This window comes from Phaseolus vulgaris, chromosome 4 (assembly GCF_000499845.2).
Source record: "Phaseolus vulgaris cultivar G19833 chromosome 4, P. vulgaris v2.0, whole genome shotgun sequence".
Taxonomy (NCBI): Eukaryota; Viridiplantae; Streptophyta; class Magnoliopsida; order Fabales; family Fabaceae; genus Phaseolus; species Phaseolus vulgaris.
In genome coordinates this window covers 13012900-13084429 of record NC_023756.2, presented here as the reverse complement: position 1 = coordinate 13084429, position 71530 = coordinate 13012900, and the positions used below count along the sequence as shown (strand labels likewise).

Below are 71530 nucleotides of genomic sequence, written 5' to 3'. Positions count from 1 at the left end.
ATCACACTTCGACGATCACGTTAGTGAGAGCATAGAAAATATGATAAGTATTCAAAAAGAACATACATTTACCTGGGGTCTCAAGGCGCTTTCATAACTACTCTTATAACAGCTTTCACTCACAATAATATAATCTCAACTGAAAGCATACGTAACAGAAAACATTCTGCCTACGGGCGCCTTTACTCATGGTGCTAACAACAAAAAAGAAATCTTGTGCACATTTATTCTCAGGTGCTCTCTACTCACTTAACAACTTTACGTATGTATTTATTTAACTAACAACCATATATATATATATATATATATATATATATATATATTAACGCATACACTTATCTATAGGTTAAAATATATATTTAACTAACAACTTCATATTAATATATGGAAAAACTTATTATTTTAATTATTGTTTATCGAGCTTACCAACAAAACTGGGTCAAACTCATGCCTACATGCCTAGACCGATGTCCCGAGCACTCGAGAACTCCTGTCCAATACACAAGCCCCCCAGGCTCAAGCTCAGCCTGGCTAAGCGAAGAGGTTTTCGAGTGCTTTGGAAACTGACATGACGGTTTCTTAGTGGGTAGGTGTGGCACGGTGCACGAAACATTTCTGAGGTGACGTCTGACCACACTTAATCTAATGCATACACGTGGCATCCTAATCGACGATGGGAAAGCATTACCGCTTGGCATTCCTTTACTCGTATAAGCCAATGTTCGAAAACGTATTCTCATTTCACTGTTTCATTTCTTGAAACCTCCAAAACCCTTTCATACCTCTTAGCTTCTTCTCCACACTTCCACTTCCTTTTAATCTCTTATCATAAAAGGTATTCTCTCTTTACCTTTATCCATCATCGAGCATTCATCTTGTCGATTATATTGCCTGAGCTCATCATCGAGCATTCATATTATTATTCATATTGCCTAACCTGGGATTCTTTCTAGATTTATCATTTTCTGCCGCTGATCATTGCTTACTAGCTGATTGTATTGTATGGCTTTAAAATGTGTCCTTATTTAACTCTTAAATTGCTCATACTTCTTGGTATGAACAATGCTTGGTTCTGTTTCGTGTTTGTGCTTATTCTATAAATAATCTACAATGGATTACAAAACCTTGTACCCCTGGGCACCCCGAATCCTTTTAGATGAAACTTCCTCCTATACCTCTCGTGAAAGTGTTGTAGCTTTAAGAAAAAGTGGTTGTCATTTCGGTAAAGAACATGATAGATTTCTAAGAATAACTCCGTGTAGGGAGGATGAGCCAGTATGTTGTGATGAATCCTCGAACCCCGTTGGTCCATTATGTTATTTTTATGTCACTATTTTCAAAAAAGGTCCTTTTGCGCCTCCCGTTATCTATTTTTGAAAAAAAGTTGTTAACCGAGCTAAATGTAGTTGTTGCCTAGCTACACCCGAATAGCTGGGCATTTGTTCGTGCTTTCACCATTCTTTGTTCCCAACTCGGCCTTTCACCGTCTGTGGAAGTTTTTCTTTATTTCTTTAAGGCCAAACAACCATCAGATCGCCAACTATGGGTATCCTTAAATGGTGCCCCTAGGAGAGCTTTGCTCACACTCTTCCAGTCTTCCTATAAGGGTTTCAAGGGCAAATTTTTGAAAATCCGAGCTAACAAAGGAGATCCAATCCTTTTGGATGGGTTTCCTTTGTATTGGACTCCCGAGCCAAGGTTCCAGAGTGCTCGACGCCTGAAAGATTTGCGTCCACCAGATCAAGAAGTGTGCAAATTCTTGTCGAGCTTAGAGGTCATTTTCGACACTTCCTTCCTTCTAAACAAAGTACACTTCTGGGGCTCTGCAGGCTTACACTGGTACTCCTTATTCCCTACCCTTGGTGAGAATTACTTTTTGTTGTTTATAACCATTCACTTGTCTTTATTGCAGAAAGAATGTTGTCCCGCATAAATAAGAAAGAGCTAGAAGTCATGGCAAAGAGGATGAGTGCAACGACCTCCCTGCCCGATGAACCCCTCAAACAAAGCATAGCTTCCGTGATCGTCGCCCCAACTCCAACCGATTAAGATGAGGAGACCACCTCCGGGTTGGTCTTCAAAAGAAAGAGAGTGACCACTCCCACTGTCGAGCACTCCCATTCCGATGGCTGAACTCCCTACCTTGGCGATGCTCACTCTGAAGGCCATCAAGAGATCAACATCGTCCAAGAGTGCGAGGCACGAAGCTTAAGGGGGAAAAGCCTATGGGACCCAAGCTTCGACATCCCCACCCATGACTAACATACTTTCTACCCAACAATGAGAAAGACCGACTCATGGCCCAAGATGAAGCCAACCTTTATATGGATGCTATGAAGCAAATGGGCCAAGCGTTTGCTATGGGGCTCGGCAGGCAGCGGAGAATCAACAGGCCCAAGAGAATTTGGAGCTCCGCAATAAAATCGAACAACTCCAAACTGAGCTGCAAAATTCACGCAACCTACTCCAAGAGGCAAAGTGACTCCAAGCTAAGAAGTCGAGGGTCGGGCTCTTGAGGTCGCACACTTAGTATAAGAAAGGAGCCAACTCTTAGCTGAAAACGAGAAACTAAAGGGAGACTTGACCCGAAAGGATGGGGACCTCGCTGAAGCTACCGAGGCATTTAAAATGGATGTTGCCCAATCCTACCTTGTAGGATTTGAGGCAAATATTACACATGCATCAGGGCTTCACTCCGAGATTCACTATTCCCAACTCGGCCCGGGTAAAACTGTGGTCGATGGTCAATTAAGGGATGAAGAGCTCTAACTTCCAATTGTGTAGAACATGTTAACTCTCTTAACATTTGAACAATGTAGCACTTTACTTTTATCAACACCTTTACCTTATGCATGACGATTGTGAATGTCTTTAGCAATGTATGTCTTATTACTTAACTTAGTATACCTCGATTAGCTTAAGACAATGCATGTTACTTACTTATTAACCTCACCCAGCTTATGCATAAAAATAATTGTAAGTGCAGATAACTCGTCACTTTAGCCAACTCATCTCTACATCTCGAGTGTAAAGTAACCAACATAGCAAGAATTCAATGCACAAACTGAGCATGAGAAATCATGGGGTTCTCAAAGAACTAACCTTTTGGCGAGCCACACACATACCTAGCTACGAAAAGCCCATACTCAATCTCGACTTGCATAGGTATATCTCGCGAACTTTGCCCAGGACCATATATCTTGATCTCACCAAGCTTTGTCTCGCAGAGCGCCTACTCGGTTGATCATCTAATCATTCACTCCCCGAGATAGCCTGACATACCATCCACTAAAATAACTTAGCCATACCATCTGCTTGCAAAGCGCCTATACTCGAGTAGTCGCTCTTACACTGAGTTAGGTTGTCTTACTTTGCCTAAAACCAAACAACTTAACCCATAACAAATTAAATTGCAGAGCGCCCATACTCAGGTAATCGTACTAGGTCGTCTTACCATGTCAAACACCTTGTTTACAATAGTTTTACCCATAGAGTTCCTATACTCGAGTGGTCATATTGACATTGAGGTAGGTCGTCTTACATGCCGCTAACTAATCATTTTTATACGCATACTCAGGTGGTCATACTGACACCAAGCTAGGTCGTCTTACCATACGCCAAGAATGATTCATTTATCTCTTAGGGTATATAAACTCGAATACTCACTCGTACACCGAGTTAACCCCAATTTATCGTAAACATAATCGGACAATTCCACTGGGCATTACTTAATCATTCCACAGAGTGCTTGAACTCGGGTGATCGTTCTCTCAACGAGCGAGCCCGACTTACCATGCACTTAAACTACTTAGTCACAATACTCATCTGTAGGGCGCTTAGCTCGGGTGATCGCTCGCATACCAAGTTAGGTTGTCTTACCTTGCCTTGAGAAAAACAACTTAGACATAGAAAATTAAACTGCAGAGCGCCTGAACTCGAGTGGTCATACAGATACCGAGCTAGGTAGTCTTACCTAACAACAGAAAATCAATTTACACCTAGGGCGCCTACTCAGATAATCTTACCAATGTTAGGATCGATGGCTTGAATAAGAGGGGGTGAATTGTTTATAAAAGGTTTTCACAAATATTTTCCTTAGAATGAATCTTTAACAATCAACTCAGAAGAGCCATTCAGAAAACCAATCAAATAGTCAAACAGAAACTGGTATCAGAAATTCAATCGGTTAAAATGACGATTTAACCGGTTGTTTATGATAGCAGAAAATACAAACAGTTATGGAGAGAAGAGATAGAGAGATTTACACACAAGTTTATACTGATTCACTCAATCCTACAGCTACATCCAGTCCTCAGTCAAACCACTGAGTATTTCACTATGTAACCAATCATAGATTACAAACACACACCACAAAGAGGTGACTTTGAATCCCACAAACAACAAACACCTCAAGCCAGAATCACACTGACTTTACAGGATTTTGTTAGAAAAGATGGCTTTAAACTAGAGGGGGGGGAATAGTTTGAAAGGGTTTTCGCAAACTTTTCAAAAACTAGAATGAATTTATCTTAGAAACCAATTGATTCAGCAATTCAGTTAGCCAAAACAGCAAGCAAAAGTTGTAGTACCAGAAAAACAATCGGTTGTTTCGTAGAAACAATCGGTTGTTTATACCAGCAAACAACAAATAAACTAAATTTAAAGAGTTAGAGATAGAGAGATTGTACACAGTTGTTTATACTGGTTCACTCCAAACCAGAGCTACATCCAGTCTTCTCAGAAACCTTGAGGATATCCACTAAGCAACCACACCTTGATCACTTACACAACAACCAAGAGAATGGCCTTGAACACCTCAAGAAACACACTCTCCTTGGCCAACACTAAGATTGCTGATCTTGAACACCTCAAGAACACACAGCCAATCTCAGCAAACACAGAAACGAAATTGTTCAACAGAGTACAAAGATTACACTTGTTACAGATGAATATCTGAAATCAATACAAGTAGAATCCTATTCCAGCACCTTGATCAATCACAAACTCTTAGCAATTTCAGCTCTTTGAAAAACTCTTTAGAAAAAATTTCAAAAGATTTCTCTATTCTCAAATCTGTTTTTCTTAATATATTCAAAGATGTAGTTTGTTATCAAATCTTAATAAACTCTTAAATTGCATTAAAAGATTGGTCAAAGCATTTAATGACTGAAGCGTATACAGTTAAAGCATTTAAAGCTCAGTCAAACACAAAACAGTTTTTCTGTTATGATTCCAAAACAAACAATCGGTTGTTTCCTCGAATCAATCGGTTGTTTTGGTACTTAACAGTTTCAACCTTTCAAAAACAGTTTTCAATCTTTCTCAAAACACCTAAGTATAAACAATCGGTTGTTTCGACAAAACAATCGGTTGTTTCAACTTAGTTTGAAAAACATTTTACTTTCATAAAGATTGAGATGCTAATTGCTTGAGATTTAATCAAAGGGTGGATTACAACATATAAACTACCCTAGAACAAAGCTTAAACCAGCACAGCAACATCAAGCAGAGCAGAGGCTTCAACATCCTTCAAAGGATTTGGATTCTTCAAAACATTGAACACCACTTGGTTCAACAATCTCCCCCTATTTGATGAAGACAAATCCCTGATGCTTGTGTTGTACCTGATTAAATCTGAAGCAGTTCCTGCAATAGAACTTTGAGCAATACATTGAACTTCTGATATTCTGTTAGCATACAGATAAACAGTTTAAATCTGAAAACATCTAATATCAGAGATATATTACATATTCCAAACTGTTTTATCAACTGAAAAACAGAAACTTAAAACAAACTAGAAACACAGCATATATCTCCCCCTATTTGTCTTCACAAATAGACAAAGATAATAGATAAAACAAGATATTGTTTTCATTACATCAGAATAAAATAGCAACAGCAGAAGGAAAGAAATTTTAAAACCAGAAAAGAACAACCAAAAACAATCGATTGTTTCGATGACCAATCGGTTGTTTTTCCTTCATTCTTCTTCATCAGCAAACTGAAGATCAAAGATTTGATTCTGGACAGCTTCAATCTGTTCATCCAGAGTCATAAACCTTGCATCCATGTTGTCAAACCTGGTGTCAATCCTTTGAAAATTACTAACACAGAGATCATGGAGGCTTCTTTGATTTTTAGCAAAGCTATCAAGCCTATTCACCATGAGTCTTTCAAAAGACGACATGGTTGGCATTCTTTCTCCTTGATGTCCATCAGCAACACTAGGTCCTGCATCTTGAAAATTTTCAGTTGGATCTTCATGTTGAACATCCATATCAGCAGGTTCATCTTGTTCATGATTAGCAGCACCACTAGATGAGGCACCATGATCACCATCCTTGCTTATCCATTTTCCACCTACTTTTGTAAAGCCCATCTTGCTGAGTGATCCATTGTTCAACTCTTGAGTTGACTTGACCAGCTCAGAAGTTTCATCTTCAAGATTAACTTCAAAAAAGAGTAGAAACTTAGATATTAAAACAGCATAGGGATAATGATAATCACCTAACCTCATGGCTTTTTGCATGTGTTCTTTGATTATATGAATCCAATTGATCTTGATTTTCTTGGTGATGCAGAAGATATAAACCAGATCTTCTTCAGTTAGCACAGAGTGATTACTCCCCCTTGGAGTTAGAATCCAAGTTACAATGAGAGCAAGCAACCTCTCATCAAGCTTCAAACCTCCAACTGAGCATGTACTAACTTGAGTATGTTGATTCTTCAAGCAACTTTTGTAGAACTGGATTTTATTAAAATCCTCCACCACACCAAGATTTCCCTTGTTGATTCTCAACCAGAAAACTTAAGTCCAGCAACAGCAGTCCAAACTTCATGAGTTATCTCCATTTCCACACCTTTCACATGAGAAACTAGATTGTTTCCCTCAAACTTCAAGTTTGTGTAGAACACCCTTACCAAATCTGGATAAATGTTTCCCTTCATCTCTAGGAACTTTCTGAGAGATTGATCCTTGAGCAGCCTTCTTACATTATCAAGATTTTGACTTTTCAGCCAATTAAAGCATACAACCTTGGGGTTGTTTATCTTCTTGATATTTTTCTCGTATCTATACTTCTCAATGAGATCATTGTCTCCATAAAACCAGCCTTCCAGCCTTCCTCCAGACCTTACAACCCTGGTTTTGACTCTCTTGGAGGTGGGAGGGATTGATTCCATGACAGCAGAGACGAAAAAAGAGGAGAGCACACTTCACAGATTTTTGCAAGAGATGGTGCAAGAGATATTGCAAGAGATGTTGCAATTGGTTGTTCTTGTGGAAGAGATCTGCACCTGATTTTATAGCAGTAAGAGAATCAATTTGAATTTAATTTCATTCAATTGTTACCTAATTTTCAGAGAGAGAGGACTTGACTCTGTTCTGCACAGAAAATGTCAGAAAAAGCTGAAAATCACATGGTCTTCACATGTGATCTTTGACTAGTCATTAAGGCTCTTGAATTTCCAAGATTTTGGAATATATTCCTTTTTTACTTTTGTAACTTCTTTCTGATCATAATCAGCTTTCAACACAGATCATTTGACCAAGATTCTCTCTTTTAAATTGATCTGCAACGGATAGAAATTCAAAATAGCAATTAAATCAATTTCTTCATAGTGCTGTCAGTCTCAAAACAATCGGTTGTTTCGAAGAAACAATCGGTTGTTTTTCTGCAGCAGTTAAAAACTTGATTTTGAAATTTTAACCATAAGCAAAAGCAGTTTAAAAACAGATGACATTGATTAAAAGAAAATTTATCACAAGAAAGAACTTTGAAACAGAAATTGAGAACAAATAAAGGAAAGTCTTATCCTTATGTTGATTCTTCAATGAGCCAATTGCTTGTTGATCAAGAAAACTCCTTTTCACTGTTTAGATCTTTTGCATAGCATTGATTCAGCTTCAATGACTGCCTTTTTCTTCAACAGCTTGATCAGATGGCTCAGTTCTTCTTTTCCTCTTTATTTTTCCTGCATAAACAATTTCAAGTAGCAAGATTTGGTCCCCTTACAAATTTGGGTCCGTTTGACTTTTCTTTGCAGTTAGAAACATCACATCCCTTAGGAATCCATTTCATAAAACCTTTAGGAACATAATATTTTCTAATTTTACAGAATCTAAAAGAGTGGCCTTTCTTCATGCAGTAAAAGCATGTAACAACCGGTTGTTTCGTCTTAACAATCGGTTGTTTTTCAGATTTTCTTAAAAAACTTTTTGAAAACCTATCTTGCTTGTTCTGTGGGTTGAAGTCTAAACCAGCCTTTCCAAAAACACAGCTTTGAGATGCCAAGACATTCTCAAAGTTTGATTTCCCTTTTGAAAGCTTGTCCACAGTTTCAACAAGATAGTGAACCTTTTTCTCAAGATTTTCACAATTTGTGCAAATGAGAGTATCACACTTGCAAGAGGCATTTTTGAAATGATTTTCCAATTTTTCAAAATCACTTTTTGCTTTTCTCAAATCCTCTTCAAGTGATTTAACTTTCTTTTCAAGCCCACTGTTAAGATCTTTCAATCGGTTGTTTGAAAGAACCAATCTATTAGCTTCATCATGTGTTTCTTGAAAAGCTTCAAGCAATTCACTATAATTTTGTTCATTTAAGGAAGCACATGAACTTACCTCACTTGAGCTGCAAGATTCATCATCATTTTCAGCTACCAAACATATGTTTGCTTTTTCATCTTCACTTGATGATGACACCTCATTTTCATCCCAAGCTATGTAGGCTCTTTTTGTCTTGCCTTTCTTCTCCTTGTAACTAGTCTTTTTCTCTTTGCTCTTGTTAGGACAATCTGCCTTTATATGACCTTGCTCACCACAACCAAAACAAGTATAGTTATTTGAATTAAATTCATTGGGTTTCTTGTTTCCATACCTATCCTTGTTGTTGTCTTTCTTGCGGTTTCTCTTTAGGAATTTGCTGAACTTTCTTGACAGCAAGCTAAGATTTTCCTCATCACTTGAATTTTTCTTTCCCTTGTGCTTGGATGCTTTCAAGGCTATGCTTCTTGTGTGCTTATCTTCACTCTCTTGAACATTGAGTCTATTAATCTCTAGCTCATGTTCCCTAAGCTTTCCAAACAAAGAAGCAACACTTAATGATGTTAGATCTTTAGATTCGGAAATAGCAGTTACCTTTGGTTGCCATGCTCTATCAAGACATTTCAAGATCTTGATGTTCAGCTCTTCTTTGTCAAACGTCTTGTCTAGGCTCATTAGGTGATTGATGATGTGTGTAAACCTTTTCTGCACCTCTGCTATTGTTTCTCCTTTAAGCATTCTAAACATCTCATACTCTTGGATGAGAGCATGCTTTCTAGCTCTTTTCACCTCATTTGTTCCTTCATGAGTGACTTCCAAAGTGTCCCACATTTCTTTTGATGATTTGCATTGTGAGACCCTGAAAAACTCATCAGAATTTAAAGTAGAGGTTATAATATTTTTGGCAATGCAATCGAATTTGGCCTTTTTACTTTCTGCATCAGTCCATTGAGACCATGGCTTCTCAATGACAGATCCATCTTTTTCAAACTTTGGGATAAAAGGGCCATTTTCAATTGCATCCCAAATTCCTTTGTCAAGAGATTCCATAAATATTTTCATTCTTACTTTCCAAAACTGGTAGTTCAAACCACAGAACAAAGGTGGTCTGTTAATTGAAGCACCTTCCCCAAACGGTAGTCTATCAGCCATTTAAAAAGATTTTTAGGATCAACTTGAAAGACTTTCAAGAACCAAGCTCCTGATGCCAATTGTTAGAAAAAGATGGCTTTAAACTAGAGGGGGGGTGAATAGTTTGAAAGGGTTTTCGCAAACTTTTCAAAAACTAGAATGAATTTATCTTAGAAACCAATTGATTCAGCAATTCAGTTAGCCAAAACAGCAAGCAAAAGTTGTAGTACCAGAAAAACAATCGGTTGTTTCGTAGAAACAATCGGTTGTTTCGTAGAAATAATCGGTTGTTTCGTAGAAACAATCGGTTGTTTATACCAGCAAACAACAAATAAACTGAATTTAAAGAGTTAGAGATAGAGAGATTGTACACAGTTGTTTATACTGGTTCACTCCAAACCAGAGCTACATCCAGTCTTCTCAGAAACCCTGAGGATATCCACTAAGCAACCACACCTTGATCACTTACACAACAACCTAGAGAATGGCCTTGAACACCTCAAGAAACACACTCTCCTTGGCCAACACTAAGATTGCTGATCTTGAACACCCCAAGAACACACAGCCAATCTCAGCAAACACAGAAACGAAATTGTTCAACAGAGTACAAAGATTACACTTGTTACAGATGAATATCTGAAATCAATACAAGTAGAATCCTATTCCAACACCTTGATCAATCACAAACTCTTAGCAATTTCAGCTCTTTGAAAAACTCTTTAGAAAAACTTTTTCAAAAGATTTCTCTATTCTCAAATCTGTTTTTCTTAATATATTCAAAGATGTAGTTTGTTATCAAATCTTAACAAACTCTTAAATTGCATTAAAAGATTGGTCAAAACATTTAATGACTGGAGCGTATACAGTTAAAGCATTTAAAGCTCAGTCAAACACAAAACAGTTTTTCTGTTATGATTCCAAAACAAACAATCGGTTGTTTCCTCGAATCAATCGGTTGTTTTGGTACTTTTACAAAGATTGAGAAGTTAATTGCTTGAGATTTAATCAAAGGGTAGATTACAACATATAAACTACCCCAGAACAAAGCTTAAACCAGCACAGCAACATCAAGCAGAGCAGAGACTTCAACATCCTTCAAAGGATTTCGATTCTTCAAAACATTGAACACCACTTGGTTCAACATATTTTACAACAATTATACAGAATGTAATATGTAGAATTACAAGAAACTAAACAAGGGTAGAAAACACCTGGATTACAAAAGACCAGAAACCCTATGATCAGTTCTTGAATCACAGCAAAGCTCAAAAACAATCTTACTAATCCAGGAAAACTTCTTTTCTCAAACAGATTGTAATCTCTCTTTTTAATCTCAAATCTGAGTGTTAAAACTTGTTTATTTTCTCTGAAACATTTGAAAGAAGGCTATATTTATAACCTTTGAAAAGCTATCGCTAAAGGCAGATTTGAACAACTGAATCAGTTAAAACAAGTTTTCAAAATACAGTTATGAAAACTTATTTTTAATCGGTAGAAACCACGATATAACTGGTTGAATGGTTTCAGCAGTTACACAACTGATTCAAAAAACAGTTTCAAAAAACTCCTTTGCCAGCTAAGTGACAAACAACCGTTTGTCTCAAAACTTTAATCGGTTGTTTTTCCCTTTGTATGGAAAAACACTTAGCTCTTTAAAACAGATTAAAACAGGCTTTGTGTAGGAATCAAGAACTGAGCTTTACATAAATTCTGAACACTCTAAACTACATCCAAACCAAAAGCAGCAAGGCTTCAAGCTTCATCTTGGATTTGAAACATCAAAGCTCCCATTCTCTACAATCTCCCCCTATTTGATGGAGACAAATCCTTGGTTGCTTTGAGGAGTTGTGTTTAGAATTTAATCATCACCTGCAGTCACAGATAGAAGCAGAAAAACACAAAATATTCTTTGCCAAAGGTTAGAGCACCATAAAACAGTTTTCACAGCCAAACCAGAGTGAAGAACAAACCATAGGTGCAACAGCAGAAGAACAACCGATTAAAACGCAAGATTAACCGATTAAATTTATCAGAGCAACAAACAAGCTTCCATCTAATGCAGTGATTAAAAGCAATTAAGAGTGCAAATTATAAACGATTACATCCCAAAGCACCAACTAATTCTCCCCCTATTTGTCTTATCAAACACAAAAGGAAGGATTAAACAACAACACATAGGAAACAAAGATAAAGCGTTCATGAAAGAAAGCTAGTACACTTAAAAAGAAGGACTATTGTCCCTACCAAACTATATTTGAAATCTGGTTTTGTATGACCTCAATCTGCTCATCCAGATTTCCAAAACGTGCATCTAAACCCTGGATGTTCTGATCGATTTGCTGAAATCGGCTTTGTCACATCTCACAGAAATTGTTTTGTTGTTCAGCAAAGTTATCCATCCGGTTGATCATAAGTCTTTCAAATTTCAGGTGCTTCTTTATCTCCCAATCATCAATGTTAGGTCCAAGATAATCAGTAGCAGCAGGTTCAACAACTTTATCATCATCATTGATTCCACTTGGGCCAGCTTGGTCACCATCCTTGCTCACCCATCTCCCACCAATTTTGGTAAATCCCATTTTGCTTAGGGATCCATTGTTGATCTCACTTGAGGGCTTGATAATTTCAGCTAGTTCTCCCTCAACATTTTTGCCTTACCTCAACATTTCTAGAAGCTCATAAGGCCAAATGAAGCCAAAACATAGAATGTTCATGTACTACTTATTTCCATAAGACATGAGCTTGAGTAAGATGGATGTTTTTGAACCATAGACATTGCTTTGATCAGTTTTCAACATAGCATCTGTTATTCTAAAAAGATCCTACAAAACAGAATTTATGCATATACAAGACAAGTATAGTAGCAGGATAACAAGCTACACATAAACCAGTGAAATCATTGTTGTAAACCAGTGCATAGATATTACAAATCAGTGTGTGCACAGTTTATGACAGCAACAGATTTATCCAAAGAAGAGCATCATTTTTAATGCTATTAAGATAACCAAAACACATATAAACTTCTTCCTCTATATGACCAAAAACATGATTTAAAGGAAAATAGGTTTAACCATGCATAAGCAAACTTGATAACATTATACAAAGATGTCAGAGGAAATAAAGCAATCGGTTTTTTTTCGAAGAAACAATCGGTTGAAATTCTGTGACAGCAAACAGAACATAGAAAACCCAAATCCTTCACCAGAATCTGAGAAACACATATACATGTTAAGGCACACATCATTTGAATGATAATAGAGCAGATATTAACCAGAAAAACTTTATGGACACACAGAATTGAACTCAAGAAAGATTGTCCAAGCAAAGAAGAGAGATAAGAACATATCTTGTTAAGAACATATGTGCAGATTTGACAAATAGTTCTACAATAACACAAGAACATGCATCCATGAAAGCCAGTTTCAACATATTCTTCATTATGAATACAAAGTCTCTTGTTGTTTTTCCTTTTAGCAGTCCTTCTTCAAGCACAAAAGTAATTATTGGCTGCCAGGATACCTACAAAAAAAGATTAAGAAGCAAGATTTGGTCCCCTTATGAATTTGGGTCCAATGATGTTAGTAGGAGCCTTAGGAACCTTAGAAACCTTAGAAAACTCATTTCAAAATACCTTTGGGAACATAAAAACTTCTTACTCTGCACAATCTAACAGTATGACCCTTTCTCATGCAGTAAAAACAAGTTTTAACCGGTTATTTCAAAAAAAACAACAGGTTGTTTTTCAAAGAAACTTGAAAAGGGTTTTGAAATAGATTTGTTCTTGCTGTTTGGATTAAACCCCAACCCAGCCTTGCCAAAAACACATTTTTGAGAATCAAGAACAGATTCAAGATTGGATTGCCCTTTAGAAAACTTGTCCACAATTTTTAAAAGGTAGTGGACTTTCTTTTTAAGTGATTCACAATTTCACAAAAGCTAGAATCACACTTGCAAGAAGAGGTTTTGTAAATCATTTCCAAACTTTCAAAATCTTTTTTTGAATTGTTCAACTCTTCTTCCAAAGTTTTGACTCTGTTTTCCAACCAGTTGTTTAAACCTTTCAACCGATTGTTCAAAAGGGCCAACCTAATAGCTTCTTCACGAGTCTCATTGAAGGCCTCAAGAAGTTCACTATAATTTTCAACATTCATGGAAAAACTTGAACTTACACTACCTGATTCAGATTCTTCCTTTACCATGAGACAAAACTCCCTTCTAGATTCTGAAGAGAAAGATTCAGCAGACGATTCTTCTTTGTCCATCAAGGCACTCCTTGGTTTCTTGTCTCTTCAAGGGTATTCCACATTTCTTTGGCAGAACTACATTCTGAAACCTTGAGCAGTTCATTAGAATCAAGTGCATATACAATGATGTTCATAGCTGCACAATCAAGATGTTCTCTTTCAGAAGAAACATTTTCAGATATAGGCATGAGATAGCTATTTGTAATCACATTCCAAATTTTCTTATCTATAGAATTAACAAAGAATTTCTTTCTTATGCACCACAAATCATAGTTCATACCACAAAATAAAGGTGGTTTGTTTAAACAGGCACCTTCCCCAAAAGAAAACTTTTCAGCCATTTAAAAAAGGTTTATGATCAAAACTTGAATAACTTTCAAGAACCTTGCTTTTGATACCAATTGTTAGGATCGATGGCTTGAACAAGAGGGGGGGTGAATTGTTTATAAAAGGTTTTTCACAAATATTTTCCTTAGAATGAATCTTTAACAATCAACTCAGAAAACCAATCAAATAGTCAAACAGAAACTGGTATCAGAAATTCAATCGGTTAAAATGACGATTTAACCAGTTGTTTATGACAGCGGAAAATACAAACAGTTATGAAAAGAAGAGATAGAGAGATTTACACACAAGGTTTATACGTATTCACTCAATCCCAGAGCTATATCCAGTCCTCAGTCAAACCACTAAGTATTTCACTATGTAACTAATCACAGATTACAACCACACACCACAAAGAGGTGACTTTGAATCCCACGAACCCTACTCACCCTTTTTGCACACAACAAACACCTCAAGCCAGAATCACACTGACTTTACAGGATTTTACAACAGTTATACAGAATGTAATATGTACAATTACAAGAAACTAAAAAAGGGTTGAAAACACCTGGATTACAAAAGACCAGAAACCCTATGATCAGTTCTTGAATCACAGCAAAGCTCAAAAACAATCTTACTAATCTTGGAAAACTTCTTTTCTCAAACAGATTGTAATCTCTCTTTTTAATCTCAAATCTGAGTGTTAAAACTTGTTTATTTTCTCTAAAACATTTGAAAGAAGGCTATACTTATAACCTTTGAAAAGCTACCGTTAAAGGCAGATTTGAACAACTGAATCAGTTAAAACAAGTTTTCAAAATACTGTTATGAAAACTTACTTTTAATTGGTTGAAACCACAATATAATCGGTTGAATGGTTTCAGTAGTTACACAACTAATTCAAAAAAACAGTTTCAAAAAACTCCTTTGCCAACTAAGAGACAAACAACCGATTGTTTCGAAACTTTAATCGGTTGTTTTTTCCTTTGCATGGAAAAACACTTAGTTCTTTAAAACAGATTAAAACAGGCTTTGTGTAGGAATCAAGAACTGATCTTTACATAAATTCTTAACACTCTAAACTACATCCAAACCAAAAGCAGCAAGGCTTCAAGCTTCATCTTGGATTTGAAACATCAAAGCTCTCATTCTCTACAAGCAAGACAGGTCGTCTTATCTGTCAATAGATAATCAACTTACACAAAGGGTACCTACTCAGATAATTTGACTGATACCGAGACAGGTTGTCTTACCTTACAATAGATAATTGGTTTACACACAGGGCGCCTACTTGGATAATCTTACCGAGACAGGTTGTCTTACCATGTGCTAACTAAACAAATAAACAAAACTAATCCACCATCTTTCAAGAACAAAGTTATCATTAGATGACCCCATTTAAAAAACCCCTTCAAGGAAAAACAGGTGTCACCTTTACATTGTTAAAAAATAAAGCATTAAACCAAAATATCTTAGTCGAAAAAAACTTGAGATTTGTCGTGTTCCACGTTCGAGGAATGGCTCCCCCCTCTAAGGTTTCTAGCTTGTACGCTCCATTCCCAAGAACCTTGACTACACGAAATGGGCCAGTCCACTTTGGGGATAACTTGTTTTCTAGCTGGTAGAGGTGAGCCTTTCGCATCACCATGTCGGCAACCCTGAACTATCGAGGCTTTGTCTTGGTCTTTTGCCTCAGCTCCACCCTTCTTTTCAAACCCTCAAAGTTAATGCGGGCTTGTTCACACACTTCATCTAGCAGATCCAGGTTCACCTACCTTCCTTCGTTAGACTCTTCAATAACGAAGTTTTGGAACCAAGGAGAACTCTCTTGGATCTCTACTGGTATCATGGCATCTGACCCATATACCAAACTGAAGGGCGTCTCCTTAGTTGTTGACTAAGGAGTGGTGTGATAAGCCCACATAATTCGGGGAACTTCTTCTGACCAAGTTCCTTTGGCCTTCTCTAATCTCCTCTTTAACCCCTCTATTGGCTGACTCAACCTGGCCATTTGTCTGAGGGTGTTCTACTAAGGCAAATATCTGCTTTATCCTGAGCTTCAAGCACAACTGTTGACTTGCAAATTGGGTTCCGTTGTCAGACACCAAGTGTCTAGGGATCCCAAAACGCCATACATTGTTTTTCCACACAAAATGTTGCACCTTGTTTGCAGTTATTTGTGCAACTGGCTCGGCTTCGATCCACTTAGTGAAATATTCAATGGCCACTATGAGATACTTCATCTGACGTATTGCCAAAGGGAAAGGACCTAAGATGTTTATTCCATAGGTATGGAAAGGCCACGAGCTATAAATTGACCGGAACTCCTCGGTTGGTGCGTGATGTCAATCAGCATGCTCCTGACACTGCTTGCATCGTTGTGCATACTTCACGCAATCCTCCTTCATAGTCGACCTATAGTACCCTGCTCGGATTACCTTCAACGAGAGAGCTCTTCCTCCGACATGGCTTCCACAAATGCCTTCGTGAAGCTCCTCCATGATACGGGTACACTGATCTCTACTTATGCAAGTGAGGATTGGGTGGGTATAACCGTGATGGAACAACTTGCCATCTATCAGGGTATACTTCCTCGCATTCATTTTAACTACCTTAGCCTCCGTTGGTTCTACAGGAAGCAAACCATCAGCTAAGTAACACTGGTAAGGGGTTATCCAAGTCTCTGTGGTGTCAACCTGCAGGACCTCAAGAGACTCATCTCCCAACAACCCATAGGTGGTTATCCTGGGAACTTTCAGGGTCTCTTGGGTCATCGACCGACGCCTTCTCCCCTTTTTTGAGCTTACCAACAAGATCTCCATGTGGCGGACCTCAGTTGGTTCCCCTTCTACAGTCCTAGGCGACTTCAAGGTCTCCTGAATGACTGAACTTTGTCGACCACCCTTCCCTGAGCTTGCTAGTTTGGACAGCAAGTCTGCTCGAGAGTTCTGCTCTTTAGGGACATGAACGAGCTTAAACGTAGAGAAAAATGCTTTTAAGAGCATGACATACCTGAGATACGAGACTAACTGTGGATTTTTGGCCTGGTACTCACTCGTGACTTGCCTAGTAACAAGCAACGAGTCACTATTTACCAATAAACTTCGGGCTCCCAACTCCTTGGCTAACAACATTCTCGTTATCAAGGCCTCATACTCAGCTTGATTGTTGCATGCTTTGAAGGCGAACCTCAAGGTTTGCTCGATTAACAGCCCACTTGGCCCTTCTAAAATGACCCTAGCTCCACTCCCCTATTGATTGGAGGATCTATCTACCAAAAAAACCCACTAGAAGTCATTAGGATCAAGCTGATGACCCTCTGATGCAAGCTTTACCACGAAATCAGCATAGACATGGTCCTTAATCGGCCCCCGGGGTTCATACTGTATAAAAAACTCAGATATCTCAACTTCCCAATGGACCATCCGACTAGTTATGTCGAGCTTTTGGAGGAGCTCGCGAATGGGCAGATCAGTCATCACAATCACATTGAAGCTCTGGAAATAGTGGTGGAGCCACAGAGCTGTGGATACCACGGCTAAAGCAGCCTTCTCAATGGCTTGGTAGCACGTTTCTGGTCCCTGCAATACCTTACTCAAAAAGTAGATCGACTTTTGGACCTTATCTTGATCTTGCATAATGACCGAGCTGATTACCCAATTTGTGATCGCAAAATAAAGACGAGTAGGGGGTACCTGGAAGCAGCTTACCAAGAACATGGGGACTGGCCAAGTAATCTTTCAACTTGGTGAAGGCTTATTCACACTCACCAGTCCATACAAACCGGTTGTTCTTCCTGAGGCACTAAAAACATGGATACCCCTGATCTCCACTAGCTGAAAAGAAACGAGATAGGTAGCCATGCGTCTGGTTAACTGCTAGACCTCCTTCATGTTGGTAGGGCTTTTCATCCCTATTTTCAAATCCATTTCCTCTCCTTTGCAACAATGTTGTATTCGGAACACATTCATCCTCCTTGTTGATGCCCATATCAATAATGACATCAAGAAGTACCTGTGCAAAAATCTAAATGTTTTGTATTCAAGTAACGGTTTGGGATATTCTCCTTCTCTATCTTTTTCCTCCTTCACCTCCACTTGTGAAACAAAAATGAAAAGTAGAATAAAAGAAATAAAAATGAGGAGCATTAACAATTAAACTATAAGAACTTATACAACCAACAAACTAAGTTTTTTGTGGTTTGTATTCCTTATTTCTATGTTTCTTTTTCTTTTTGTTCTTTTATCTATTTCGATCTCTTTTTCTCACACTTGTCCCAAAGTTTTCTTTTGTACTGTGCCTTTTTGCCCGTTTGAGGGAGTTAAAGTAATTGTCCATCAAACCACGTTTCAATTTAAAGTTTATTTGACTCATTCTTTTCAAATAAATGTAATGCACGTCTCTCAAACAATTACTTTCAAATTTAATATTAAATTTTTTTTAGTTTTAAATTTAAGTAATTATAAAATGACAAAATAACCAAAATAAAATATTGATATAAGGATAAAATAGAAATAAATTTATATACAATAAAAAGTAGTTAAAATGGAGAATCCTCTTTATATATAGATATAAATTAACATTATTAATAATATTAATATTATAAATAATAATATTATTATTTTAATTATTATTAATATTATTATTTTACAATGTTAGTAGTATGCATACTTATTAATTATGATTATTATTTATAATTATTATTGTTTATGAATATTAGTTATGATTGTATAATTATTCATATTCTAAGTGTTCGCGTCAGTTGACCTAGTCGTCGATCGACTCCAATCCCAAGCTCTGCCTGCTTCTATCTCTGTTGGAATCTGCTTTACCCTTTTGTTCGCAACTCCGTTGAGACAGAGGGGGCCCTACATGTTGATTGCACTCTGACGATCAAGTCAGTACAAGGCTTATAGAAACAAGAAGTAACTAGTTTCAGTCTTAGAAACAGCCTACCTTTACCTGAGATCTCAAGTCCCTTTTATAGCCTACCTCTTGTAGCAGCTTTCAATCACGATATCCTCCCCCCTGAAAGCCTACGTCATTGGAAGATATTCCATTCTAGGGCACATTCTCTTAGCACCGCAACTCAACAAAACTTTTCCACTCTGGAGTGCATAAAATCTTAACAGAATAACCACAAGGGTACCAACTCATGTACAAACACCAGGGGTCCAATCTGTTTCACGTAGGCACCCTCGGTGAGGCGCTACGTATCATACATGCAACCTAGCTCCTCGTGCCCTAGCACACATGGGCTTGGGTTTAGTTTACTTGTACTAGACTCATATGCACTAAGCGCACCCCTAGGTCTATTTCTACCCCTTGCTAACTGCCTAGGCCGCACACAAGGGGTTACATTAAGCATATAGGAAAGAGTTAACACACATATCTTTTGCCCAACCACATGGCCCATCAACTTGGCCCAAAAGTCGAGTTGACCTACCTGAGGCAGATGTTAAGCTCCGACCAGCGAGCACTAAGCTCTGAGCGCTCTGGTCTAGTACAATAAGAATATTTTTAATATTATGTATATAATTATGATTAATATTATTTATATTATTAAAACTTTTAAAACTATTAAAATTATTTATATTCTTAATATTTTTAATAGTGTTAATAAAAATATTTATATTAATAATTAGTAATAATATTGAATTTACCTACGGATAGATATCTATGTGTAATAATCTGTAGGTAAAGCTGAATTTACTTTCGGATCTAGATCAGTGGATGATATTTGTAGGTAATGGCGAATTTACCTATGAGTTCAGGTTTGTGGGTAAAAATGCGTCAATAAATTTGATTTTTCTTTTTACTGAATTCCGCTAATCAAATCGTAAAATGTCCCAAGAAATCTGCTAATCAAATCCCAAAACTAAACTTAACAAATATACTAATCAATTCCCAAAACTAAACCTAACAAATCTACTAATCAAATCCAAAAATTATAGGATGTAACAATATGTAGAAAATGTAATTTCCCTTTGAAAGAGTCTTCTTAACTCTTTCTAAAACACACTATCCATAATTTGTTGAGTTTTAGAAAAGTATAAAAAAAAGTATGACTTCATTATTATGTAAAATCATCATAAAAAAAATATATAATATAAAATCATCATAAAAAATATATATATTTAAAAAAGTAGTCATTTAACAGATAAAATTGTAAAAAGAAATGTATAAGAAAAAGAAAATCCTCTTTATATATCGTTATACATATAAGTAATAATATTTTAACAATTTTTAGAATAAATATTGAAATATAATATATTTTTCCTTTTAATAGTTTTTTCTATATTATTTCATTATTTAAAAATATTAGTTAATTAAAATTTGTAACCAAATCACCTTATTATAGCATTTTTTACATTGTTGCAAGATTAAATATGCTTTAGTAACCTTATTAATAAATCAAATTTACAAATATTATACTCTTATAAAATCATTAAATAAAAATTAACTTTAAAGATAAAAAAAATAATTAGTTACGATATTAACTAAATTAGATACTATTTTATAGAGTAAAATATTATTGATATCTATAATTTATATTATTAATAAAAAATTATAAATTAATTTTTAAATTAATAATTTATTAATTATAAAGGTTAAATAATAATTAATTTTAAAAATAAAAATAATTACTTACTATATTAACTAAGTTATAATATATATATATATATATATATATATATATATATTAATCTTTGTTATTGTTATTGTGAATGTATAAAGTCTATAATTCAATAAAAAATATAATTAAAAACCACTACAGAAATTTACTCTTAGGTGGCGGATTGTATTTTATTTTTATGTTATTGGAAGAACTATTGCTAAGACATTAGTTCGCTCCTCTAACATTCTAAAGGACTACAAGACTAATATTTTTTTTATATTATTTAATGTTTTTATATTTATGTTTTCACATTTCAACTAACATATTTGTTATATATAAGACTAGTATGGCACGTGAAAATGAAAAAATTGTTTACATACAAATAAATAAATATATAAATATAAATAGATAGAGGTGGAGGTCGAAACAAGTGCACATTAGAGTATATACTCTTATCTTTGTTACAGTCTATATACATACAAACATATGTCTCGACTCATCTTTAAATAAATGAGTATTTACTTACTATTATACAAATATTTTCTTACGGTTCAAATACATTTTGCCATCTATATTTAGAGTACTAATATTAGTTTATATGAAAATCTTATTTTGTATTCTAGAGCAAAATATAACTTGTTTATCATTAATCAATTGTGTAATAATGAATATAATGTATTTTTTAATAAATACTATCTACTATATATTTCTATTTTCTCAATTTTCGAAATCTTATGGCTCCACTCAGATAGTAGTTAGATAAAATATGCTTATCATTTTTATAATGTCTTCTCATACTCTTTATGTCACATTTGGTTGCTTAGTACGATAATGAACTACAAGATGAGATTGTTATTATAATTATGAAAGAAAATGCACATTCTAATCACCACAAGCATTGCATCAAACAACACTAGTAGAACCTCAACCTACCCTACTTGCTCCTCCAACTCTAAGAGAACAATCATCTATATCAAATGACCAACCTTCTCAACTAGATGAAACATTTTCCCAACCACCACCATCATAATCATGATATAATAATTTCAAACTCTTTGTTAGTGATGATAAAAATGAGAGAAAATTTAAACTTTTCATTTGCTTCTCTTTGTATAATACAAACACTCAAAAACACACACATACATAGACACAAACATGCATAAAAAAAACACAAACATGCACACATAGACATCCATAGATATAGACACATACATACACACACATGCATACAAAAAAACAAAAACACACATAGACATACACAAATATAGACACAAACATATACACACGAACATATACATAAACACAGACACACACACATACATACAAAGACAAACATACACACAAATACATGACTTACAAACACACAGACACAAACAAAAACAAGCATAAAAAGATATATAACACACATACACACATAATACACAACTCAAACACAAACAAAAAGACATATAACACACATATACACACACAAAGAAAGATAGATAGATAAACACACACACAAAATCACAAAAGCACATAGACAAAGACAGATAGATACACACATACATACATAGACACACACAATGCCACAAACACACATATACACACACGAGTTTTTTTTTTAATTTTTTCTTTAAATTTAAAGAGGGAGATTATTTGCAAGTTTAAAATTATTTTTAGTAGTATAAGAGCTCACAAAAAAGTTACTTCTGCATAAAAAGTAGTAAGTTAGCAACCAAATAGAAAAAAATAGGAAACAAGTTAAATCTTCGTTGAAAAATAAATAACAATACATAACATCAAAAAGTTTCTCTTCCATACTGAGACACTCAAATACTTTCTTTCCTGACTGACTTCCTTATTTCTTATTTAGAGAATCATCTCCTTAGTTACCTGCACATTTAATTGAACTAATTTTATCATTTGTAACTAACTTCATAACAGTAATAAGTATCGGTATATCATGATTTCTTACCATAAAATATTGAGACGATTGAACATACAGCCTGAATAAATGTGAGGAAAATTAGCATAATTGCAGCAGTAGTAGATGCTATTTTCCAAGGAGTGTTGAAGTACTCGTGTACGAAGATAGCCTTGTACTTGTTGCGTGGGTTTTCATAGAAATCATTCAAGCTATTGCAGAGGGAGAAATAATGTTGATGGAAATATGGCAACATAAGGTCTGAGCTCAAGTTATTAATCATTGTAACCACTTTAGTAGAATCACCAGTCCAATTCACAATAATTTTCTTATCAACAAGTAAGTTCACATCTTTTTCAGTATTTATAAGAAAATCTAGAATCGCTACATATTGAGTGAAGGTTATTTCATCTAAAAGTTGACATTGCTCATATGCCATTATATTTCGGAAGATAATTTCTGTCCCATCATATATATTCAAGATTGGCATTGTCAACACTCCCTTCTTAAGATAGGTCAAGTCCAGTAAGCCTTCATCCGTACTGGCCTTGAACTTAAGACCTGCCTCCTTTAGTTGGCTTGCACTGTATAATTGTTTAACTTCTCTGAAATATTTGTCTGGATTTTCAAGATCAAGTTTTGATGATGATATTGCAGAAGATCTTAAAAAATCAGTGAAGTGTTTTGGACTCTTTTCTGGACACACATTTCCTAAAGACATGTTCCTAAAATACTTGAAAGTAATGTCAAGAAAATTCTGACCCATACCAGTGAGGTTGTAAAGTTGTTCAAGAACAAAGAATGGAAGTTGATTTTCCAATAATATCAAGTCATGCTGAATATGCACTTGTATCCATGGTTTTACAAACAAAGGGTCTTGTTTCCAATCATTGTATTCAAACATTCTTAGAAAAAGCTCAATTATGAAGCAAGCATCAACCAAAATCATCTTTAAGAAATCATCTCTATTAAATTTCATAGGATTTGTATAACAAAGTCGAATATCTTCTTCCAACTCTTTAATTTTGACAACAAATTCTCTTATAGGTAGTTGTGTTCGATTTAGAAATCCCTTGAGATATTTGAGTTTATGTTCTTCCATTGGCTCAAAACTATTGTTTGCTTTGTGATGATAAGGGCCAATGGAAACAATTTGAGGAGTGTAGGCTTTGGGATTATTTTCACGAATATTTGGTGGTACCCTATTAATGCATTGCATATGGAAACCATGCTCTTCTGAAGGTTTAACATTTTGAAGCATCTCAGTACATAAGGTCTCTAAACGTTGTATTTCAATTGTTAAATCTCTCGATTGTTCTTCCATATGTTAAAACTCTGTAAACTGAAGATTTCATAAATATTAACTAGAATACTAAAAATTTGATAGAGATGAATTTAATCCCAAAATTAGTAACTCTTAAATAAACACTATGATAATATCGATCAATTTATTGTTTACGTTATAAAAAAAATTCAATAGTTAAAAGTTCAAAATGATTTATATGATTATAGGGATTTGATAATAAAAATAAGGGACAAAGAATTAGTTTCACAAATAGATGTTATAAAAACGATATTTAAAAATACATTTTAAATATTATTTGGGTATATGTCCTTTGAAAAAATTATACAAAAAATTTAGTGCAAGTTGATGGCATAAAAGGACTTGAAGATGAATAAATTCAATCTTAGATATAATGGTATGAACTTCAGAGGATGATACAATAGGAATTAGTTGAAGTTGCAAAATATAGATAGTTTATCGTTGATAACTTTTTGACAAATATTTCCATCAAATTAGAACTGTTGATATTAAATAATTAAATTCAAAGTTACTAATTTCAATTATTTATTAATTTTAATAGATTATTTTCCTATGACCTGGTTGGATCATATCAATTTTCTCTCTTTTAAAAATATGACTACTTAAACAACGAAAGTCAATATTAATTTTTCTTTTTTAGTTTGGTCACTGAAGCTATGTTTCTTTGTTGCTTAAACTTAATTACCTAGACCATTGAACAATGAAGAATCTATTATGATTCTCTCCTTTAAAAGAATATGGTTCAACTTAAGTGATACTTCTATTAGTTGAATATCTCTATTAGATGAGTTTGAATTGTTTAAAATGGATTATTTCGTATATGAGATTAGGAGATATTAGGTAGAGTTTGTATAAATTTAATACTATAAATGAAATAAAATGGTTTAGGAAACGAATAATGATATAAATATTGTATAATATTGAAATAAGTTTGAAATATGAATGAATGAGATTGATGATGTGAGGTAAAGTTATGATTTGTTGAAGTTATGATTTGTTTGTTGATTTTGGCTTAATCCCAAGTTCCACATCAGTGGGTTCATTGTTTGGGAAGAAGGTTTGAGGGTTATAAATTAACATCTCCTCCTTCACTATTAAATATCCCAAATTTGTAATATCTTCTCCCATAATAATAAAAGTGGGTTGTTTCAGCTGTGCTCGGAGATTAGGCTAAATTGGCCGAACTCCGTTAACAATTTTCTGGTGTGTTTTTTCCTCTTTATCTCTTTTATTATTTAGCTTTATTTATTCAATATTATTTGTCGGGTAGCTCTGTTAGGGTTCTGTTTTAGTGGGAAAATTACCTGTTTTTTCCAACAAGTGGTATGAAAAGCCGAAGGTTCGCCCTTGGGTTGTTTGAAATTATTTGTAATATTGAATATTATATTTTGAGTTTGTAATGGCAAATCAAGAAGAAGAAGCGAAGGATGTATCCAGAGTGTCGGGCTCCTCATCATCATGGTCGAGGTTCCCGGTGTCCACCTTGAAATTGGCGGTGGAAATATTTGATGGCACTGGACATTTTAGCATGTGGCAAGGAGAGGTCTTGGACTCTCTTTTTCAGCAGGGTCTTGATATTTCTATTGAAGGAGAGAAACCAGAAGAGGTGGAGGAGAAAGACTGGAGCATCATCAACCGGTTGGCATGCAGAACTATTCGATCTTGCCTGTCTAGAGAGCAGAAGTATGCTGTAAAAAATGAGACTTCTGCACACAAACTGTGGAAGGCATTGGAGGACAAGTTTCTGAAGAAGAGTGGTCAGAACAAGCTCCTGATGAAGAAAAGGTTGTTCCGATTTGACTACCAACAAGGTACTACTATGAATGCACACATCACTATGTTTAATCAATTAGTAGCACACCTGTTGAATTTAGATGTGAAGTTTGAGGATGAGGATTTGGCTTTGATGTTGTTATCATCTCTTCCTGATGAATTTGAACATTTGGAGACTACGCTCCTTCACGGGAAGGAGAATGTGTCGTTAGATGCTGTTTGTTCTGCTTTATATAGTCATGAATTGAGAAAGCATAATAAGATGAAAACCAAATCAACGACATCAGAAGAAGCATCGGTGGCAAAAGGTCGTCAGCAAAGACAGACAAAGGGGAGAAGAGGGAGGTTTAAGTCTAAAGGTCGAGCCGTTGCCAAAGATGAGTGTGCTTTCTGTCATGAGAAAGGACACTGAAAGAAAGACTGTCCAAAACTGCAGAAGAAAGGGAAGGCTCCACAAGATGCAAATGTTGCAGAATGCAAAAGTGATGTGGAATCAGATATCTCTTTAATTGTCTCGCTTTCAACATCATCGTATCCAAATGAGTGGATATTGGATTCATGTTGTACCTATCATATGTGTCCCTTTCGGGATTGGTTCTTTGAATTTCAAGAACTTGATGGCGGGGTTGTTTACATGGGTAATGATAATCCATGTAAGACAACTAGGATAGGTTCAATCAAGCTGCGGAATCATGATGGATCCACCAGAATTTTGCGGGATGTACGATACGTGCCAAAGTTGAAGAAGAATCTCATCTCATTGGGGGCTTTAGAATCTAAAGGCATAGTTGTGACGATGCGAGATGGAATTCTTAAAGCAACTTCAGGAGCACTGGTGATGTTGAAAGGCGTGAGGAAGAATAATTTGTATTACTACCAAGGTAGTACAGTGGTGGGGACAGTAGCGACAGCAACTTCTAGCTCTGAAGGATGCTGAGGCAACGAAGTTGTGGCATATGAGGTTGGGACATGCTGGAGAGAAATCCTTGCAAATTCTTACCAAGCAGGGATTGTTGAAAGGTACGAAGGCTTGCAAACTTGAATTTTGTGAGCATTGTGTTATGGGAAAACAACGAAGAGTGAAGTTTGGCACTGCAATTCATAATACCAAGGGTATTTTGGATTATGTGCATTCAGATGTATGGGGACCTGCCAAGACTCCGTCAATCAGAGGTAGGCATTATTTTGTCACTTTTGTGGATGATTTTTCCAAGAGAGTTTGGGTGTTTACTATGAAGAACAAAAATGATGTGCTTGAAATTTTCCTTAAGTGGAAAGCTCAAGTTGAAAACCAGACAGGAAGGAAGATTAAGGTTCTCCGAACAGATAATGGAGGAGAATACAAGAGTGATCTGTTCCTGAAGGTATGCCAAGATTGTGGCATAGTTCGACACTTCACTGTTAGAAAAACACCACAGCAGAATGGGGTGTCAGAGCGTATGAACAAGACACTTGTGGAGAAAGTTCGTTGTATGTTGTCTAATGCTGAGTTAGGCAGAGAGTTTTGGGCTGAGGCTGTGACATACGCTCAACATCTCGTCAATCATTTGCCATCTTCTGCTATAGATGGCAAAACCCCGTTAGAGGTATGGTCTGGAAAACTTGCAACTGATTATGATTCTTTGCATGTTTTTGGTTCTATTGCATATTATCATGTGATTGAATCAAAGTTGGATCCACGGGCAAAGAAAGCTCTTTTCATGGGCTTTAGTCCTGGAGTGAAGGGATATCGTTTGTGGTGTCTAGAGGCAAAGAAGACGATTATCAGCAGGGATGTTACCTTTGATGAATTTGCCATGTTAAAGAAGGTAAATCCAGAAGGAGCTGATAGTACTCCGCAACAGGTGGAGTGTGCCCGGAAGCAGGTGGAGTTTGAACAGACAGTGGTGATCCCAAAACGAAATACCACAAGTGACTCTCCTATGGCAGAAGAAGAGTCAGATGAGGAAGAGGTTCCTACCCAAGAATCTCAACAGCAATCAGTGCCAATTGCAGTTAGAAGATAGAGACGAGATATTCAGAAGCCTGCTCGTTTCATGGATATGGTTGCCTATGCACTTCCAGTTGTTGATGACATTCCATCCACTTACCCAGAAGTCATTCTGAGTTCAGAGAGTGGTAATTGGACAGGTGCGATGGAAGAGGAGATGCAGTCTTTGAAGAAGAACAAGACGTGGAAGCTGGCACAATTACCAAAAGGTAAGAAGGCAATTGGGTGCAAATGGGTATTTGCAAAGAAAGAAGGATTTCCTAATAAAGAAGATGTTCGCTACAAGGCAAGGTTTGTTGCTAAAGGCTTTGCTCAGAGGGAGGGAATTGATTATAATGAGGTATTTTCTCTAGTTGTTAAACATTCCTTTTGTTGGCCTTGGTAGCACAGTTGAATTTGGAGTTAGCTCAACTCGATGTAAAGACCGCGTTCCTACACGGTGATTTGAAGGAGGAAATCTATATGACTCAACCAGAAGGATACAAGGTTGCTGGTCAAGAAGATTGGGTTTGTAAACTTAGCAAATCGTTGTACGAACTGAAACAATCTTCGAGACAGTGGTACAAACGATTTGATAAGTTCATGAAGGATCAGAAGTACAAGAGAAGCAAATATGATCACTTTGTGTATTTGCGCAGACTTGAAGATGGTTCCTACATTTACTTACTCTTATATGTTGATGGTATGCTGATTGCAGCAAAGAGCCAAGTTGAGATGGACAGGTTAAAGTCTCAGTTGAGTAAAGAGTTCGAGATGAAGGATTTGGGGGAAGCCAAGAAGATTCTCGGCATGGAGATAAACAGGGGCAGAGAGAGGGGAAAACTTTGGCTGTCACGGAAGCAATATTTGCAGAAGGTACTACAACATTTTGGTATACACGAAGATACAAAACCTGTAAGTACCCCACTTGCTCCTCATTTGAAATTGAGTAGCCGTTTATCTCCGACGAATGATGAAGAACGAGAATACATGGCGAAAGTCCCATATGCAAATGCAATTGGAAGCTTGATGTATGCAATGGTGTGTACAAGACCAGATATTTCACAGGTTGTGAGTGTTGTATGCATGATCCGGGCAAGGGTCATTGGCAAGCTGTGAGATGGATTCTACGGTACCTCCAAAATACCTTAGATGTTGGATTGGCATTTGAGCAAGATGAATCACTTGGTCAATGCATAGTTGGATATTGTGATTCTGATTATGCAGGTGATTTGGATAAGTGACGGTCTGCAACTGGCTATTTGTTCACTTTAGCAAAAGCGTCAGTTAGTTGGAAGTCTACCTTACAGTCTACGGTGGCTTTGTCTACGCAAAGGCAGAGTATATGGCGATTACAAAGGCTGTGAAGGAAGCAATTTGGCTTCATGGGTTGCTTAAAGACTTGGGAGTTGGTCAGAAACAATTTGAGTTATATTCTGACGGTTAGAGTGCTATTCATTTAGCAAAGAATCAAGTCTTTCATGCACGGACGAAGCACATTGATGTTCGTTATCACTTTGTGCGTGAGATTCTCGAAGAAGAGGAGATTGTTCTCCAGAAGATTCACACTACGGAGAATCCTGCAGATATGCTCACCAAGGTGGTTACAAGGGCCAAGTTTGAATATTGTTTAAACTTGGTTAATATCTTGCACATTTGAAGTTGGCGCCCGGAGGCGCAAATTTGAAGCACTGCAAAGTTTGTTTTTGTTATGTTTTGAGAAGATTTGTATTAGGTGGGACTTGAAATTAAGCCAAGGTGGAGATTTGTTGATTTTGGCTTAATCCCAAGTCCCACATCAGTGGGTTCATTGTTTGGGAAGAAGGTTTGAGGGTTATAAATTAACATCTCCTCCTTCACTGTTAAATATCCCAAATTTGTAATATCTTCTCCCATAATAATAAAAGTGGGTTGTTTCAGCTGTGCTCGGAGATTAGGTTAAATTGGCCGAACTCCGTTAACAATTTTCTAGTGTGTTTTTTCCTCTTTATCTCTTTTATTATTCCGCTTTATTTATTCAATATTATTTGTCGGGTAGCTCTGTTAGGGTTCTGTTTTATTGGGAAAATTACCCGTTTTTCCCAACATTGTCGAGGTATGTTGAGTTATTTTAGCAAGAAATACTTAAGTTAAGATGAGAATTTAACTTTATTGTTTTAGTGATAGTGTTCAGCATATTAACTCAAAGGAGATATCATGATTTATTGATTGTTTAAAAATTTATAGATTAAAATATCATATGATAATAAATTTAATAAAATTCTTGCATCAAACTTTGTGAAGTAAGATTTAATCTTAGACTACATTCTCTCGACCAGTAAGTAAGATTTAATAAAAGTAATAGCATATTAGTCATTGGCAATTGTTTAGTATGTGTCGTGTAAGGGTGAGGGATGAGTCTATTGATACAAATGCCTTGAACAAAAGTATCTCACTATTTATTAAAAATATCATGAAGTATGGGCTGGTCAATACACAATACTGGTAAAGGAGTTAAGAAAATGGATTATAATTAGTATTTACCAAACATAAAATATGGTTCCAAGATTGGTGAAACTTCATTTGATACTAAAGTAGAATTAGACAAAAAAAAATATACCCACTTAAAAATAACCTGAATCAGTATAGTACTTGAATCAACAAGTTAATACCATGTTCAACACAGACCTTCTCCAGCTAAAATAATCAGTACAAAAAAAAATCTATTCATGGATGCCTCAAAATGGAAGAAGATTGGAAGTAAATAGAGAAAAAGGAGGAGAAAGAACCTGAGATGGTGAAATTGTTGTGAAATATGATTAATCTTCAGCAATCAAATCACCTTTTCCACAACTCATTAAGTGCTTTCAGATTCATCCAATACAATGGTTCATGCTTTATATAATAATTTCTCAAGTTAAAACCAGTTTTTCAAAGTCAACACATGGATGAACACTATCCAAAAATGAATGGCTATAAGTTTCAGTTCATTAATGGATTATTTGGTGAATAATATTAATGTATGGACACATTGTGTCATATTCATGCCAACTAAGCTTCAAATATGAAATTACAATGCTACCCATTTCTATGTTATTCAATTACTCTTTTAGTTGGATTTTTTTTTTAATTTTATGTTTGCATAAAGGATGCTTAAAATTATATATTAATTTTTTTCTAACGTATTAATGTATATCTAAATTAACATTGTAATATTCCTCTCTCTTGTATTATAGAGTCTATAAATTCATTATTTTACGCTTCATAGCACTAAAATTTAGTTATGGTTGACCGGGTTATACAGTTTAAAAAAGTATATCAAGTATATAAAGAAGTTTTCCATTTGTTTTCATGGTATACCAATTCCACTATCCAAACATGCAACCTTTTTTCTTATATAAGGGAATATGATCACAGTTCAAAATCATGAAACTTCAGTGAGTACGAAAGAGTGTAGAAGATCAATAAATATTTAAAAAACAAATACATAATGCAAGTGATATTAAAAAATATCAAATATGAAAAAAAATGTTCAAGGAAAGTGGAGAAAATAAACTATAAAGAGATTTTAAATTATGTTTACAAACCAATTAAACTATTTTAAAATAATTAATTAGCTCTTGTTTAAAATATTAAGAATGAATTTGAAATGTTTTAAGAAAAATAATAAAATATTAAAAATTAAATAAATTTACTCTCTTAATTCAACATATTAATATGAAAAACATGGGCCATAATGCTGCCCATCACTTTTAGTCTATGCAGCCCCTATTTAATTTATACAACCCCACGTCTCTATGTAATTTTCCTGAAATAGTTGGCCCAATCTGCTGGTCATATATTTTACTCTCTGCAGCCCCTAAACCCTATTTAATTTATACACCCCCTACGTCACTATTTGTAATTTTGTTGAAAATGTTGGCCTAATCTGCTGCCCATATTTGTTACTCTCTACAGTTCCTATTTAATTTATACACCTCCACGTCACTACTTGTAATTTTCTTGAAAAACTTGGCCCATTCTGTTGCCCAAATTTTTTACTCTCTGCAGTCCTTATTCTGCAGCACCAATATTTTTTTTAAACACCATAGAAAAATGAAAAACTTCTAAATATATTTAATTATTAAAATATAACCAATGAGAAAAAAAATAAAACTTATAAATTTGTATGGTACTTAATTATTACAACATTCAACATAATAATGGAAAAATAAAAATAAAAAATCTAAATCTACATCATTACAAGATATTCAATGAAAAAAAATAAAAACGCAATATCCTAAAATTATTTTTAAACGGTAATAATTTTTTTTCAAAAAAATATTATAACTTCTTTTATTAATTTCCTATCTTTTTATTAATTATGTATCCTTTTATTAATTAACTCTCCAAAATCTGAAGTGATATTCTATCAATTATTAAACTGAAACTTTAATTCTCATCAGATTACATAACAACATTAAATCTTAATAAACTGAATTAAAAAAATTTAAAAAAATAATTTAATTTATACAAAAAAAAAATTAATTTAATGTATAAACAAAATTCATTTAATTTATACAATAAAAAGTTACTTTAATTTATACAAAAACAATTTAATTTAATTTATACAACAAAAAATTAATTTAATTTATACAAAAATTATTCATTTAATTTATACAACAAAAAGTTGTAACATCCCAGAAAATACATCTAATTATTACAATAGAAGTTCTACCGATTTCTATCCAGACTTAGAGTTTTTTTTTTCAAAATATTTCTATTACAAGATTATGACTTATAGAATACAAATATTAACAATATAAAGTTCAAAATTACATCCTAAAGTTCTCCAGGCCCTCTGACACCTGTATGATCATCTGCTCATGTACGTAATACATTCATTGCAATTCACAGCATAACAAGAAAAGCAAGGGTAAGCTAATGAAAATAAATTTAAGGAAAAAACTATTCTTAGGTCATTAGTTGAAATCTTTATAACTATTCTTGAATAAAGAGAACAAAATCTCAGGAAAAAAAAATTATTGAAATAAGTACTCCAAAAAAAAATATATATATATAAAGCAATGTCACGTATACTCACCCAACTACGGAAGTTCTTGAATGTGTGATACTTTAGGGATTGATCAATCCTTCTTCTTCAAGATTCGTTTCCTGTTTTGGGTTTTCTACAAAAGACACAATGAAATTGAAATTCAAACGCTGACTATGGTTTGAACGAACCTTTAATATACCAAAACAGTTTTGGTTATAATTCAATTGAATCAGTTACAGTTGTCATAATACCTCATTGACTCTCGACATTCTTCTAATTTCAAATTATTGGCATGAGAAAAATACAATTATGATACGTTGTCGATTTTAGAAGATTCTTCTACAACTATAACACTTATTATGCGAATCATCATCCATAATAAGTTTATTCATTTATACAATAATTAGTTTATAGATTTATTTTACAATATTATTTTATAGGCCTCTAATGAGTTGCATTTGAATAAAGGTATAAAAATGTTTAAAACCATCATTACGCAATCACTCACCCAGAGTCTAGAGTCTGATTAATTTTAATGTTCATACATATACTCTTTTTTTTTGCGCAAGAGGAATAACAAGTAATCACATATATGCACATAGTAGAAAGAATTTATTCTCCTTCTAGAAAACATCAAATAGAAAAGTGTTTTGTTAACATTTTGTAAGAATCCAACCCTTTTTGGTACATCAAATGTTTTTAAGTCGTTCTTTGACTTTGTTTTCAAAACCAATCAAATTTTACTTCACACTTTCGTGAAGCTTATGCATCATTTCTTGGGTACACAGTGTTTGCCCCGATGTGTTCTTTCGCCCAAAGCCTTGTTGTTTAGGATAGATTGTTCTCTTTTCTCTTAATATTTTATTCCCCACTCCTCTTTTATCCACTTTTGCACAAGTTTTCCTTTCAAAAGCATGTTCATGTGCTCTCGCATTCATCATTTTCTCATCTTTTGTCAAACAATCCTTGCCCTCACCAGTTGTTGAAACTGCACTATGACCAAACTTCATGATTCTTGAGTTATTGATGTTTCTTGTTTTCCAAGTAGAAGTCCTTGTATTTCTTACATCTTCCAACATTTGTCCACTTTTAATCTTTGAGATAGCCCTTGAATGTGACTTATTATCTCGGTTCTCTATTGACACCAGCAAATTATTCTGAAAAAAGGAAACTTTAATAACTTAGAAAAGCTTCCACGCCATTTTTAAAAATGAATATATGTTTCAACCATTGGAGTGTTACCAAAATACATTATTTTAATACACTTTATCATAAAGAAAAGATATTTGGAAATTATACAATAATGAGTGAAATGCGTTGTTGATGTTTTCATTTTGAGAAATGAAATGGGAGAGTATTATTCAAAATCCAATGTTAATCTAAAAGGGATTCATGTACAACTAACCATATCAAAATATCCAATATTGGGTGATGGCATTCGGAGACCGGAAGGCTTCACAGTTCTCGAAGCATCAAATGAAACATAATTGCTTTCCTTTACCTCACTAAAAGTATTTGAGCACATGATTCCATTACCATCATGGGAACCGATGCTTTCAGTCAATGATGATGCAGGAAAGAACCCATCAGTGGATACTGAAGGTGATATGCAACAAAAGTTCTTTCCAACAGATGAATAAGTTTGGTGACAATTCTCTTGTGGGGTACGATTTTTAACTAGTGAAAATTCAGGTGATGATTGCCAGATAGAGAACCTTTTGTAGGGTGAACATAATCCATTAGAAGAGGCATTCATATGAGACTGAGAGCTCAATGATGAAAATTCCCCAGAGAGAGTAGTACAACTATTACTATCATTATATCTGCTGCCAGTCTTCAAGAGATTAGGTTTTTCTGTCAAACACTTTCCTGCAATAGTCCTTGCTTTAAATTCCATAGAATCAAGGATAGTAAGAAAGAAATGATATTTGTATTGCGTTTAGAAACCTTACCACTTGCTTTGACAGTTTTGCTTCCCTCATTGACTTCATTTGAAAACATAGGAATTCTTTTGGTGGGAGCTATTAGGGCATTTCTTCTAACTCGACTTTGTATCTTTGGTGGCTTTAGATGGGATGAGAGATCAGATCTTCCACATGCAGAAGAGAACTTTCAAAAGTAGAAAAATGTGTCAGTGTTGTGACTGGTAAAGGTAATCTTATACATGCATAAGGGCATACTTGACAATGAAATTGTGTTCTCAATTTTCAAATATCAATGTTTTTAATGCAGAGTTGAATATTGTATATAAGTCAGAATAAATAATATAAATAATATATAGACAGATGATAATTCTTTTTATCTTTCCATGCATTTACAACTTCCATATAGATAAATTTGTAAAAAAGATAAGATGAATTCTAATTTATTGTCATTTGTCACCAAACCTTATACTAAAAGTACGTGTCTATTAAACTCAACATGTATGACAAAATTCAAGAGACCCATTTTTTTCAACAAAAAGTATTTACCTTCCACAATGGTGAAACAAATGAAAGAAACACTTTGGCTAAAGATATATAATGATACCGACTATGTTGGTTTTGTTTTGTGACATAAAATTTACCTTTGAGTATTGTATGTTTTTGGTCCTTGGAAAAGTAAAACAAAATAGATATCATGTTCAAGTGCGGAAGTTGAATTTTGAGTTCTTGCTCAATGTGTGTGAAGAACTTTACATAAAGCTCATATTAGGTAATCTTAAAATAAAATTTGACATTTTTATATAATTTGTGAAAAAAACACAAAAGGCAAAGGCATAAACTTTTTGAATTTTTTTACAAATATTGTTCGATGAACTAAAAAAGAATTTCAAAACCTAAGTTCAAAAACTTCTCTTTCCTACGTTAGCATGTAATTTTATGAAAGTAGGAAAATAATAAATTAGTCAAAAAAATTATACTCGATAGTGCAGACCACATCCAGTTTTCAATTAACTGATTGAGTTTCACTATGCAACGTTGTAAGTTACAAAGAGTATTGTTTTGGCTCGTAGTCACTCTTGGCTAACCCATATGAGTGTTGTTTCATAACGTAGTCACTTCTGGCTAACCCGTCAAGTATTCTTGAACACTAAGTCACTTTTGGATAAAAACCCGACTATTGTTTTGCATCATAGCCACTTCTGGTTAACCTTGTTTAACAAATAGTCACTCCTGACTAACAAAAATATCACATGTTTTACTCACTAGAGAGGAGTAGCGTCTTTCGCCTATTACCAAGATTTAAGCTCTCTTTTCTAATTTTCCAAAGATGAACATAACAATGTACTTACAGAGCTTTTAGGGTATAAAAATATTTTTATAGTGTTTTGGCACTTTTCAATTCAAACTCGTTCTTGTCTTCTTGAAAGGTAGCTTTATGTAGGCATTGAAGAAAAAAGTCATTGCAAATCCTTTTTTGATCAATGAGCATGCATTGAATGCACTCCATGCATACATTAAATGATTTTCTCTTCTTTAAGCACCATCCCAATAGGTAGGTGTACTTATCTCTCCTTTGACATAATGTCTTTACTTGAATTTATGTAAATCACAAAGTCATACAAAGGAGATAAACATTTCTAGGATTGCAAAGCATACACCAGGAGTCATTGAAGTAAAACAACTTTAACTCATTTACCAAGAGAGTGTTGATGTACCATAAACTTTTGCAAATTCTTTTGGTCAGATGTAGGAATCAAATATTTTCTCTAACATAGAATAATCATAAAATATTCATAACATACAAGTTAGTTTAATACTATGTATATTAAGCACGACAATGTTTATCGTACGTAAAGAGAGTGAAAATCGTTTGACAAACAAAACACTTGCATCTTAGATGATAAAAAACATTTGTCTTAATGACAAATCTTGACCATGTCTTATACATTATAGTTATCAGCACTTAATCAAAATCATGAAACATTGAACTTTTCTCTATAAGTCAAAGATGAATTGTCCATAATCTCGTACAACAAGATAAGACTAAACATATTGTAATTGATAGGAACTTTATGAAAGATAATACTTTTATAGAGGTTTAATAGTCACAACTAATGTATGTACATGACTTTAGTTCACTGAGAGACTTCCTCAACGGAGATTCTAATATCTTGTAATAAAGTTAAAAATAACCGATATTCATTTGCCAACTTGAAAATATTATAAGGAGAAAATTATTGAAATAAAAATATCATAATATCTTTATATTAGAAAAAAAAATCATAGAATCTACAGATTTATTTCAATTTATTTTTTTAGAGTCTTATTATTTTTTTTATTAGCAATAAAGATTATATACATATAAAAGTAATTCAACTCTTAAGAGTCTTATTGTTAGTGGTGAAGGACTAGACAATGTAATTATCATTAGTTAATAAAAGAAATTCTCTCTTCCTTTTCCAAGAATTTGCATCATGAAAAAAAAAATGACCTTCACACAAATAATATTATAGTGCAAGAACGAACCTTCAATTTGGGAACACTGTCCCCATCCATCCTTGCTGTTGCTGAAAGTAAACAAAAAAGTAATATAATTTAGTAGAGTGGAATGCATGAAATCATCCATGAGTATTGTTTTTCATAATAAATATATAGTTACTATCAAATGTTATAAAACTTAAAAGTAATATCAAGGGATAGATATGAAGAGCAAATAAAACATTGACAATTATCAATAAAAAAAAATATTGTCTAATGTAGTAATTAACAGGGGGGAAAAGAAATTGACAGAACCCATATGCAAAAATGGATCATGTGTAGAAGCAGGACAAGGTTTATTCCCTATAGAGTATAGTAAATATGGAGGATATAGACACCCTCTTTTTAGATGAAAAAGGTATGACTTAAAAGAGTCATGATACTTTTTTTTTCTACACTTATTTAGAACTCTCAAAAATATTATTTTAATTATTTTTATATTATTTAATTACACATTTATTATATTATTAATTACAAGTATAATTTTTCGACCTAAAAATGTTATACTTACAAAAAGCTTTTTGAATGTTTGTGCAACATGAAGCATCACTCTCAATACTACGATTTGACTCGGATGAGATCCCTAGTTCTTCGATTTGAGGAAGCATACCCATTTCGGATTTCTTAAGCCCTTTGTTTAGAAGAGATAACTCCTCATGATTCAAAATTCCTGACAAAGCAAAGTCCAAAAGTATAAACATCAAGAAAATGAAGCACACACTGAATCAATAACAAGAACTAGAAGGAACGTAAATCATATCAAACACACCTTCACTTGTGAAAAAAGCACTGTCCCAAGCTAAACTCTTTCTCAAATTGAATCCATCAGTTGCAGCAGTTTTAATTTCAGGTTTCAGATTGTTGAAATACAGATGCTGATCCTGCTTAGGTCTCAGCATGTCACAACCCTTCTCAGTGTGCGATGAATTTGAAGTACTGAACAACTCCTCCAAGTCTAGAATTCCTGAGGATGAACGAGATGATAAATATGAAAAGTGAATGAAATTATTTGAATACATTTCCATTGGAATATGAACTATACCAGAATTTGTGGAAAAGGCACTGTCCCATGCCAAACTCTTTCGCAAATCATACTTCATCTTAGATTTTAAAGATTGCAGGTTCCTTTTCTCTATATCTGCTTCCTTCATTTCCCCAGCTTCCCCATTGCTAAACATGTTACAACCATCAAGCTTCTTTCTCATATCTGATTCTGCAGCCAATTCAGGTTTCAACATCCTCGTTTATGACAGCAAGAAATTCAAATACAGAATGGGAGGAACTGTTTTAAGGCTTAATTCTACATAGATTAGTTTCCAAAATATGGTGTGCTTGTGTCCAAGATCGTTTCTTTCTTAGTCAAACCTTTTAATTTACTTTTATAGAAATCTTCTTTGATGAGAAGATAGTGAAAGATAACCAAAGACAGTTTGCAGTTCAAAATATTTGAATGCTTTTAGGTGAAATCTTGATAACTATTCCTGAATAAAGAGAACAAAATCTCAGGAAAAAAAAAGGAAAAGATTGAAATAAGTACTCCAAATAAAGAAAATTATACAAATAAAGAAAATTATACAAAATAATGTACTTACCAACTACGGAAGTTTTTGAATGTGTGATACTTTAGGGATTGATCAATCCTTTTTCTTCAAGATTCGTTTACTGTTTTGGGTTTTCTACAACAGACAAAAAAAAATGCTATGAAATTGAAATTCAAACACTGACTATGGTTTTAACGACCCTTTAATATACCAAAACAGGTTATAATTCAATTGCATTAGTTAGAGTTGTCATTTTGTCATAAATACCTCATTGATTCTCGACATTCTTCTAATTTCAAATTATTAGCATGAGAAAAATAAAATTATGATACGTTGTCATTTTTTAAGATTTTTCTGCAACTATAGCACTTATTATTATGGGAATCATCATCCATAATTACTTTATTCATTCATACAATAATTAGTTTATAGATATTTTTACAATATTATTTTATAGGCCTCTAATGAGTTGCATTTGAATGAAGATATAAAAATGTTTAAAACCAGCATTACACAATCATTCAAATAGTTAAAAAAAAGTCATTTGGATAATTTCATCAATCCAAATAATCAAAGTGAATATCAATACATAAAACACAACTTAGAATTAAAATTGTACTTTAGAAATCAACTTTTTTAAAACTTAAAATCTGTAATCCAATTACATAAAAATTAAATAAATTTACTCTCTTAATTCAATTTTTATCTACGACAATCTTTAAAATATTTTAGTTATTTGAAACTTGGGCTAATTTGATTTCTACACCACTATTTCACTTTTACTCTATGTAGCTCCTATTTAGTTTATACACCCCCAAATCACTACTTCCAACATATTAATATGAAAAACATAGGCCATAATACTGCCCGTCACTTTTAGTCTATGATGCCTATCACTTTTAGTCTATGCAGACCCTATTTAATTTATACAACCACACGTCTCTATGTAATTTTCTTGAAATAGTTGGCCCAATCTGCTGCCCATATTTTTTACTCTCTGCAGCTCCTAAACCCAATTTAATTTATACATCCCCTACGTCACTATTTGTAATTTTCTTGAAAATGTCGGCCTAATCTGCCCATATTTGTTACTCTCTACAGTCCCTATTTAATTTATACACCTCCATGTCACTACTTGTAATTTTCTTGAAAAGTTGGCGCATTCTGGATTGTTTCTTCCTCCACCTCCATACCTACTTCTCTCACCTCCATAAATTTTCGAATTTCCAAAAATGCCCTCTATAATATTCTAGATTACGTAATCTAAAAGTCATTTTCAAATTTATAATTAGCTTCCGGATTATGTAATCTAGAAGCCTTTTTTCAGATGCATGATTCTTTTATGGATTACATAATCCGAAAGTCTTATTTAACTTATGGATTATATAATCCGGAAGTCTTTTTTCAAATGTGTTCTGGATTATATAATCCAGAAACTAGGCTATGAGGATGACACAAAAAAGATAAAAATGTATTTTCATGTTGTGTGGAGGTGACAGAAGAAGATATGGAGGTGCAGGAAGAAACAGTCCGCATTCTGTTGCACAATTGTTTTCTCTCTGCAGTCCCTATTCATACACCCCACGTCACTATTTGTAATTTTCTAGAAAAAGTTGGCCCAATCTGCTCCCCATATTTTTTACTCTCTGCAGCACCTAATTATTTTGTACACCATAACCTTTTAATTTTTTTTTTTAAAATAGCCAATGGAAAAATGAAAAAGTTTACTCTCTCTGCAGCACCAATATTTTTTTAAAACACCATAGAAAAATAAAAACTTCTAAATATATTTAATTATTAAAATATAACCAATGAGAAAAAAAAATAAAACTTCTAAATTTGTATGGTACTTAATTATTACAACATAACCATTAATTCAACATAATAATGAAAAAATAAAAATAAAAAATCTAAATCTACATTATTACAAGATATTCAATGAAAAAAAAAATTAAAAACGCAATATCCTAAAATTATTTTTAAACGGTAATAATTTTTTTTTTCCAAAAAAATTATAACTTCTTTTATTAATTCTCTATATTTTTATTAATTATGTATCCTTTTATTAATTAACTCTTCAAAATTTGAAGTGATATTCTATCAATTTTTAAACTGAAACTTTAATTCTCATTCAGATTACATAACAACATTAAATCTTAATAAACCGAATTATAATATTAAAAAAATTAATTTAATTTATACAACAAAAATTAATTTAATGTATATAAAAATTAATTTAATTTATACAATAAAAAGTTACTTTAATTTATACAAAAATAATTTAATTTAATTTATACAAAAATTATTCATTTAATTAATACAACAAAAAGTTGTAACATCCCAAAAAATATATCTAATTATTATAATAGAAGTTTTACCGATTTCTATACGACTTGGAGTTTTTTTTTTCAAAATATTTCTATTAGAAGATTATGACTTATAGAATACAAATATTAACAATATAAGGTTCAAAACTACATCTTAAAGAACTCCAGACCCTCTGACACCTAATGATCATCTGCTCGTGTATGTAGTACAGTCATCGCAGTTCACAACATAACAAGAAAAAGCAAGGGTTAGCTAATGAAAAAAAAATTTCAGGAAAAACTATTCTTAGGTCATTGGGTGAAATCTTTATAACTATTCTTGAATAAAGAGAACAAAATCTCAGGAAAAATATATATTCAAATAAGTACTCCAAATAAAGAAAATTATACAAAGCAATGTCACGTATACTCACCCAACTATGGAAGTTCTTGAATGTGTGATACTTTAGGGATTGATCAATCCTTCTTGTACCGGCAGGCACCGGACGAACACACGTGGCCGACCGACCGACCGAACTCATAATAAATGTGAGGGCGCGTGACAAAACTAAGGTAGTTAAAATACAACTCCGGAAAATAAGGAATACGCGTGTGAAGAAGGTATATTCCCCGGGTATTCCGGAGCACGATTGGTAAGACCTATCCAAGGGGTAGAAAGCCCATTAGGCAATCCTATAAATACGGTGCTCAACCCAGAGAAAGGTACGTTTTTCATTCACTTACTAAACCACACTTAGAATCTCATACTTACTTGAGCGTCGGAGTGCCTTCGCAGGTACCCTCCCCCACCCGACCGAAGGAAACACCCAGAAGGAGCGACCGACCGAAAGAGAAGAAGACCGACACATCAGCAATTATACCTCATCAACCGACCGTGCCTGGGCCCCATCTTTCCACTCAGGTACAATTGGCGCCCACCGTGGGGCCGAGGCAAATCTTCAATCTTTGAAGCTATAATGGTTGCGACAAGAAACAACAACGACGCTATGGCCGAACAAATGACTATGATTCAAACCCTCCAAACTCAGATGGAGGAACTGCGACAAAAGGGGATGGAAGACCATCGTCAACACGAAGAGGACAAACGCCGCCAGGAAGAAGAAATCGCCTTATTGAGAGAACAGAATGCACGACTCCAACGACAGGTCGATAATCCCGAACGAGAAGGCCAATCCCACACGGCCGACCTAACCGCCTCTCGCATACTTACACCGACCAACACCAATCCTGCTTCCAGAGCTGAAACGGTCGAAAGAAAGTCAAGTCAAAGGGGTCATCCTTTTACAGACGAAATTATCACCACACCACTTCCTAACAAATGGAGAGGTCTCGCTATTAAACTCTATGACGGCTCGACCGACCCGGACGAGCATCTAAATGTCTTCAAGACACAAATGACTTTGTATACCACAGATAACAATGTGTGGTGTAAAGTATTCCCCACGTCCCTCCAGGGAGAACCCCTTACCTGGTTTATAGAGCTGCCTCCGAACTCCATTGACGACTTTGACATCTTAACCGTAAAATTCTCCACTCAATATGCCACCAGCCGACCGCATCACATGTCCTCCATGTCTCTCCTAGCGGTACAACAAGAAAAAGGTGAATCTCTCAGAACCTTTCTAGATAGGTTCAACAAAGCATGTATGCACATCAGAGGACTCAAGCAGGAAGTTGCATTGCATCATTTGGTCTCGGCCATCCGGCCGAGCCGTTTTACTGAGAGTCTCATCAAGAAGCCGCCTCAAGACATGGAAGACCTTCGAACTCGAGCAACCAAATTCATGCAAATCGAAGAACACATAGATTACCACCAACGGTTCAAAACCGTCGGATCCGGAGTCTTCAAAGACCAAACCCCGAACAAAGAAAGAGAAGTCGAGACCGAACGAACCCTCCGAACCACCCCAAGGTCCGACCGGAACAGAGGAGGCCGAATCCCCAGGTTTAACAGTTACACCCCCTTAACTGTGCCGAGGGGACGAGCCCTAGATGAAGCACTGCAAACGGATTTAATTCCGACACCAAAACAGTATCAAACACCACCGAATGCAGATACTGCTAAGCGTTGTCAGTACCATCGGAATTTTGGTCACACGACCGAAGGTTGTCAAGCGTTGAAGGACAAAATCGAAGAGCTCATCCAGGCTGGCCATTTGCAGCAGTTCGTCAAGAGGACAAGGAATTCAAGATCCCCACCACGGAGTACCGACCGTCCATCCCGTGGTGTCGACCGATCATACCGTAACGATTACAAACGCCGAACTGACCATAACCAGGCTTCGCGGAAACGCAGTGAAAGCCCCGTTCGGCGTACACGCGCCCGCAGTACCAGTCCCGACCGAAACGCTCGCCCTCGCCAACGAGTCCGCGAAGTCATCAACATGATTGCTGGACCCGTTACCTTGGGCGAACCGAACCACGAAACAAATTACATAGCCGGGGGCTTTGCCGGCGGCGGGTGCTCAAATTCCGCCCGAAAGAAACATCTCCGGGACATCCAGTCCGCTCACGCTACTACGAGGAGGCGTCCACACATACCTCCAATCACTTTCACTGACGACGACTTCACAGCCATAGATCCAGCCCAGGACGACCCTATGGTAATCACTGTAGAAATTGACAAGTTCGCAATTGCCAAGACTTTGGTCGACCAAGGTAGCTCGGTCGACATATTATACTGGGAAATCTTCAAGAAAATGCACATCCCAGAATCAGATATTCAACCCTATAACGAACAAATTGTAGGGTTCTCAGGTGAACGGGTCGACACTAAGAGGTATATAGATTTATATACAACCTTTGGTGAGGAAGACGGTCTCCACAAAACAATAAACGTACGATATCTTCTGGTCAACGCCCAAACTTCCTACAACATCCTGCTCGGTCGTCCGTCCATCAACAGATTAAAAGCCATTGTTTCCACCCCACACTTAGCCATGAAATTCCCTTCGGCAACTAACGACATTGCAACCATCCATGTCGATCAAAAAACCGCTAGAGAATGTTATGTCGCAAGTTTGAAAAGTGAGCCAACTCGACGACTCTACACGACCAATCCGGACGACCGAGTCCCACAAAAACGAGGACGATCCCCCACTCGGCGTTCCGGACGGCACATGTCCCGTCGTCAGATGATAGCCCTTGTTGACCTCGACCCTCGTATGGACGACCCCCGTATGGAAGCAGGAGAAGACTTGCATCCATTCCCGCTTCGCGATGATCGCCACACTACGCACATCGGCACTTCGCTGAAACCGGACGACCGAATGGCCATCGGTACAACACTTGTTAAAAATGCCGATCTGTTCGCCTGGACGGCCGCTGATATGCCTGGCGTAGACCCACAGGTTATCACTCACCGATTATCACTGTATAAAGAGGCTAGGCCAATAGCTCAAAAGAAAAGACATCTAGGCGAGGAACGACGTCAAGCCGCACGTGACGAAGCGGATAAATTGTTACAAGCTGGATTCATTCGGGAAGCCCATTACACCACATGGCTCGCCAACGTGGTTATGGTAAAGAAAGCGAACGGAAAATGGCGAATGTGCGTTGACTACACGGACCTCAATAAGGCATGCCCAAAAGACTCTTACCCTCTACCTACCATTGATCGTCTCGTTGATGGAGCGGCCGGTCATCACATCCTCAGCTTCCTTGACGCCTACTCAGGTTATAATCAAATCCAAATGCACCCGGCCGACCGAAAGAAGACAACATTCATGACTGATTCCAATAATTTCTACTATGAAGTTATGCCCTTCGGACTCAAAAATGCCGAGGCCACTTATCAAAGACTAATGGACCATGTATTCCACGACATGATCGGCAGGAATGTTGAAGTCTATGTCGATGACATTGTCGTCAAGTCCGACTCATGCAAACAACATATTGCCGACCTAAAAGAAGTTTTTCAGGCACTCCGCCAACACCAGATGCGACTCAATCCTGACAAGTGTGCGTTCGGCGTCGAGGGGGGAAAGTTCTTAGGTTTTATGCTAACTCATAGAGGCATCGAAGCTAACCCCGAGAAATGTAAAGCTATCTCCGAAATGAGAAGTCCCAACTCCATTCAGGAAATTCAGAGACTTATCGGCCGACTCACCGCTCTATCCAGATTTGTTCATAAACTTGCCGAACGAACGAGACCCATCGTCCGACTATTGAAAAAAGCATCTCGCTTTGAGTGGTCGACCGAATGCGAAGAAATTTTCCTCCAATTGAAAACTTTTCTATCTTCCCCGCCGGTCATCCAGAAACCGGACGCCCGAGAGCCCATTATAGTCTACCTCGCCGTTTCACACGAAGCCGTCAGTTCAGTCTTAGTGCAAGAAATTAATTTTGAAGAACGACCAGTTTATTTCGTCAGCCGCGCCCTCCATGGCGCCGAAATCCGATACCAAACGATCGAAAAGGTAGCAATGGCTCTCATCATCACCGCCCGACGAATGCGTATGTATTTTCAAAATCATCGTATTATTGTCCGGACAAATTACCCCATTGTCAAGATTCTCACTAAGCCAGATTTAGCTGGACGAATGATCGGATGGACGATAGAACTATCCGAATTCCATATTCAATATCAACCGCGAGGAGCCATCAAGTCGCAAGCTCTTGCTGATTTCGCAGCCGAACTCACTCCTTCCTCAGCCGAGACTGCACACTCATCATGGATCCTATACGTGGACGGCTCCTCCAACGAAATGTCGTGCGGCGCTGGAGTCGTTTTGGAAGGCCCCGGCGAGATTGTCATCAAGCAAGCCCTCAAATTCGACTTCAAAACTTCAAACAACCAGGCGGAATATGAAGCCATTTTAGCCGGACTACGCCTCGCTCAAGAATTAGAAATAACAAAGTTAATCTGTAAAAGTGATTCCATGCTTGTCATCGGCAAGCTTAATGACGAATATGAAGTCCGAGAAAGCTTCCTACAGCGCTACTATCACTTAGTCAAACAGTCGATGAGCACCTTTTCTGAAATTTCCATGCAGCATGTTCGACGCAATCACAATACTCGCGCGGACGCCTTGTCCCGGTTAGCGACGACGAAGTGTAAAGGAATGCATAGGTCGGTCATCCATGTTACGCTCGCACGCCCAAGCATCGATCTACAGGAATGCCTCACGACCGACACGGAATCTACTTGGATTACCCCAATTAAGCAATATTTACTTAACGGCACATGTAGTCCTCCCGGCGAAAAAACCATGAAGCTGCAGGCCGCCCGTTTTGTCTTGATTGGCGACGACCTTTACCGCCGAGGGTATACCCGACCACTCCTTAAATGTTTGACGCCCGACCAAGCTTCCTATGTCGTCCGAGAGTTGCACGAAGGAATTTGCGGAACTCACTCTGGCGCACGAACAATGGCAGCCAAAGTATTCTGAGCCGGATACTACTGGCCGACCGTCCAAGGCGAATGCACCAGTTTCGTCCAAAAATGTCTTAAATGCCAAGAGTTTGGCACTTTGTCCCACCAAAAACCTGAGGAACTCCATTTTATGCTATCACCTTGGCCGTTTGTCCAATGGGGTATGGACATCATTGGCCCTTTCGCCCCCGGTAAAGGCCAGTGTAAATTCTTACTGGTCGGCATTGATTACTTCACCAAGTGGATCGAAGCCGAGCCTCTGACTGCGATCACCGCCCGCAATGTTCAAAATTTCGTATGGAAAAATATCGTTTGCCGCTTCGGACTTCCACAGATCATCATCACCGATAACGGTCGGCAATTCACCGACCGGACGTTATCTGAATTTTACGAGAAGCTCCACATCAAACACATCGCCAGTTCAGTCGAACATCCGCAGACAAACGGACAAGCAGAAGCTGCAAACAAAGTCATCCTGAACGAACTCAAGAAACGTCTCGGCCCAGCCAAGGGTAACTGGACGGAAGAACTCTTAGAGGTCTTATGGGCATATCGTTGTACTCCGCAAACGACTACACAAGAAACGCCATACAGCCTGACATATGGTACTGAAGCTATGATTTCCGTGGAGATTGGAGAACCTTCTCTCCGCCGACAAACCCTTGATCTTGATCTAAACAAGGAAAGTCTCTCGGTCGGCCTCGATCTCATCAACGAACTTCGGGACAAGTGTAGAATTAGAGAAGAAGCATGCAAAATTCGGGTGGCCAGACGATACAACTCCAAGGTCAAACCAAGACAATTCCACAAAGGCGACTTAGTATGGCGAATGCGGGGTAGCGCCCGGAAGGAAGGAGGCAAGTTCTCTAGCAATTGGGAAGGACCATTCCGCATAGCAGATACGGCAGCCAACGGAGCCTATTACTTAGAACATTTATCTGGGAAGGACATACCGAGAACGTGGAATGCCACGCATCTCAAATTTTATTACAGTTGAACTTAATAATAAAAGTGTACTCTTTCCTCGCTCGGTCGGTTTTTTCCTAAGGAGGGTTTACAACCGAGAAGGTTTTAACGAGGCACTATAAATTAAAATCCAAATCTCCTATTCCTTTTATTACTCAATTTATGCCTCGTTCGGCATCCAAATCATTACTTTAACGTAATCAGGATTATTTATGCCTCGTTCGGCATCCGAATTATTACTTTAACGTAATTGAAATTATTTATGCCTCATTCGGCATCCGAATTAACTTATTACTTTAACGTAATTAGAATTATTTATGCCTCATTCGGCATCCGAATTAACTTATTACTTTAACGTAATCAGGATTATTTATGCCTCGTTCGGCATCCGAATTATTACTTTAACTAGTAATTGGAATTATTTATGCCTCATTCGGCATCCGAATTAACTTATTACTTTAACGTAATCAGGATTATTTATGCCTCGTTCGGCATCCGAATTAACATTACTTTAACGTAATCAGGATTATCTATGCCTCGTTCGGCATCCGAATTAACTTATTACTTTAACGTAATCAGGATTATTTATGCCTCATTCGACATCCGAATTAACATTAACGTAATCAGGATTATTTATGCCTCGTTCGGCATCCGAATTAACTTATTACTTTAACGTAGTCAGGATTATTTATGCCTTGTGCGGCATCAGAATTAACTTATTACTTTAACGAAATCGCAATTATCTATGCCTCGTTCGGCATCAGGATTAACTTATTACTTTTTTCAGAATCATCCAGACCTCGTTCGACATTCGCATTATTGCTAACGAAATCAACTACGCCTCGGCCGGCATCCAAATTAATAAAATCTACTTACAACAAACACAAGGTTCAAATATACCAATCCGGTCAATCAGCAATCCAAAATAAAACCATTGTACGATGCCCACATGCCGGGTCCAGCAATTATCTATGGAATATTCATTAATTCTTCGAACGAAGCGTCCGGCTGTGGTCCCAGAGTCTCCGCCTCACCCTCCTCATTAATGTCGCCAGGGTTGGTCGGCACAAGTTTTCCTTCGACCACCATCTTCTCAATGTCATAGCGGTCGTCCTCCAGTGGCGTACCGTGCAGACAAGCCACTTGTTGGATGCCCAACCGAAAGTATTCTTCGCTAATGCGAAGCATGAAGTCGTGACACTTGGCCACTTCCGCTTTTAAAGCCTCCTCCCGGTCGGCTCCTCCTTTCAGTTGCGCCTCAAGACTCTTCGTGAGTTCCTCTTGCGCTTAAGGCCGTCTGCTTCTCCTCCAACTGGACCTTCAACCTCTCGGCTTTCTCGGTCGACATCTTAGTGGCTTGAGTAGCCTCGGTCACGTCTTTCTTTAACCGGGGTATGGTAACGGTCGTCACTCTCTCGAGCTCTTCAACCACCATCCGGCTTGCCATAAGCGCCCGGCTTTGTAACTCTAATGTTTCCACCATCAGTTTAGTTGTAGGGATGGTGGCAAAAATTTCATTCTCTTCGGCGGTCAGCTCCGCCTGCAGGTGGGCCGCTATGTCCATGCCGACCGCCAACAGCGTTGGCTCAGAGGTCGTTCGGGATGGCCCAGCTCGGCCGTCCTGATTTCCCTTCGGAGGCCGACCCCTTTTCTTCGCAGCAGCCGAGGCCCCCGCCGCAGGAACCGTTGTAGACGGCACTGCCGCCAACACCCCGGCCGTGTCGACAGAGGCCGACTGACCATCCCTACTCTGGCGCAGCTTGTTCATATACTCATGCAAAGAAGCGTCCGCCCGACTCATGATTTCTGCAAAACACACAGGAATTAAACACTATTAATGAAGTTATTCAGTCAAACCAAATTTACAATCACATACCAATAAAATCCGCCCAGGGATCGGACGACGCATATAACGAAATTATCTCCCTCGTAGGTAACTTGTGAGGGAGTTGGTCAAACACCACCATAACGGCCTTATCCAAAGCCGACTGAGCCGCATGAGAACTCGCGTTAAGCACAGTCGGATTCTGGGTCCAATGGAATGGAAACTTGGTAACACCATTATTATAAAAGTACTCTCGGTCGTCCGGCTCCACAAATATCTTGAAATATCGTTCCTTGAAGTTCTTGTAGGACGTGGTGAAGGCCGCAAAACGCACACTCCCCGGACGGCTGGTCAACGACACCCAACTTACGGGGTTGGACGAATGTGTGTTATAATAAAATAAAAACACTTTCGCTCTGGGCGTCAAGTCAAAAAGTTGACACACCATTCGGAAGGCCTGCATGCACGCCCATGAGTTCGGATGAAGTTGGGTTGGAGCTAGGTTGAGAAACCGTAGCACATCCATCGTGAACTCATCGAACGGCAACGTCACTTTCAAATCAGCGAATAACGTACTATAAACATAAAAGAAATCTACCGGAGCATTCTCCCTTCCATGACAGACACGGTCGGTGTACCCACATATTTCAGCAATGAGAATATCTGAGGGTAAACCCGACCGCACGACTGGGCCCTAGCTATCATTTTATCAAGGTCGTCCGGTTTTTTAAAGATAGTGGGTGTATTCCTAACGCTAATATCTACCCACTCATAGCTCGGACCCATGGACCCACTCGTACTTTCATCACTCCCGGACGATGACTCCCCACTCTCACCCGACTCTCTACTCCCTACTCTATTTGAAGAAAGTTGCGACATAACTAACCTTTCGTTCACAAATTAACACCTCGGTCGGCAACTATGGTTCGTACAGCGCAACAACTCGCAATGTGGACTCGGCAATCGGAGCAACTCGGATGTCGAACTCAATGAAACGTGATCTCTCTGCAACTGGGGACGCTATTTATAGCATTTCCCTCTCACCCCCATCCGTTAGATTCCCTCTCATCCTACGATCCATATCAGTCGGAAGTCGAAACGTCATTTAATCCACACCGCCGGATCCATCTCCGCCGTCTTCGACAAAAAGCGAACGTCCCGTCATTCCGTTACATTTAATGCCTGACACCTCGAAAGACACAACAATCATTACGACTCTTCGGCATTTATTCACCTCGAGCCTGGGGGGCAAGTGTACCGGCAGGCACCGGACGAACACACGTGGCCGACCGACCAACCGAACTCATAATAAATGTGAGGGCGCGTGACAAAACTAAGGTAGTTAAAATACAACTCCGGAAAATAAGGAATACGCGTGTGAAGAAGGTATATTCCCTAGGTATTCCGGAGCACGATTGGTAAGACCTATCGATAACCACCCTGAGCCCAAGGGGTAGAAAGCCCATTAGGCAATCCTATAAACACGGTGCTCAAGCCAGAGAAAGGTACGTTTTTCATTCACTTACTAAACCACACTTAGAATCTCATACTTACTTAAGCGTCGGAGTGCCTTCGCAGGTACCCTCCCCCGCCCGACCGAAGGAAACACCCAGAAGGAGCGACCGACCGAAAGAGAAGAAGACCGACACATCAGCAATTATACCTCATCAACCGACCGTGCCTGGGCCCCATCTTTCCACTCAGGTACACTTCTTCTTCAAGTTTTTTACTGTTTTGGGTTTTCTACAATAGATACAATGAAATTGAAATTCAAACGTTGACTATGGTTTGAACGAACCTTTAATATACCAAAATAGTTTCGGTTTATAATTCAATTGCATCAGTTACAGTTGTAATTTTGTCATAATACCTCATTGACTCTTCACATTCTTCTAATTTCAAATTATTGGCATGAGAAAAATAAAATTATGATACGTCATCCATAATAATAAGTTTATTCATTTATACAATAATTAGTTTATAGATTTATTTTACAAAATTATTTTATAGGCCTCTAATGAGTTGCATTTGAATAAAGGTATAAAAATGTTTAAAACCATCATTACGCAATCACTCACCCAGAGTCTAGAGTCTGATTAATTTGAATGTTCATACATTTTTTTTTTGCGCAAGAGGAATAACAAGTAATCACAAATATGCACATAGTAGAAATAATTTCTTCTCCTTCTAGAAAACATCAAATAGAAAAGTGTTTTGTTAACATTTTGTAATAATCCAATACTTTTTGGTACATCAAGTGTTCTTAACTTGTTCTTTGACTTTGTTTTCAAAACCTATTAAGGAAATAATAATTATCAAATTATATGCAATTATTGTATGCAATATTGTACGATATTGTACCCAATTATATGCAATTAATTTAATAATGATAGAATCTTATGATTAGTATCCCTACCTAATTAGATTGTAATTTGGAGAGAGAAACTCCCTATATATTTCCTATACATGAAGTAACGTAACCATACACATAAGAAAATAAGAAACATCTCTTCTTCTTACCATTTTTTGTACCATTTTCTTACATGGTATTAGAGCACCGATTTTGGTGCCCTGACAGCCTTTCCATTTTTATCCCTTAAATAAAAGATCATGTCTGGCAAAGAAGGCATCAGTAACGAGTCCGATAGAAACCTCGTACAAGGCTTCAATGCCGAGCAAATTCAACAATTGGCAAAGACTATTTACTCGCTCAACAATAACGGTAAAAGTGACACGTTTGTTAGCTCTGCAGGTCTGTTTGCCCTTAACTTCTCTTCTAATTCTGCTTTTACGAAACCATGGATTTTGGATAGCGGAGCAACCGATCACATTGCATATGATTCACAATTTTTCACACACACTTCATCAACATTTATTCTGAATGTTAATATGCCCACAGGCTCAACTATGCTCATCTCATCTACAGACACAATTAAATTCAATGAAAAAATCACTCTCAAAGATGTTCTTTGTGTTCCTTCTTTTAATTTAAATCTCATGTCCGTTAGTAAGATAACCAGTTCACTAAATTGTTGTGTCGTTTTTACTCCACATGGTTGTGTTTTGCAGGACTTGGCTATAGGGAGGATGATTGGCTTTAGTAAACAACACACTTATACTACATGTCCCCTCTTCCAAACCAAGCCCCGCATCTCAAATATCGACCGACCCTGATTTATGGCACAAGCGCCTCAGACATCCTTCTCCAACGTGTTTACAACTTGCATCTTCCTTAATACCTATCCCTATGAATAAAAATATCATTCTCATTCATAATTTACTATTTGTCCCAAAGCTAAACAGACAAGGCTACCTTTCCTTTAAGCACAATAAAATCTCATTCTCCATTTAATATATTGCATTGTGACATTTGGGTCCTCATAAAACCCCATCTCATTTTGGAAAACGTTTTTTTTCTCACTATAATCGATTACTATACTAGATGCACTTGGTTATTTCTTATGAATCACAAGTCTGAAACCCAACATCTCTTAGAATCATTCATTACTTTTGCACAAAATCAATTTCAGGCATCTATTAAAACCATCCGCGTTGACAACATATTGGAATTTATTTCTATGCGTAATTTTTTTTTCAAAAAAAGGTATAGAATGTCAACGAACTTGTGTGTCACTCCTCAACAAAATGGAGTAGTAAAACGCAAACATAGACACATTTTAAACACAGCACGAGCCCTCCTATTTCAGTCTCATTTACCATTAGAATTTTGGGGGAATGCGTTTTAACCGCCACATATATCATTAATCGCTTGCCAACACATTTACTAAAAAATAAATCACCTTTTGAGATGCTATATAATCGCCCACCTTCACTTTCTCACTTAAAAACTTTTGGTTGTCTATGTTATGCAACTGTTGTTTCACCTAAGAAGAAATTTGATCCGCGCGCTCGACAGTGCATATTCATTGGTTATCCTCTCAATCAAAAAGCATACAAATTATTTGATATAGATGTAGACACTTTTTTTACAAGTCGGGATGTCATCTTCCATGAAAGTGTTTTCCCATTCTGCCAACAGTCACAGACACAATCCGCACCTCCATCACAAGGTATTTTGCCCACTATTGACAATGACTTACCCACTCCTGTCCAACATTCACTCGATCAACCTTCTTCTCTTACTCATCACAATGCACCTGAACCTCCACCAAACCAACCTTCTTCTCCTACTCGTCACAATACACCTGAACCTCCATCAAACCAACCCTCTTCTCCTACTCGTCACAATGCACCTGAACCTCCATCAAACCAACCTTCTTCTCCTACTCGTCATAATACACCTGAAACTCCAATAGACCAACCTTCTTCTCCCATGCCAAGAAGTCTAGCACCCATCACCAAACCTTCTCAAATTGACCTTCCTGTTCGACGATCCAGTCGCACAGCAACCCCACATTCCTGGCTTCAAGACTACGTAACGGGATCCCAAGCCAATCATTCGACCACTGCCCAAGACCGGCCGAATGGAACCAGGTATCCTATGCATCATTTTCTTTCTAATTCACGATTTTCTTCTACACATAGTGCATATCTTGCTAACATCACATCCACCAAAGAACCTCACACTTATGCTCAAGTTATCCTTAATCCAAATTGGCAAAAAGCAAAGGACGAAAAGCTTTCCGCCTTGCAGCTAAATCAAACATGGACCTTGACACTGCTACCTGCTGGGCAGAAACCCATCGGATGCAAATGGGTCTATAAAATAAAGTACAACTCAGATGGTAGCGTCGATAGATATAAGGCGCGCCCTGTCGCAAAGGGGTACTCTCAGATTGAAGGTGTCGACTATTCTGAAACTTTTTCACCAACAGCAAAATTAACAACTTTGAGGTGTCTCCTCACCATTGCAGCAGCCAAAAATTGGTTTACTCACCAGCTAGCTGTGCAAAATGCCTTCTTACATGTCACATTGCATGAAATTATTTACATGGACTTGCCACCCGGGCATCATCGACAAGGGGAGAACATTGTATGACGACTCAACAAATTCCTTTATGGTCTCAAACAAGCATCTCAGACATGGTTTTCAACATTTTCTCATGTGATTAAATCTGTAGGATTTCAACAGTCCAAGACAGATTACTCTCTATTCACAAGACAGAATAATTCATCATTTACTGCCCTTTTGATTTATGTGGATGATATTCTTTTGACAAGAAATGATTTGACAGAAATTTAGCGTGTTAAAGATTGTTTATTACAACAATTTCACATTAAAGATCTTGGAGACCTAAAATACTTTCTAGGGATTGAATTTTCCCGTTCCAAAGTTGGTATTTACATGTCCCAAAGAAAATACGCGCTTGATATTTTGCAGGATACGGGACTCACAGGTGCTCGTCCAGAAAAATTCCCAATGGAACAATACCTAAAACTCACACCAGACGATGGAGTCAAATACCTAAAGGATCCAATCAAATACAGGCGACTCGTGGGACGACTGATATACCTCACGGTTACTCGGCCCGACATAGCATTTTCGGTTCGGACCCTAAGTCAATATATACAGGATCCACAGAAACCTCATTGGGATGTCGTAATTCGAGTCCTAAAGTACATCAAAGGATCACTAGGACAAGGATTGTTATTGCCATCCGAAAACAATCTGACATTGACAGCTTATTGCGACTCAGACTAGGGAGGTTGTCAGACAACTCGGAGATCAGTATCTTGGTATTGCATTTTTCTTGGTTCTTCTATTATCTCATGGAAGTCAAAAAAATAGACAAACGTATCAAGATCATTAGCGGAAGCAGAATACCGCGCGATGGCCAATACTTGTTTGGAGATAGTTTGGTTGCGATATCTGTTGCATGATTTAAAGGTGCCATGTAACTTGCCAGCTCAACTTTTCTATGACAATCAAGCGACATTACATATAGCAGCAAACCCAGTATTTCATGAACGCGCAAAACACATTGAGATAGACTGTCACATTGTGCGAGAAAAATTACAAGCTGGGATAATCGGTCCTTCATATGTACCGACACAGTATCAACTCGCAGATATTTTTACGAAGGCACTGGGCAAGAAACGGTTTTTGACGCTACGACACAAGTTGGGGGTTCATGATCTTCACCTACCAACTCGAGGGGGAGTATTAAGGAAATAATAATTATCAAATTATATGCAATTATTGTATGCAATATTGTACCCAATTATATGCAATTAATTTAATAATGATAGAATCTCATGATTAGTATCCTTACCTAATTAGATTGTAATTTGGAGGGAGAAACTCCCTATATATTTCCTATAAATGAAGTGATGTAACCATACACATAAGAGAATAAGAAACATCTCTTCTTCTTACCATTTTTTTTTATCATTTTCTTATAAAACCAATCAAATTTTACTTCACACTTTCGTGAAGCTTATGCATCATTTCTTGGGTAGACAGTGTATGCCCCGATGTGGGTTTTTTGATGAGGGGTGTAGGGTTTCTTTTGTGGTTAGTGGAGCAGAGCTTGGCTGGAGTAAGGTTCTGGAACTTGGTGTTTTTGAAGGGCTTGAGATTCTCGCCGCTGCTTCTTCTTTCTTTCTCTTTTTTGTAGGTAGTATTTGGGTATGGTTCATAGGTGAGATGAAGTTAGTGGGAGAAACACTCTTTGGTGCTCTAAAGGGACGAAGGAGGGGGACCCGAAAATTGGGGTGGATGTGAGAGGTGTTAATTGCATGCGACATTGGACAGCAGTGGCTCGAGTACTGGCAGTTGAATGGATCTAAGTGCCAGTAACGGTGTTGCGAAGTGAGGCCTGGTGTGCACGGAGGCTATTTTTGGTTGCATTGGGCGGCGCAGGGATTGGGGCGTTGGTGGTTGAGCGGCTCAAGGTGCAAGGAGCGGTGTTGCAGAGTGCAACCTGGTGTGTGCGGAGGCTGTTTTAGGGGCTGGATGGAACGGTGTGGCAGCGATGGTGGTGGCATGGTGCAGGTGTGGGTGGCACTGGTGGTTTAAAAATAATGAGTCTTGCTAGGTGGGGGAACATGTGCTTCTATGGCCGCCTATCAGGTATGATGGTTCTCAAGCCGTACTTCAATAGCAGATAGATATTTTTGGATGGAGTTTAGTATTTTATTTATGTCTTTTGTTTGGATTTTAGCAATGAAAGCACCAATGATAGAAAACTTCTACCTATACTAAGACTAAGTGTAAGGAATACTAAAACTACTAAAATTAGGGTTTTCCTATTTTGAGAAACCTTGTCACCTAAATAGGTGATTGAGCTTGGGTCTGACTATGATATCGAGTCTCTCTTAACACAATCCCCTCATAATTTCAGTATAAAAAAATTTAAACGAAAATGGTGGAATCATCACACAAGTTTGTTTTGGTTCGATATTAATATTGAAGTTATGTGTTGCTATAATACAGTTTCTTCATAACAAAGTAGTGAAGTCGTGTCATATCCAATCTAATAATTAAAAAAAATGCTCATTTACATGATTTACGAAAAAAATTACCCCATTTTAATGCAAAAATCTATTTACATATTTATAATTTATTACACTATTTTAATGCAAAAATCTATTTACATATTTATAATTTATTACACTATTTTAATGCAAAAATCTATTTACATTTTTATAGTTTTCTATAATTTAACTAACTTGAATATTGTAAAATCTTCTACCGTTGAATCTTCTATCATTGTCTTCCACCAATTCAATCATCATACCGAAATGGTTCTCAATTAGTTTTAATAATAATATTATAAATAAAATAAAAGTAATTTAATATCAGCCAACTCTGACTAGTTCAGTGTAAACCCAAACCCGAAAACTAAAAGGAACAGGGATTGAAGTCAAAAGACCGAGTGGACTAACAGGTACTTTCTTTTACTCGGAAACTAATTTGGAAACGTGGTACACATGAGGTACACTGTTACCAGAGTGTGATTCTTGACCAAAACCAGCTACACATGTTTTGTTTTTCCACTACAACAATCTAAACACTTCACGACAAAAATAATAATAAAAACAGGAAAATGACTAAATATTATAAACAGTTTAGTAATTGAAATCACAAAAACTATCATCTTATCCTTAAATATGAAAACGTGTGAGTATTATATCGTTATTATGTTTTAATTTTTTCTTATTAAACTATACTATCTTTCTTCCTATTTATTAAGAAAAAAGTAATCAATTTATTAAAATCAATGAAAAAGTTTAAGTTCGTTATTTTTAAGGCTTAATTATAATTATGTTGTCAATATTTTTAAAAAGTGATGATATTTTGAGATCTTGTTTCATCTTACGCCCACAATAAAATATTAACATTTATAATAAAAAATAATAATAAAATATTTATTAAAAATATAAGAAAAATAAAAAATATTAAAATAATTTTTAAAATTAAAAATAATTAAAATATTAAAATTTATTGGAGTATAAGGTGAAGCATGGTGTCAAAAATACCATTTTCCTTTTCAAAAACTCTTAATTTTCATTTAATTTTTTTCATAGAATTTTGATTTTTTGATTTTACAAATTTACAATTTTGATATTTAACATTTTTCTTTATACAATTTCGTTCTTCGATTTTTTTTAAAAATATGTAAGTTTGGTCCTAAATGTTTCTTCTATGTAATTTTGATTTCTTAATTATGTTTATCATTATTCAATTTTTATTTTTCAAAACTTTCATAGTTATACTTAATATTAACCAATTAAGTGTTTTTAGTTTCATAATTTGGAAATTAAATGAATAGATATTTCTGTTTTTTTAAAAAAACATTGAAGAATTATATTTTTGTAGGTACAATCATCATTTTTTCTCTTCAGCCACTTTAATGTAATTTTTTCCATAAAAATTAAAAGAAACTTTATTGATATCAAGTTGATGTGCTAAATGCTTACTATGGTAATTCATAATTTTTATTAAGAACTACAGCTCGAAACATATAAAAAAAATCCTTCTTTCAGTTTCATAAATGTTTTTAAAATAATATATATATATATATATAATTACCAATAATTAAAAATTAAGACACTAAAATAGTGAAACAAATTAGAGACCAAAATTACAATTAATTTAATTTTAATTGATAATTGCATATTTTAAAGTCAAGTTAACTACCATAGGAAATGTGTCTCAGTGCCTCGTAGTACACTTTTTAATAATTTTAAGGTGTACGGGTAATTCAACATGAAATAAATTTCAAAATAGGAGAATGTTTCCTATAAATAAAAACAAGAATAATCTTTTGTTTCTTATAAAGGAGAATAAATATAATAATGTTTAAAATCATTTTGATAATAAATTTAAGTTTTAAAAAAGCAATTTGATATTAAGTTGTATCACCTTTACTTTTACCATTTATTTTTAAAATAAACTTAAAACCAAAGCAAATTACCTAAGTACACCCTTTTCCCCAAATATTACCAAATGCCCCTATTTTCAATTGGGTCCTTAGAGACTACCCTGTTTCCCCTTTTTTTTCTCTCTTAAATCAGACTTTTAAAAAGAAAGTAAAATTATGAAATAATAAATATAAAACTAATTTTAAAAGATAGATAATGCTAAACTCATAATTCTTTTATTAAAAGATAACTTAAATTCATTTTTTTGTAAATTGAAAATAATTTAATTAATTTATTCATATATTATTATTAATGGTTTGATAAAATAAGTAATTTTAATTTAATTAATATTAATAAATTATTACAATATGTTGTATTTTAATTTTTATATATAATTTGTTGTCAATAATTTAAAACATAGTATAAAATTATTATTATTATTATTATTATTATAATTGAACTAAATTTATAAACTAACTATTATACTTAAAATAAAACCATTGATTTACTATGTTAAAACTATTTATTTAAATTGTTAATTTAATTGATCTATATAACCGAAATAAATATTTGTATTTAAGACTAATTGTAAATTCATGTATGAAAAAAAATAAGAATACTAATTATACATGAAAATAAAAATTTAAACTTAAATTAAATTAGTAATTTGATTGCTATTAAATTGTGTTTTCAAAAGCCAATTTGATATCGTATCTCCTTTGGTTTTTACAGGCTGAGATACTGAATCAAATATTTGATTTTTTTTTGTTTTAAAAAACTTAACTGTGCCCATCTTAATCCAAATTAGTTATTAAAATAAAAGTATATTAGAATCATATAGAAAGAAAGATAAATAATTTTATACTAAAATCTAGATTAATGTGAAAAAAATATTGAAAAATTATAAAGGGGTGTCTTCTATTATTCTATTCTGTTTAAAAAAAGTAATAATTTTTTAAAAAGAAATGACCTTTTCTAGTCAACATGCCTATTGGGACCAAGCATTCGCTCTGGGACACATCCTTTTCTTGATGTTGCGTCTATAAATTGGAAACCTTTGCAACCACGGCCTCCCCACAACCCAATTATCCTTTGTTTTGTGCTTGCTGTGAAAAAACACACGTGGGTTTGGTTCTTTCTGATGGAAAAGTTAATCACTTGAGAGGGAGGTTCTTTCGTTCGTTCGTTAGTTTTTGTTTCAGAGAGATGGAAAGGCTCCAAGGCTTTGTTGTGAAAGGGGGCATAAAATTACCAATTGGGTTCAGGTTTTGTCCCACAGATCAAGAGCTTCTCCTTCACTACCTCAAGAACAAGGCCTTTGCTCTACAATTACCTGCTTCAGTCATTTCAGACTGTGATGTGTTTCAGACTGACCCATGGTTGCTTCCAGGTTCGTCCCAATTTTTCTTTTCCTTCTTTCTTGAAAACAAAATACCTTCAAATTTCGATTTACCCTTGTTTCAATTCCGCAACTTCTGAACAATAATTGACCATATCAGAAACATTTTTCGCTCGAAATTTTCATTATGCTTTTGATGTATCTTCTACCCAGAAACATCTTAATACAAAATGTTTATCATTATAATTTCGATTCATTTTTTGAGTTGGTTATAGTATTCTTTAGTTAAACCCTCTCCTAACTGATTCTTGAAATCGGTCACATCTCGATACCAAAGGAAATCAATCGTGTTACCGATACAATATTAAAATTTGGTTAGAAAGATTTTTATAACTAGCAACGGTGATTGTAATTAGTTTTTTTTCCAAACTCAAAGCTCGAAACTTTGTCAATGTTTTGATCTTAAAAGAATTTCGATATATTAAGAAATATATATATATATATATGCATATATATATATGTATATATATGTATGTATATATATATAAATTGTTTTGTTGTAGAACTAAATTAAGCATACCACAGTCGAGATTTAAAGGTGTCGAATTTGAAGGGAATAAATTCTTTCTAATTGAGAGACTAAGAGAATAAGGATATTGTTCACATTTAAAATATTTTATCATGTTAGAATTTAAAGTTCCATCACAATTAATTTGATTCTAAAAAAATATTGATTGATTAATATATATATAAATTGTGGTTGTTATCAATTCCTTTAATATACTACTTACTAAAATAAGCTCTGATATCTCAAAATTGAGTCTATGTTTAAATTAATTTCAGAATCTAAAAAAAAATGGTGAAATTCATCAAATTAAATATATATGGATGTTCCTAAAATTGTTTAGGTGACCCAATACATCTAATAATCACCCCAACAAAACCATCACCATCTTAGAATTTGAAATTATCCTTCACCCAATTTTAGTAGTTAGCACGAAAGATAATCGTTGTCAAGTAATTGAAAAAATTGGAAGATGCAGTATAATTTGTCTTAAATGCTTGTTATTATGTCTGAATTCTTGAAATGGAAAATATGAGGAGTTTCCTTTGTTGAAGCATGATGTTGAATTATTTTTGGTGAATCGTACTTGTAGGTGATTTGAGGGAAAAGAGGTACTTTTTTAGCAATTGTGGAAAAGTGAACAAGAAAAGTGCTGGTTCGGGTTGTTGGAAATGTGTTGGAAAAGAAAAAGAAATAAGGCGTTGTGAAAGCAACGAGGTAATTGGGATGAAGAAAACACTTATGTTCTGCAAAGGTTCTAATGACACAAGAACTCGCTGGGTCATGCACCAATTACGTCTTCTAACTTCCTACCCATATCAGGTAAACACAAATTTAAGCAAACTTTTAAGATTTTTTTTATTTTAAATTCCGTAATTTCCACTTATATAACCTTGTTAAGAAGACTTTTTTATGCTGGAAAAAAAAATAAGTTTTATAAGAATCTTCCACTGAGTATGTGGGTTTTTATTCTCATGTTGGATTTATATTTTAAAAGATAATATTTTCAGGAAATTATATTATTTTACTATAATCTTTTTCTCAAAAATTAGGAGATGAGAATTTTCTTTTTCAACTTAACAAGTTTTGTTATAAATATATATTCTTATTAAATTATTTAATGTAGGAAATAACTGAGATTTGTGGGAGAAATAACAAATCACTCTTTAATTTTTTTTAAATATATAAACATACATAATAATTCCTAAAATAATAATTTCGAGGATTCCGAAGTATCTTATCCCTAATTTTATTTTAAACTAATAGTACATGCTTGTGTAATTTTATTAAGAAATTATTAAGCCACCTAACTGGAATGCTTGTACAGTCGACAATGATATATCATTCACTACAATGATATTTATGTTAAAAAAAATGTGATTTTAGAGTTAAGCAAACACACATAAGTCATATTCTTCGGTTAGCAACATAATTTTTTAAAATAAATTTTATTTATCTATATATATATATAGTATTTGTGTATTACACTTTTAAATAATTCAATGTAATCCTTACGGAGAAGCTCTCAATGTATATCTAAAAGAGTTATTCCTCATCTTTAATATTTATTTTCTTAAATTACTCATTAAAACCATTTTTTTTAGAAAATAACTATTTCTGGAAGTATCTTAATCACTCCTCAAAAAAGAAAAAATATATAGAAAGAAAGAGATATTCATTTTATGGGTTGTCAAATGAAAGTGAGTGTAAAAGAACTTTTTTTCCAGTTCCAACGAGAGGGTATTGTGCCTAAGCTGCATTATTTGTTTTACTTTTCCATTATTTGACGAACTGAGAATTTATCCATTCTCCAGCAGATGGCAGTGGGAGATTTTGCAGTGTATGTCATATTTCAGAAAAGGAAGAAGACAAAAACATCTAACCGGAGAGTCTCTAGTAGCAGGAAACTTGAGAGAGTAGATGATGTTAAAGCTAGTATGATGGATTTTAAAGTGGAATTTGGTGATGATAATATAGAGCTTCCCCCACCTTCTTCCCCATCTTTAAGTGAAGACTGTAGTGAAACAACTTAACAAGTTAGACTAGGATTTAACTTCCAGAGTAGAACAGTGTTTGCCTCATATTTTCCTCAATTCTATGGGAAAACTACCATCATCTTTACTTTGTAATAAATGAAACCACGTTTTACCTAACGTCCTATGTTTCTTTTGCCGTTTAAACATCCTTCAACCGCCAATTTTTACACTTTTCAAGACCAAACTAGAAGTAGTGTATCACTGCATTGCCTTCAAATAAAAAAAAAACAAAAAAACATCACTTTATTATTAAATAATCAAAATTTAAAAAAAATGTAATTACACGATAATTACATTACTATTCGTTGTTATTTGATTTGGACAATGCGTTTTTCGACGTGGAAGTTATAAGTCGATGATGAAAGTTGATCTTCCTTTAAGGATTGTCGAGCTTTATTACTAGAAGTCGAGTGATGGTTCATCTATAGAAAATTCTCTCACACTCAAGTTAGTAAGAGAATATTAATATCTGAGTAGTGAATATTAAATATTGGATCAATGAAAGTACTTTTTGGAGTTTATATTTATAGATACTTAGAGTTTGCCACGTGTCATTATAACCGTGTAAGTATGGATGTCTATTTATACGGAATCATCCGAGAGTTATGATATATACTTATATCTTTATTTGTTAAGTGATTATATTTATCCACAAGTGGTTAGTAATAAATAATATTACCATTCCGAGTTGATTGGAAATAAATAGTAACAACTCAATCACTCTAGGTTGCGATATATCCATATGGACATTAATAGGCTATATTTTATTGGGACGGGTAATACAACCCATTTTATTGGGTTGAGTAGTACATAAGTTCCCTAAGCTCTGTAATCCGTTCATTCAAAGCTGATCTTTGCAACTTTTATTAATGTTTGGATTTACTAAAATCGAGCTTTTGACTATGCCTTTTAATCCAACTTTCGAGTACTTGAGCCCATTATATCTAAGCCCATTAATGATGCTTTTACACTTTTCAAGGTAGATTTGATCGTGGAAATTTTTTACGGTTTATTTTTTAAAATTTTTATAACCTTTCATTTTTCCTAATGTCATTCCCATAACGTTTCATACTCCAAAAGCCTTTTTACATTCTCAATGCTTTCATTCTCCTTCATTTTGTCTTTCCCTTTATAGGTTTCTTCTCTACAACATTTGTTTTAGCATTTGTGTCAAAGTTTTCAACTTTCCTCCCTTTCGAATTTATCATCCTTGATATTCTTCATAAGTACGCTTTCATGTGTCCTCATTCTTCATCTTGTCAATCTTACTTTATTAGCGGAGATAACCACTTAGTTAGCAGGGAAGTTAACCTTATCTGAGTAAATTCTTCCTCTAAATCACTCTCTTCTTAGAGTAATTTCCAAAAGTTGAGTCACGTTGGGACTTTAAAAAAAACCTATGATAGTCGCCCCATCCCAGAAAATGAAGGGGAAACGTCAAGCTTTCTTTGAGAAAACTGGGAAACCCAAAAGATTATTGTTGTTAGGAAGTCTTCTATCTTCTATCTTGATAGTGTCGTTTACAATCCATTCGCTTCTATCTTCTTCTTGAAAGGATAGCTTTATATAAAGCATAAAAGAAAAATTTGTTGCAAATCATTTTCTAGTTGTTGAGAGCTTTAAAACTCATATCAACATCTTCATTCCTTTGATCAAGTTAGAACATAAAATTAAATGCACTCCATGTCACATTAAATTAAAGCAACATTCTGATAACTTGCAATACTTATCAGTCCTAGGTCAAAGAGATTTTTACTCAAATTGAAGTAAAAGTAAAAACTGAAATATACAATGTCAGCTTACATTATTCTTTCTTTCAAGAGTATTCTTCTCATACTTTGAGAAGTCTTAATCTTAAGGGGAGATTGAGACCGGTGAACCTAAAGAGGTTTATACTTGTTCCTAGAGAGGTGTAGAAACTCGATGTCCCTGAAGAGGTATAAAATACTTGTATCTAGAGAGATGTAGAATACTCGTCCTGAAAAGCCTTTAGTGAAAAACTCCTAAAGGTTTACTTAAGGGGACTGAACATAGCCCAAGTGGTAGGATGAACCAGTATAAATTTGTGCATACTTCTATCTTCTCTTTGATTGTTAGACTTTATTTTATTTTTTTCTTTAGATTCTAAATTGGGTTCAAGCTTCATTCAACCCCCAACCCTTCTGGATCCTTCAACTCTAATTTTTTTGGAATAGCTACATATCGGTGGACCTCCTTAGTCGAAAACGCTAGAATAAACCATGATCCCCATATTTGATATTGGAACGACTTAGGATTGCCCTAAGGAAACCTCATGTTCACTCTTACTATGATATGGATTTCATGATAAACTCCAAAGGCTCCAAGAAAGAGATATGAGTGGTGAAGAATATAGACAAAAGATGTAGTTGCTTTTAATGAGGCGAGGATTAAGGAAGAACCAATAATCCCTATGGCTAGGTTTCAAAGTGACCTCAATTATGAAATTTGGGATAGATTTGAACTTCTTCCCTGTAATGATTTCATTCAATTATGTGTAAGGGTAGAGCAACAACTTAAAAGAAGGTCTACCTCTAAAAAAGATTGCCTAAACTCATCCTATCCTAGGAGAGATTCTGAGAGGGAGGGTTAACCCCTCCAAATTGGGCCATGAGAAAGGAAATGGAAAGGGAAAGGGAAAAGAAAAATAAAAAGAAAATAAAAATATTAAAAAAAAATTCCTCTAAGGAGTCAAGGAATGGAAATATTTAGTGTTTCCAATGTCTTGGAAGATGATATTATGCTTCTAATTGTCCCAACAAGAAAGTTATGATTTTAAAAGAACAAAACATTGAAAGTCAGGATGACTCAGCATCTTCACCAAGTTAAGATGAAGTTCTAGAATCTTAAAAAGAAACACAACCTTGTGAAGGGAACTTATTAATGATATGGAGGCTTCTTGAAAGCCTTCCTATTGAGCTTGAACAGTCTCAACGGAAAAACATATTCCACACTCGTTGTAAAGTTTATGAAAATATTTGTTATGTGATTGTGGATAGTGGATCTTGTTGCAACTATTGTAGCTCTAGATTGGTGGACAAGTTGGTGCTAACCACTATACGCCATCCCAAACCTTATAAACTTCAATGGATCAAAGATGATGGTGGGATAATGGTAAAAGACCAAGTAAATATTCCAATTTTTATAGAAAATTATCAGGAAAGTATTTTGTGTGACATTGTGCCTATAGAAACTGGACATATTCTACTTGGCAGGCTATGACAATTTGAGAAGCATTCAATCTATGATGGCCTTATCAATAAAATAAGCTTCACCCACAAGGGAAAAAAGATTGTCCTTTTTCCTCTCACACCCCAACAAGTGAGAGACAGGACCAAATAATTTTAAAAACAAAATTAGAAGAGAAAAAAATTAAGTCAAAACTATCTCTCGAAAATAAAATAAGTGAAGATAAGGGATTGAGATTGGAGCTTGTGTCTCCTCCAATGATGTTGTTCCACAAAAATCTTTGAAAAACCTAAAACAAATAAAATCTCTTCTAATGGAATAACCTATTTTCCTTCTCTACTCCATGGAGACACTTACTGCCACAAGTCATGAACTTGAATCTCTAAAAAAGGGGTGAAAAATTTGAAATAATTTGATTATTTGTTTCATGAGGAGGTGCCACATGGACTACCACCTTTAAGGGGAATAAAACACTAAATAGACTTAGTCCCATTAGCTAGCCTACCCAATAAGTCAACTTACAAGACCAACCTCCAAGAAACTAAAGAGATAGAGAAACAAAATGATGACTTGTTGAAGAAAGACTGGGTACAAAAGATTCTTAGTCCTTGTGTTATTCTTGTGTTGTTGTTAGTCCCCAAGAAAGATGGGTCTTGGATAATATATATGCATTGATTATCGGGCCATCAACAATATCACGATAAATATAGACACTCAATCCCTAGACTAGATGATATGTTGGACGAATTCCATGGGGCGAACATCTTTTACAAAATTGATCTAAATATGGTTATCACCAAATAAGACCTAAAGAAGGAGATGAATGGAAGACTGCTTTCAAGACCAAGTTTGACTTGTATGAGTGGTTAGTTATGCCTTTTGACTTGACCAATGCCCCTAATACATTCATGAGATTAATAAATCATGTACTTAAAGATTACATAGGCCTATTTGTAGTTGTCTATTTTTATGATATTTTAATCTATAGTAAGAGTCTAGATGAGCATATTGGCCATCTTAAACAATTCTTAATTATTCTCAAGGACCATCATCTCTTTGCCAACCTTACCAAGTTTACTTTTGCAAAGAACATGTCATTTTCCTTAACTTCATGGTTAGGAAAGATGGTGTTCATGTGGATCCAAAAAATTAAAGGTTATTTAAGAATTTTTCACCCCCAAAATAGTATAGGTTTGAAGCTTTCATGGTTTAACCAGTTTTTACAAAAGATTTGTTCACGACTTCTCTACTATAGTTCCTCCTCTTAACAAACTCGTTAAGAAGGTTGTGTCTTTTGTGTTGGGTGAAAAATAAGAAAAATCTTTTAAAAATTTCAAAGACAAATTAACCCATGCACCTATTCCAGTTCTCCCTAAATTTTCTAAAACTTTTGAACTAGAGTGTGATGCCTCTAGGGTTGACATAATTGTTGTGTTAATTCAAGGTGGTCATCTTATTGCATATTTCAATGAAAAACTTAGAGGATCCCTCTTAACCTATCCCAACTATGACAAAAAGTTGTATGATCTAATCCATGCGCTCAAAATATGAGAACATTACTTAGTGACCAAAAAGTTCATCATACATACTGATCATGAGTCACTAAAGTTCATAAGAGGGTAGGGAAAGTTAAATAAAAAGACATGTTAAGTGGGTGGAATACTTAGATAAATCCTCTTATGTTATCAAACAAAAAACGGGGAAAAGTAATGTAGTAGTTGATGCTTTATCTAGAAGAGATACATTACTAGTCTCCTCATGCTCTCAAATTTTAGGGTTTGATGACATAAAGCATGATAATAATTTTTCATCCACATTTGCATAATGATGTCTCAAGAACCCTTTTGATGGGTTCTACCATTAGAAGGCTTCTTGTAAAATTGAGTCATGAGGGAGGTCTCATGTGCCATTATGGGGTTGATAAAACCTTATCTCTTTTGAAAAGAAAATTTTACTAGCCACATTTGAGAGTAGACGTCTAAAGATATTGTTTAAAATGCATAGCTTGTTTGTAAGCTAAGTCCAAAATAATGCCTCATGAGCTATATACAATCCTCCCTATAGTTAGTGCCCTTGGGAAGATATAAGCATAGATTTCCTTTTAGGTCTCCCAAGAACCCAAAAGGTTTATGATTATATTTTTGTGGTGGTGGACCATTTTAGCAAGATGACTCGTATTATACCCTGCCACAAAGCAGATCATCCTAGCTACATCTCAAGACTATTCTTCAAAGATATTGCATGGTCTACCTAAGAATATAGTGTCTAATATGGATGTTAAATTTCTAAGTCATTTCTACAAAACTCTTGAAACTAAACTTCTATTTTCTACCACTTGTCATCCTCAATTTGATGGACAAATGAGGTAGTAAATATGTCCTTATCCAATTTGTTAATGTAACGATCTAAGCCCATGTTTTATGTTATTTTTTTATTGATTACGTTATTACTTTCATCTATAAATAAACACCCTTATGTGTGTATTTTACACACGGGATATGAATTATATATTTGTTTTCTTCATTCTTAATATGGTATATAGAGCCAAGGATTATGATTCAACTTTTTTGGGTGAACCCATTATTCACCATCAGGCGTCACCCCATTGTTGTCATTGCCACTATCACAAAATCTCACCGAAGTCACGTTGTCGTTGAAATCTCACAGGAGTGGTGTGGTCGTCGAAATCTCGCCGGAGTCATCGTTACCGAAATCATGTTAGAGTCGTCGATGTTGGAATCATGACGAAGATGCCCAATCCATCTATCTCTACTAATTGATACAAGTAGCCAAGAAGATGACCAAGGACTCAAGAGACAATTCACTATGTGAGCAGTCATCTCAGCAATCAAGTCAAGACCCCACAAAAAATCAGACGGACCTCACCAGAAGAAGAACTGGGCACAGACCAGAACACCAAATGTTCTTTCTTCTAGTATTTTTAAAAGACAAACACATGTTTGTAAATAAGCGGGCTCACTTTGGGGGTCCAGATAGAAAAAAAGGGCCAGAGTAGGTTCACATAGCATAAAAGAGAGTGTACATAGCGAAATGAGCTTGTACCAAGCCCATTTTTTCAAGACAAGGCACCTATAATTAGGATTTTTAACCTACCTTTTAGAAGCTATGCATAAAGATGCGGTTTTGACCATGGCCAACACCCTAGGCAACCCCTCTCCCTTGCCATTTCTACCTTTCACCCATCTTGCCCACCAAGGCACTCCTTCCTATAAATAGGGTGTCTTGCCTCATGTATTTTCTACTTGAAATTGTAAAGAAACTCTGCTTGAGTGAATTTGTGAGTTTGAGTAATCTGAGTTAATTGGGTCTTATGTTGGGTGGGTAATATCCCAAGTGGCGGCTTTGGGTCTTATCTTGGGTGGGTAAAATCTCAAGTGGCGGCTCTTGCATCACTCATCTTGGAGACTCTCTACTCCAAGTGGCGTGACTTCCTTTCTCCCCATAAGTTCTCTTCATCTCTTCCCCTTTTCAATTCCTTTTTGCGCCTTCCATTCCCCTTCCTCTATGTTCCTTCATGTTGTCTTTAAATTGTTGGATCTCTTTAGTTGTTCCTTATCTCTAATTCTGATGCATCATTTGTTAACTTATAATTGTCTTTTCTTTTTGCCCTTATGAAGTGAACCTTCACACTTACTTAACCACTTGGTTAAGTTCGTGTTCAGTGGGAATCTTCTTAGGGTTCTCACCTAAAATTGCTATCTCAAAATCATAAATAAGAGCAACCAATTAAAATGTGCAATCCTAAAATCAACTCACATCATGTGGTAATCAGAGTATGGTTCTAATTGTGCTTATCTTTTTTTTATTTGATTTATGCCTTTAATTTTTCAGCACATTTCAATTCTTGCTTTTACCTTCAAGCAATTTAATTTCCGCTTCACAATTCAGCACCTTTCTTTTCGCCTTTAAATTTCGGTCATTTACAATTCTACTTTTTATTCATTAAGCACTTTAAATTCTGCTTTGGAATTTTTTGTTGTGTCAATTTTTTTTTCCTTACCGCATTTGCTTGAGATGTTCTTAGTGTTTTAGGAGTCTTTAAATCCTTTCTACTTATTTTTCTTTTAATTGTGAAGAACTAAAAGCAACTACAAATTTGTTTGAGTATAAGTTGATTCAGTTCCAAACAAAGAATTCAAGTGATCATATGAATTGAATCTCAATCTATTTGTGAAAATTGAAAGTGAATTAAAATATGCATGCCAATATTATGGACATTTTGAATCCATAAAACAAAAGTAAAGAAAAAAAAAGTTAGTGCAATTCACTTTTCAAGTTCAAAATTATTAAAAAGAGGATTCTTTTTATGCGGCAAATTGTTTTCATATTTTTGGAATTTTATCCTTCTTGCTTTTATAATTTCTAAGAAAATTAAAACTTCATAGTTAACAGTTTAAGTAAGTTTCTTTGAGTCTTCATTCGTGTTTTTCTTTTTTGTCTTCTCAAAGTTTTGTCATTATCTTAATTCCAATTTGGTTTAGCTTTCTTTCTTTTAAGCTTTCCTTGCTCGTTTTTCAAATTTTTCTTAAGTTTTGTTGTGGGGATCTTTGGTGAGCAAGTGTAAGAGCTTTGTCATCTATCACTTGAGGTGTTGCTACCAAGTGTAGACCTTTTGGAGTGTGATTCTTTCTTGAGTGATACACGTGAGTGAGGTTTTAATTTAAAAAATTTAATAATTTTTTGCTTCCTTGTACAAAATTATGGCTCATTTGTCTTCAAGAGAATCTTCAAAGCCACAATCACCTCATAAGCACATCTTTTGGGGGAGCTTGTGGATGCCAAAAGACGAATGCCCCACAAAGACGAGGAAATAAGACAACTAGCGGAAAGATTGCAAAGATTAGAAGAGGCTCAAGAGAGACAAACTAGAGAAGGAGATGGGATCCTAAAAGAGATACTAGGCATCATATGCGCTATCGGATTCAAGAACGAGATTGGAGAGTGCACAATTTTGAAGAACGACACCATTAACACCAACAACAACCAAAGAATTCTTTTCATTTTGTAAAGTTACCTAGTTTTAGTGGAGAAAATGACCCTAATTTGTATTTAGAATGGGAAGCTAAAGTAGAACAAATCTTTAATGTGTATGAGGTCAAAGAGGACCAAAAAGTTAGGTTAGCTTCCCTAGAATTTTTAGACTAAGCCATGGTGGCATCAAACTGTAATGGACATTGAGCTAAACAAGAAGTCAACTCTGGTCTCTTGGAGTAATTTAAAGTTATGCATGCGTGCGCGATTTGTTCCTTCTTGCTATAGGAAGGAACTCTTGTTGAAGCTCCAACAACTTCAGCAAGGATCTAGGAGTTTAGACGAGTGTTTTAAAGATTTGGAAGTAACTTTGACTAAAATTAATATGCATGAAAGTGAAGAGTCAAAGATTGCTAGATTTGTGAGTGGATTACAGTGAGAAATACAAGATGTTGTAAAATTAAATGAGTATACTTCTTTGGAAAAATTGGTCCACCTAGAGATCAAGGTTGAATCACAAGTTTTGAAAAATTCTTTTAAAAATACTCATAATGATGGGTTTTACTAATCATATTGGAAAGGAAAAAACAAATTTCAAAACCAAGATTCTCCTTCCAATTTCTCAAAAGAAACCACTCCACATCATAAACCTTCTACTCCTAAATCACCCACCAAAACCTCAAGTCAAAAATGCTTTAAATATCTAGGTTTCGGGCACAAT

The 71530-nt window shown here is 35.5% G+C and overlaps 3 protein-coding genes across 6 annotated transcripts; 2 read left to right on the top strand and 1 right to left on the bottom strand.

The window, feature by feature from the left end:
- Positions 1-11676: 11676 nt before the first annotated feature.
- LOC137837311 (UPF0481 protein At3g47200-like) lies at positions 11677-30795 on the bottom strand. 3 transcript variants are annotated; one of them, XM_068646283.1, is made up of 3 exons: positions 30602-30795; positions 22819-24102; positions 11677-14057 (listed from the first exon to the last, which is right to left on the bottom strand). In XM_068646283.1, exons 2-3 carry the CDS (start codon positions 24089-24091, stop codon positions 13939-13941), a joined length of 1392 nt encoding a protein of 463 aa, XP_068502384.1. In that variant the 5' UTR covers positions 24092-24102; positions 30602-30795; the 3' UTR covers positions 11677-13938. The 3 variants fall into 3 exon arrangements, with proteins under 3 accessions (XP_068502384.1, XP_068502383.1, XP_068502385.1); XM_068646282.1 differs by lacking the exon at positions 30602-30795 and having other exon boundaries at positions 22819-24736; XM_068646284.1 differs by lacking the exons at positions 11677-14057; positions 30602-30795 and adding an exon at positions 22594-22736 and having other exon boundaries at positions 22819-24736.
- Positions 30796-42134: 11339 nt separating this feature from the next.
- On the top strand, positions 42135-46568 carry LOC137838311 (uncharacterized). The gene has a single exon (XM_068647561.1). The coding sequence runs from the start codon at positions 42135-42137 to the stop codon at positions 46566-46568; it is 4434 nt and encodes a 1477-aa protein (XP_068503662.1).
- Positions 46569-59689: 13121 nt separating this feature from the next.
- LOC137837310 (NAC domain-containing protein 83-like) lies at positions 59690-62727 on the top strand. Of its 2 annotated transcripts, none has more exons than XM_068646281.1 (3): positions 59690-60060; positions 61167-61396; positions 62392-62727. In XM_068646281.1, the coding sequence occupies exons 1-3, from the start codon at positions 59877-59879 to the stop codon at positions 62605-62607; spliced, it is 630 nt and encodes a 209-aa protein (XP_068502382.1). In that variant the 5' UTR covers positions 59690-59876; the 3' UTR covers positions 62608-62727. The 2 variants fall into 2 exon arrangements, with proteins under 2 accessions (XP_068502382.1, XP_068502381.1); XM_068646280.1 differs by having other exon boundaries at positions 62389-62727.
- The last annotated feature ends 8803 nt before the right edge of the window (positions 62728-71530 follow it).

Bases quoted from the DNA above. Each gene is read 5' to 3' on its own strand.
- LOC137837311 (XM_068646283.1), bottom strand. From the start codon at position 24,091: ATGGAAGAACAATCGAGAGATTTAACAATTGAAATACAACGTTTAGAG. The intron at 14,058-22,818 runs GTAAGAAATCAT...TTGATTGTGCAG, and splicing joins AATCGTCTCAATATTTTATG to CTATGAACATCATTGTATAT.
- LOC137838311 (XM_068647561.1), top strand. From the start codon at position 42,135: ATGGTTGCGACAAGAAACAACAACGACGCTATGGCCGAACAAATGACT.
- LOC137837310 (XM_068646280.1), top strand. From the start codon at position 59,877: ATGGAAAGGCTCCAAGGCTTTGTTGTGAAAGGGGGCATAAAATTACCA. The intron at 60,061-61,166 runs GTTCGTCCCAAT...TCGTACTTGTAG, and splicing joins TGACCCATGGTTGCTTCCAG to GTGATTTGAGGGAAAAGAGG. The intron at 61,397-62,388 runs GTAAACACAAAT...TCCATTCTCCAG, and splicing joins TAACTTCCTACCCATATCAG to CAGATGGCAGTGGGAGATTT.